We start from the raw sequence: 72,089 nt of genomic DNA, 5'->3' as shown, positions 1-72,089 counted from the left end.
TTCTTTTTTTTTTTTCTTGTGATTTATTTCTACTTGGATACTGTTTTGGTCAAAAAGATGCATGGTATGATTTCAATCTTCTTAAATTTATTGAGACTTGTTTCATAACCTAATATGTGATCTCTCTTGGACACTTGAAAAGAATGTGTGTTTTGGGGGTGCCTGGGAGGCTCATTTGGTTAAGCATCTGTCTCTTGGTTTCACCTCAGATCATGATCTCAGGGTCATGAGATTTAGCCCCACATCAGGCTCTCTGTGTCTGCTATGTCTGCTCTCCTTCCCCTTTTGTGCCTCCAAATAAAATAAATAAATAAAATATTTAAAGAAAAGAATGTGTATTCTGTTGGTTTTGGAGGGAATGTTTGTATATATCTATTATGGTCATCTAGTCCAAGGTGTCATTCAAAGACATTGTTTCCTTATTGATTTTCTATCTGGATGATCTGTCCATTGCGCAAAGTGGAGTATTAATGTCCCTTAATATTATTATATTATTGCCCACTTCTCTTTTTTTATGTCAGTTAATATCTGCTTTATGAATTTAGATGGTCCAGTGTTGGGTGCATAGATATAAACAATTGTTATATTCTCTTGATGTATTGATCCTATTATCATTATGTAAGGCCCTTTGTCTTTTGTTACAATCTGTTTTAAAGTCTATTTTGTCTCAGATAGGTATTGCTTCTGAGGCTTTTTCTTCACTTCCATTTCTATAGTGAATATTTTTCCATCCCTTCACTTTCAGTCCGTGTATGTCTTGAGGTCTGCGATATATCTTTTGTAGGAAGTATATAGAGAGGTCTTTTTTTTAAATCCATTCCACCACTGTATGTCATTTAATTAAGGTTTATAGGTCATTTATAATCAAGTAATTATTGGTAGCTGTGTTTTTCCTTTTTTACATTTATTTTCTGGGTTTTTTGTTTGTTTGTTTGTTTTTAGTTCTTCATCCCTTTTTTTGTTATCTTTGTGATCAGTAAGAATCTATACTGGGTTTGGGGGTTTTCTTTCTTTTTATGTTTTGTGTATCCATCATAGGTTTTGGGTTTGTGGTTACCATAAAGTTATATATAACATCCTAAGTAAATAGTGGTCCATATTAACTTGATGTCATTTAAGTTAAAACACATTCCTAAAAAAGAGCAAACAAAAACAGGAAAAGAAAAACCTTCTTTTTTACTTTTTTCCTCTTATCTTCCCTTTTTATTCTCTTGTCCACATTTTTTGTATATGTTGTCATATTTTACATATTTTTGTTTACATTTTTCTTATGTCTAATTGTGGTTCTTTCTTTTCCACTTAAAGAAGTCCTTTTAACATGTCTTTAGCAAGGCTGGTTTATTGTCTATATATATATGACTTATATGGTGGCAGTGAACTCCTTTATCTTTACTTTGTCTGGGAAACTTTTTATCTCTTCCTCAAATTAAAATGATAATCTCACCAGATAGAGTATTCTTGATTATAGATTTTTTTTCCCTTTCAGCACCATGAATAAATCATGCCACTTTCTTCTGGCTTCCAGAGTTTCTGCTGAGAAATCAGTTAATAGTCTTTTTTTAAAAAATGATTTTATTTATATATGTGAGAGAATGAGAGAGAGAGAGAAAGAGCATGAGAGGATAGAAGGTCAGAAGGAGAAGCAGACTCCCCACTGAGCAGGGAGCCCATGTGGGTCTTGATCCTGGGACCCCAAGATCATGACCTGAGCTGAAGGCAGTTGCTCAATAAACTGTGCACCAAGGCACCCAATCAGCTAGTAGTCTTATAGGTTTTCACTTGTAGGTAATTTTTCTTAATCTTTTGTGGTTTTGAAGATTCTCTCTCTTTTTATATTTATTTATTTATTTATTTTTAATTTTTTTTATTTTTTTTTCCAATTTATTTATTTTCAGCATAACAGTATTCATTATTTTTTCACCACACCCAGTGCTCCATGCAAGCCGTGCCCTCTATAATACCCACCACCTGGTACCCCAACCTCCCACCCCCCCCGCCACTGCAAACCCCTCAGATTGTTTTTCAGAGTCCATAGTCTCTCATGGTTCATCTCCCCTTCCAATTTACCCAAAAGCACATACCCTCCCCAATGTCCATAACCCTACCCCCCTTCTCCCAACCCCCCTCCCCCCAGCAACCCACAGTTTGTTTCGTGAGATTAAGAGTCACTTATGGTTTGTCTCCTTCCCTATCCCATCTTGTTTCATGGATTCTTCTCCTACCTACTTAAGTCCCCATGTTGCATCACCACTTCCTCATATCAGGAAGATCATATGATATTTGTCTTTCTCCGCTTGACTTATTTCGCTAAGCATGATATGCTCTAGTTCCACCCATGTTGTCGCAAATGGCAAGATTTCGTTTCTTTTGATGGCTGCATAGTATTCCATTGTGTATATATACCACATCTTCTTGATCCATTCATCTGTTGATGGACATCTAGGTTCTTTCCATAGTTTGGCTATTGTGGACATTGCTGCTATAAACATTCGGGTGCACGTGCCCCTTTGGATCACTACGTTTGTATCTTTAGGGTAAATTCCCAGTAGTGCAATTGCTAGGTCATAGGGCAGTTCTATTTTCAACATTTTGAGGATCCTCCATGCTGTTTTCCAGAGTGGCTGCACCAGCTTGCATTCCCACCAACAGTGTAAGAGGGTTCCCCTTTCTCCGCATCCTCGCCAGCATCTGTCATTTCCTGACTTTTGATTTTAGCCATTCTGACTGGTGTGAGGTGATATCTCATGGTGGTTTTGATTTGTATTTCCCTGATGCCGAGTGATATGGAGCACTTTTTCATGTGTCTGTTGGCCATCTGGATGTCTTCTTTGCAGAAACGTCTGTTCATGTCCTCTGCCCATTTCTTGATTGGATTATTTGTTCTTTGGGTGTTGAGTTTGTTAAGTTCTTTATAGATTTTGGACACTAGTCCTTTATCTGATATGTCGTTTGCAAATATCTTCTCCCATTCTGTCAGTTGTCTTTTGGTTTTGCTAACTGTTTCCTTTGCTGTGCAAAAGCTTTTGATTTTGATGAAATCCCAAAAGTTCATTTTTGCCTTTGCTTCCCTTGCCTTTGGTGATGTTCCTAGGAAGATGTTGCTGTGGCTGAGGTCGAAGAGGTTGCTGCCTGTGTTCTCCTCAAGGATTTTGATGGATTCCTTTCTCACATTGAGGTCCTTAATCCATTTTGAATCTATTTTTGTGTGTGGTGTAAGGAAATGGTCCAATTTCATTTTTCTGCACATGGCTGTCCAATTTTCCCAACACCATTTGTTGAAGAGGCTGTCTTTTTTCCATTGGACATTCTTTCCTGCTTTGTCGAAGATTAGTTACAGGGTATCAGAATGGATAAAAAAACAAAACCCATCTATATGTTGCCTCCAAGAAACTCATTTTAAACCCGAAGACACCTCCAGACTTAAAGTGAGGGGGTGGAAAAGAATTTACCATGCTAATGGACATCAGAAAAAAGCAGGAGTGGCAATCCTTATATCAGATCAATTAGATTTTAAGCCAAAGACTATAATAAGAGATGAGGAAGGACACTATATCATACTCAAAGGGTCTGTCCAACAAGAAGATCTAACAATTTTAAATATCTATGCCCCCAATGTGGGAACAGCCAACTATATAAACCAATTAATAACAAAATCAAAGAAACACATCAACAATAATACAATAATAGTAGGGGACTTTAACACTCCCCTCACTGAAATGGACAGATCATCCAAGCAAAAGATCAACAGGGAAATAAAGGCCTTAAATGATACACTGGATGAGATGGACATCACAGATATATTCAGAACATTTCATCCCAAAACAAAAGAATACACATTCTTCTCTAGTGCACATAGAACATTCTCCAGAATAGATCACATCCTCGGTCCTAAATCAGGACTCAACCGGTATCAAAAGATTGGGATCATTCCCTGCATATTTTCAGACCACAATGCTCTGAAGCTAGAACTCAACCACAAGAGGAAGTTTGGAAAGAACACAAATACATGGAGACTAAACAGCATCCTTCTAAAGAATGAATGGGTCAACTGGGAAATTAAAGAAGAATTGAAAAAAATCATGGAAACAAATGATAATGAAAATACAACGGTTCAAAATCTGTGGGACACAACAAAGGCAGTCCTGAGAGGAAAATATATAGCAGTACAAGCTTTTCTCAAGAAACAAGAAAGGTCTCAGGTACACAACCTAACCCTACACCTAAAGGAGCTAGAGAAAGAACAAGAAAGAAACCCTAAGCCCAGCAGGAGAAGAGAAATCATAAAGATCAGAGCAGAAATCAATGAAATAGAAACCAAAAAAACAATAGAACAAGTCAACCAAACTAGGAGCTGGTTCTTTGAAAGAATTAATAAAATTGATAAACCCTTGGCCAGACTTATCAAAAAGAAAAGAGAAAGGACCCAAATAAATAAAATCATGAATGAAAGAGGAGAGATCACAACTAACACCAAAGAAATACAAACTATTATAAGAACATACTATGAGCAACTCTACGCCAACAAATTTGACAATCTGGAAGAAATGGATGCATTCCTAGAAACATATAAACTACCAAAATTGAACCAGGAAGAAATAGAAAGCCTGAACAGACCCATAACCAGTAAGGAGATTGAAACAGTCATTAAAAATCTCCAAACAAACAAAAGCCCAGGGCCAGATGGCTTCCCGGGGGAATTCTACGAAACATTTAAAGAAGAACTAATTCCTATTCTCCTGAAACTGTTCCAAAAAATAGAAATGGAAGGAAAACTCCCAAACTCATTTTATGAGGCCAGCATCACCTTGATCCCAAAACCAGACAAGGATCCCGTCAAAAAAGAGAGCTATAGACCAATATCCTTGATGAACATAGATGCAAAAATTCTCACCAAAATACTAGCCAATAGGATTCAACAGTACATTAAAAGGATTATTCACCACGACCAAGTGGGATTTATCCCAGGGCTGCAAGGTTGGTTCAACATCCGCAAATCAGTCAATGTGATACAACACATCAATAAAAGAAAGAACAAGAACCATATGATACTCTCAATAGATGCTGAAAAAACATTTGACGAAGATTCTCTCTTTATATTTCAACTTTGACATTTTAATTATTATATGTCAAGGTATGGATCTCTTTGGGTTCATCCTGTTTGGAACTCTCTATACTTCTTGAACTCAGATATTTATTTCCTTCCTTAGAGTAGGGAAGTTTTCAGTTATTATTTCTTCAAATAAGTTTACTACAGCTGTCTCTCTTCTTCTAAGACCCTATAATACAAATGTTTGCTCAATTTATGTTGTCCAAGAGATCTTCTAATTTATCCACATAAAAAAAAATTCTTTTCTCTTTTGCTCTTCAGCTTATGTGCTTTCCATTATCCTGTCTCTCAGATTACTAATGCATTCTTCTGCATCTTCTAATCTACTAGTGATTTCATCTAGTGTATGTGTTTTTCAATTCATTTATTGTATTCTTCAGCTCTGATTGGTTCTTTTTAATATTTCTGATCCCTTTATTGAAGGTCTCACTGAGTTCTTCCATTCTTTCCTACAGTCCAGTGAGTATTTTTATGATCATTACTTTAACTTCTTTATCAGGCATGTTGCTTATCTCTGTTTCATCTAGTTCTTATTTTGAGTTTTTTTTTTCTTGATCTTTCTTTCAGAACATATTTCTCTGTCTACCCATTTTGCATGATTTTCTGTTTGTTTCTATGGATTAGGCAGAATGGCTACTTCTAAACTTGAAGGAATATTCTTGCGTATGGTGTCAACGATGTGGATTATATGTGTTTGCTGACTTTTGCTGGCTAGCTGGAGCTGTGTCTATATATGCTAGTTACTCTTTTAAACTGTGTTTTTTTTTTAATACAAAGATTAAGGAAAAAAGAATAAAAGAAAAAAGAAAAATATTAGAAGAAGAAAAAAGAGAAAAAAAAAGAAAAAAAGGGAAGTAAAAAGAAGAGAAGAAAAAGAACAAGAAGGAAAAGGGCTCTTTCTTGGCTCGGTCAATACAACATGAAACTCTTGATCACAGGGTCATGAGTTCAAGCTCCATGTGTGGCATAGAGTTTACTTAAAATAAAAAATAATTAATTAATTTAAAATTTTAAAAAAGAGAGAACAAAACCCAACTCCTACAAAATAAATAAATAAAAATGTGAAATACACACGCACACACACGCACAATCATAGCATGTTTTCTGTGCCCAGCACCACAGGGTTGCTGGTGTGGGCTGAGAACCCTGGGCTCACTGTGAGGTTGCAAGCCCCCTGTGGTTGGCCTTTTAAGATGAAGGGGGAGAGAATATACTTGCAGTTCCTCAGCCCTTTTAAACTGCAGCCTTATTTCTTGTTTTAGTGTAGCTAAGGCGGATATAGGTTTATGGATCCTGGATTTGATGAGGTGGCAAACTTTCTATGCCAATCTGAGCTGCTAGTTATATCAGGAACCATTAATTATGGCATAGACCCTGACCCAGTTTGGGCTTTTAAGGTGGAGGGGTAGAGAGTGTTTCCATAGCTCTTCTGCCCTTTTAAGCTGTGGCTTCTTCTCCTGTGTCCCAGTGCAATTAGGGCTGATATGGGCTTGTGGACCCTAGACTCACTTAAGTTGAAAGCTCATGAGAGGACTGAACACACCCATTATGGTTTCCATACCTTGCTACAGTCTAGGCTTTTAAGGTGGGGTGGGAATATAAACCATTTCATTTTCCATTGCCTCTGACCAAGACAGTTTTCCCATAGCTCCTCCACCACTTAGCAGAGTTCTAGTATCACCTTTTTAAAATATATGAGTTTCTTTTAAACTGTGGCTTTTTTTCAGTGCCCAAGGACAGAAGGATCTGTTTCCTCTTCCCCAGTACAATTCCTGCCCATTGCTGTTCACAGTTTTGGGGGTGGGGCTTCCCTTTGTTATCATGTCTGCCTTTCTTGCCATTCTTTTGTCATACTCTCTCTTTGGTGTCCAGTATCTGTTCAGTCAGCCATCCGTTCTTCAAGAGGAATTTTTTTGTTAGTAGTGTAATTTGGTGTGTCTTATGGAGGAAGTGAGTTCAGTCTTCTGATGTAACCAAATCTCTATTTCATTTATTTCTGCTCTAATCTTTATTTTTCTTTCCTTCTGCTAACTTTGGGCTCAGTTAAGGTATAGAGTTAGGTTGCTTATTTGATATCTTTCTTGTTTCTTAATGTGGGTATTTTTTGCTATAGATTTCCCTCTGATAACTGCTATTGCTGTGCTCCATAAGTTTTGTTATATTGTGCTTCCATTTTTTTTGTTTTCAAATTTTTTTTATTTACCCTTTAATTTAATCTTTGATCCATTGTCTTTTAGGGAGAGTGTTGTTTAAGTTCCATGTATTCATATAATTTCCAGTTTTTCTCTTGTTGATTTTTAGTTTCATACCATTGTGGTCAGAGAAGATACTTAGTATGATTCAATCTTCTTGAATTTCCTAAGACTTGTTTTGTGGCCTAACATAAGGTCTATCCTATGAATTGTTCCATGTGCACTTGAGAAGAATGTATTCTGCTGTTGTTGGATAGAATATTCTGTATATGACTACCAGGTCCATTTGGTTTATAGTGTTATTCAAACTGCTCTTTCCTTATTGATTCTCTGTCTGCATAACCTGTTCATTGTTGAGAGTGGAACATTTAAAGCTCCCGTCATTGTTTTACCATTTATTTCTCCTTTAATCTCTGTTACTTTTTGCTTTATACCCTTAGATGCTCCAATGTTGGGTGCATAAATATTTACAATTATTATATGTTCTTAAAGGATTGATCCATTTTTCATTATACAATGACTTTCTTTGTCTTTTTTACCATTTTAGTTTAAGATCTATTTTGTCATAGTAGACAAAATATTATTTACTTATAGTAAAGTATATCTACTTCTGCTTTGTTTTGGTTGACATTGGCTTGAAATACCTTTTCCCATCTCTTCATTTCAGCCAATTCAAGTTAAAGTGAATCTCATATAGGCAGCATATTGTGGGATCTTGTTCTTTAACCCCTTTAGCCATTCTATCTTTGCCCCTTTACCCCTTTAGCCATTCCAGTCTTTAACTGGAAAATTTAATCCATTTATGTTTAAGGTAATTATTGTTAGGAAAAGATTTATTATTGCTATCTTGTTAATTGTTTCCTGGATGTTTTATAGTTTAATTGTTCCATGTTTCTTGTTCTGCTATGTTTTATGTTTTGATGCCTTTTGATCAGGGCTTTGGTTTGTTTATTATATTCTTTTGTGTGATTACTACCGGTTTTTTCCTTGTAGTTACCATGAGGCATACAAAAAGTATCTTAAAATTCTAACAACCTATTTTCAGCTGTTAACAACCTTACTTCAATAGCATTCCCAAACACTTTTGTGTCTCCCTTCACAATTTGAGTTATTGATGGCAGAGCGTTCATATTTTTTTTTGTATATCAATAACAGATTATTCTAGCTATGGTTATTTTTACTACCTTTATTTTTTTACCTTTAAACTTCATTTGTAAGTTAATTATGTGCCTCTATTACCATATTACAGAAGCGAACTTTGACTAGATATTTAGCATTGTCAGTGAATTTTATTCTACTTTCTTTGACTTTAAGATGTTAATTAATGTTTTATTGAGCTTCTCATTTTGTTCATGAATTGTTTTCCCCATTTTGTTTAGTAGTCTGTGTGTTCTTGTAGTTCACTAAACTACTTTAAGAGGAGTATTCTGAATATTTGTGTAACAATTCATAGATCTCCATTTCTTTCTTTCTTTCTTTCTTTCTTTCTTTCTTTTTTTTTTTTTTAGATTTTATTTATTTGACAGGAGAGAGAGAGAGAGAGCAAGAGAAGGAACATAAGCAGGATGGGGGGAGGGGAGAAGAAGTCTTCCCGCTAAGTAGGGAGCCAGATGTAGGGCCCAATCCTGGGACTCTGGGATCACAAGCCAAAGGAAGATGCTTAATGACTGAGCCACCCAGGAGCCCCTAGATCTCCATTTCTTTAGGATCAGTTAGTGGAGCTTTATTAATTTTCTTTGGTGTTGTCATGTTTACCTAATTTTTCAAGATCCTTGATTTCTTAAATTTGTATCTATGCATTTATGTAAGCAATTTTCTCTTCCAGACTTTAAAGGTTTATTTGGCAGAAAAAATTCTTTACCAGTCAGTTGTTTCATTTTTTTGGACATATCTGCAGTAATGCCCTGGGTAGGTATGTCTTGATATCAGTGGGTTTTTTTTGTTTGTTTATTTGTCTGTTTTGTTTTGTTTTCCATGACCACTGCCAGAAATCTGAGCTTAGGTGGCTTGTTCTGGGCTGAGAACAGTTGGATAGGACAGATACCTTGGTTTCTTCCTTAAGCAAGGCTGCAGGATGTGCTCTGTGGTGGCCTGTGTCCTCTCTTCAGACATGCTAGATGGCCAGGTCTATGTACTATACTCAGTAGCAGATGATGTTATGAATTAGATTCTCTGCATGTCAGAGGGATAGCAGGATGGGCCCCAGGCCTGCACAGCTCATTGTTTTGAAACCTGAATCAGCAAAACTATGCACTGAATTTCCAGACCAGATGGGGCCACTAGTTTTGATCTGTACATGGGGAAAGCCACAGGCTGTGTTCTGTGTTCAAGTGCCACTGTAAGCAAGGCCATTAGATAGACTACATAGTTCCTCATGTATTCTGGTAGCATGAGCCCCAGCAAAGCATGAGAACTGGCTACAAGGCCAACAAAACTTATTGTCTATGGTCTTAAATCAAGCTAGTTCCCTAACCAAACAAGGTCATTGGCTTTGCTCTACAGATGATCAGCCTTATTTGCCATACTCTCAACTCAAGTTTCCAACTGTTCAGTTGCCAACTGTTTCCAACTGTTCAGGCCAACCATTTTGTGGAGGTGGAGCTGTGAACTACACTCAGTAACAGGCTGGAATATCATTCAGCTCCTCTGCTGTGCAGGGACAAGTCAAGTTGCAGGGACAGCAATGCTCTTTTTTTTGAGGATCTGAATCAGCCAAATCTGTAGACTACCAATTTCCCTAATCAGCCACCATCTTGGCTCTGCAGATGAACAAAATTGCTGGTTAGGACTGCTACTTGTGTGTGCAGGTAGGAACATGTTCTGCCAAGATCCAGATCCTGGCTGCTGCAAGTCCTCCATTTCTCCTTCATAATCAGATTGCTATTGGCCAAGACATACAGATTCCCCTGGAATCTCTGTGGGGCCAGACCCGAGTGGAGGTTCCCAAGAATGACTCACAGTGCTGAGGGAGCTGAATGCCCACCCTGGGCCCTCTTTTTCCACTGAAGGAATAATAAGCAGGGGAGACTAGAGGATGCTGAGAATGTACATGGGTTTTAGTCATGGTAAATTCAAATATGCAGAAAGAGAATCTTAAAAGATTAAGAGCCTGGTTAACACCAGGACTCTTGGAAAGGAGCAGAACTGCAAGTTACTCCCCAGTCTTGACAGGTTCTCCACAGAGCAGAATCTATATAGATTAGGGAATTAATCTGAGCATGAAGGCTGAACCTGAGTGGTTTGAGTTTAATCCCATCACTTGATTGATTTAAAGCATATGAGCTAATTCCAACCAATAAGACAAATGGAAAGGTTTGCTAGAATAGTAAAAGGTAGTTTTCCTTTACTCTAAAAGAGCCATCCCTTAATTTTGTCCAATTTAGTTCCATTGTTACTGGCAGGCATCCAGCTGCCATGCTGGGAAGAAGCTAAATCAATTTGAGCTAAGTTTTTATTATTTGCAGACAAAAGTATACTAACAAAAATCCAAAGTACTTATACAAAATTATTTATATTTCAGGTTATTACTAGGTTTTTATGGTAAAAGGGAGGGCTTCTGAAAGAGAAAGCAGTGCTATAATAAAACTATTAGAGTCAGACAAACTTATATGTTAGTTTTGACTCCAACACTTACAAACTCTGTGGTCTTTGGCAAGCTACTAAATATCTCTGAATGTCAGTTTCCTCATCTGTAAGATATCTACCCTATTTCAAATGAAAATAAGTATGTTTAGACAAAAATAAGGGATTCTTTTAAAGAAGTACAGAGCAATGTTGACAAATTTTGCCATTTGATGCTTTCCCTAGAAATGCTTATCTCTACTCATAATTCAGTCAGAAAGGCACAGAAACTTCTGTCAGGTGAAAATCTAAACACCATGCACTAATTTAAGTATTTTTCTAGCAGGACAGGATTTTGTGAAGGTGCAAGGTGACTTTGAATAGAGTGCTGTAGTCACAATGTTCTCTAAATTGCATAGTATGAAAAAGTAAAGGATATTTCAGACAAAATAAATCATGCTGGTGCATTTCAATACTGCTGTATAATTAACATTCAAGGGGCATTCATTAGGTGATTATGTTATCCCTGTGAAATATTACTTGGTTAAAAATATAATTCTGAAACTGTAATACATAACCTGAATGCTTGGGCATATGGAATTACTTTCCTCTAGGACCTCAAGGTACTTGGCAAACATTTATTCACCTCTGCTCTGGTTCTATAAGTCAGGTCAGGTTTTGTTTTATGGATGAGAAAACTAAGACCAATGGAGTATTTGAGAGACTCATTCATGACAGTCCTTCTTACTTCTAACATTGAAAGGGAGAAGATTTTATAAAGTTATTCACATTCATTTTTTTAAATCAATCTACCATCCTATGCTTGATTCAAGTGTTACAGAACTACATCGGTACAAAAAATACCTTTCTAAAGTTCAGATCCTATTATGGGCTGAAGTGTGTCCCACTAATATTCAGTGTTGATGTTCTAACTCTTAGTCCTTCAGAATGTGACTCTATCTGGAGACAGGGCCTTTAAAGAGGTAATTTACTTTTAACTTCATTTTTTTATGAGGTCATTAGGATGGGCTCTAACCCAATATGACTGGTATCCTTATAAGAAGAGGAGATTAGGAAACAGACTTTACAGAGAGAAGATATAAAGCAGGGAGAAGGTAAAAACATCTACAAGCCAAGAAGAGAGGGCAGCCAAGAAACTAACCCCACCAAAAATTTGATCTCAAACTTGTAGGCTCCAGAACTGTGACTAAATAATTTTCTGTTGCTTAAAACACTGATCTATGGTATTTTGTTATGGCATCCCTAGCACACTAACACTCTGGAAGTTTGCATCCTAAAGCAGAAAGAGTTGTATATTGTAAATCTTGACTTCTCCTTAGATTCTTGTAGTCTGAAGTAGTAATTCCAAAGTCCTCACATTTGCTTTGACTCAGGCAGGAGTCTAGCCCATTGGATCTCCTTTTTGAAGCTAAGCAAGACTTAAATGTTGAACTAACCAGTTCAGACTCTAGTCAACTTCTGCCTTGGTGTTCTCACTACCAACTCAGTCTTCCCTCTTTCACTTGCAATTGTAGGAAGTCTCTGGGATGTAGTTTCCACTATGGGACCTATGACCCTGACTTTGTAAGGGCATGTTGGTTTACTATTGGTTCTCAGTTTCTTTATCTATACAATGAGTGAGATAACTTTGACAACAGCTAAGATATATTCTGGCTCTTATATTTCAGTGCTAATACACAGATAATGATGGTTTAAGGGAAAGAAAAAAAATCTGGCAAAATATGGTCCATGATCCAAATCTAGCCACTGCCTCTTTTTATACAACTCATGAGCTAAGAATAGTTTTACATTTTTAAATGGCATTTTAAAAATCAAAAGAAAGGAGAGAAGATGGTGAAGTAGGAGGATCCTGAGCTCCTCTAGTCTACAGAAACCCCAGGCAGCTGCTATATCTATATAACTAATGCTGAGAATGACCTGAAGATTGGCAGAAGAAACCTTTCACAGTTAGTCATAGAAAGCCACATCAAAAAGAATAAGAGGGACAGAGATATGGTTGGGAATCAAACCCCCAGCATGACTAATTACAAACAGGAGGATCATCACAAGCACAGAAAAGCAAGAGGATCAGAACCCACACCAGGCATGTCCAGCACTGGGGACCCACACTGAGAAGATGAGTTTCCACAAAGTCGTATTGAAAACCAGAGGGACTTAACTCTGGAAACTTTAAAAAACAGCTGATTTAACTCCAGGAGAGCCAACGGGAAAGGAAAATTAGTGCCTATTGTTAAAGAGCCAGCATACAAAGTAACCTGGCCCAAGACATAGCACAGAAGCAGCAGTTTGAAAGACACCTGGCATATAGTGATGCCGATTTATTTACTAATCTTAGGATGTATGTTAGAAGAGCAGGGATGTGCAGAAGCTTTTTCAGAAACAAAGTGCTGAAGGTACTTTGTTTCTGGCAGGTACCATTTCTCTTTCCCTTCCCTAGTCTAGTTAGCTAGATGCTCACAGGGGCCAGCACTAACACTCTCCATCTACCTTGCTAACACAGCGGGCCCTTCATTCACCTGTAGACTCACACCATCCAACTACCCACCTCAGCATGTATACCTCAAAAGCAGCTCCTGCCCTGCCATCTCTACCAGACAGGCCTCACTGGACCAGTGCCACTCCAAAATGACTCCTTTCCTGTGGAAAGGGGACTATAACCCTACACCCTAGCACACTCACAGTTGCTATACCCAGGCCTCATAGCTAGCTATGCAGAAAATAAGTCCTGTCCTTTAGTGTGCCTAAGCAATGGCAGAGAGGGAATTACAGACAGCCAGGATGAGTGTTGGTCTACCTACAAATGAACCTGTGACAGCCACAGACAAATGTCTCAAAAGTGTGGGGAACAAACCCCATTCACTATGTTCAGAGTAGATAAAGCAAGTCATTGCAACCAGCTGGACTGAAAGCAATCAAAACTTAGTCACAGCAGAAAACCCACCCAGCCCACATGGGACATACCCCATAGAACCTGTTTCTGGTGACCATGGGGAATAGTATTTTGAGGCACACAGAACCTCTTCTAAAGAAGGCCACTATTGCAAGGCCAGAAGATAGCATGCCTAATGTATATAAACAAACACAGTGAGCTAGACAAAATGAGGAGATAGACAAAACCACAGAAAAAGAGCTAGATGCAACAAGGGTAAGAAATATATGTGATAAAGTTTTCAAAGCAGGATACCTGGTGGCTCAGTTGGTTTAGCATTTGACTCTCAATTTTGGCTCCAGTCATGATCTCAGGATTGTGAGATCAAGCCCTGTGTCAGGCTCTGAGCTGGTCATGGAGTCTGCTTAAGATTTACTCTTTCCCTCTCCCTCTTCCCCCAGCCCCCACTCATATGTTCTTTCTCTCTCTTAAAAATAATTTCAAGGGGTACCTGGGTGGCTTAGTGGCTTAGGCCTCTGCCTTCAGCTCAGATCATGATCTCAGGGTCCTAGAATCACGCCTCGCATTGGTCTCTCTGCTCCGTAGGGAGACTGTTTCCTACTTGTGATCTCTGCCAAATAAATAAAAAAATAAATTTTAAAAAAAAATTTCAGAGTAATGGTCATAAAGATACTCATGGAACTTGAGGAAAGAGTGAAAGAACTTGGAGAACTGCACAAAGAAAATATAAAAGAGAACTAGTCAGAGCTGAAAATACAATAACTGAAGTGAAAAAAATACACTATAAGAAATAAAGAGCAGATAAGAGAATGCAAAAGATAGACCAGTGATCTGGAAGACTGGGTAATGGAAAGCCACCAAGGTGAATAATGAAAAGAAAAAAGAATAATAAAAACTGAGATTAGGTTAAGGGAACTCTGTGACATCATCAAGCATAACATTCACATTACAGGGGTTTTAGAAGAAGAAGAAGAAGAGAGAGAAGGGGGTAAAAAGTTATCCAAAGAAGTAATGGCTGAAAACTTCCCTAATCTGGGGGAGGAAACTGACATCCAGATCCAAGAAGCACAGAAAGTCCTGAACAAGATGAACTCAAGGAGGTCCACCAAGATACATAATGATTAAAATGACAAAGTGTAATAATAAGGATAATTTTAAAAACAGAAAAGAAAATAGTTACATACAGGGGAAATCCCATAAAACTATCAGATGATCTTTTATCATAAAATTTTCAGGCCAAAAGGGAGTGGCATGATATATTCAAAGTGCTGAAAGTGGGGGAAGGGAGGAGAAAAAAGGGGAGGGGGAACGCCTACAACCAAGGATGCTCTACCCAGCAAGGTTATCATTCTGAATTGAAGGTTAGAGTTTCCCAGACAAAAGGTAAAGGAGTTTGTCACTGCTAAGCCAGCCTACAAGAAGTGCTAAAGGGACTTCTTTCTTTAAATGGAAAGAAAAGGTCATAAATAGAAGTAAGAAAGTTAGGAAGGGAAAAGTTTTGGTAGGTAAAAGCAAACATATGGTAAAGGTAGAAGCTTAACCATTTACAAAGCCCTTTTGGAGATTAAAACACAAAAGTAGTAAAATCATTTATAACTACATATATTAGTCAAGGGGAACACAAAATTAAAAGATGTAAAATGTAATGTCAAATGCATAAAACATGGAGGGGGAATAAAATTTAGTACTTTATATGTGTTTAAACAACCATCAACTTAATATAGACTGCTGTACACATATGTTATATACAAACTCAATGGTAACCACAAATCAAAAGCCTCTAATAGATACACAAATAAAGAGAAAGGAATCCAAGCATAACACTTAAAGAAAGCTATTAAATCACAAGGGAAAAGAGCAAGAGAAGAAGAAGGGAACAGAAAACTACAGAAACAACCAGAAAAAAATTAACAAAAAGGGAATGTACATACTTGTAAATAATTACTTTAAATATATATAGACAAATAAAAAGAGGTATGGTGACAATAGATAAACAAACCCCAAACATATGCTACCCATAGAACACTCAAGACTAAAAGATACAGGGCACCTGGGTGGCTCAGTGGGTTGAGCCTCTGCCTTCAGCTCAGGTCGTGATCTCAGGGTCCTGGGATCGAGTCCCGCATCGGGCTCTCTGCTCAGCGGGGAGCCTGCTTCCTCCTCTCTCTCTCTCTGCCTGCCTCTCTACCTGCTTGTGATCTCTGTCAAGTAAATAAATAAAATCTTTAAAAAATACTAAAAGATACATATAGACTGAAAGTAAGGGTGTGGAAAAACATACACTTTGGAAATGGAAGCAAAAACAAGCCAGGTTAACAATGCTTATATCAAACAAAGTAGATTTTAAAATAAAGACTGTAGCAGGAGACAAAAAAAATGGCTCTACACAATGAAAGAGGGATTAATCCAACAAAAGTAGGTAACAATTATAAGTATTTATGCACCCAACATAGAAGCATCTAAATATATAAGGCAAACATTAACAGATATAAAGAGAGAAATGAACAGTAATACAATAATAGTAGGGGTTTAACACCCCACTCACATCAAGGGATGATCATCCAGACAGAAAAATCAATAAGAAAACAGTGGCTTTTAATGACACATTAGACTAGATGGACTTAACATATACAGAACATTTCATCTAAAAACAGAAGAATAAAAATTCTTTTTCAAGTGCACATGGAATATTCTCCAGGAGAGATCAATAATAGGCCATAAAACAAGTCTCAAAAATTTAAGAAGATTGAAATAATATCAAGCACAATGGTATGTTACTAGAAATCAATTATAAGGAAATACTGAGGGGAAAAAACCCCCCACAAACATCGGTTGTTGAAGAAATCAAAGAGGAAATGAAAAGATACACGGAGATAAATGAAAATAAAGGCAAACAGTCCAAGATCTTTGTACTTTGAACATTAAAAGCAGTTGTAAGAGGGAAGTTTATAGCAATATGGGCATGCCCCAAGAAATGAGAAAAATCTCAAACAATCTAATCATACTACAAAAGGAACTGAGTAAGAAGAACAAAGCCAAAAGGACGTAGGAAGAAAATAATAAAGATTAGAGTAGAAATAAATACAGACCGAACAAAAACAAAACAGTAGAACAGATCACTGACACTAAGGGCTAGTTCTTTGAAAAGATAAAAGTGTTAAGCCCTTAGCAAGAGTATTAAAAAAAAAAAAGAGAGAGAGAACTCAAAGTTAAAAATAGAGGAGAAATAACAATTGACACCACAGAAATCCAAAGAATTATGAGGGTACTATGAAAAATTATATGCCAACAAATTCAGCAATCTAGAAGATATGGATAAGTTCCTAGAAACATACAATCTCCCAAACTAAATCAGAAAGAAATAGAAAATTTGAATATACTTGTTACTAGTAACAAAAATTGAATCAGTAATAAAAACTTCCAACAAACATAAGTTCAGGATCAGATGGCTTCACAGGTGAATTCTATCAAACAATTAAGGAAGAATTAATTCCTATCCTTCTCAACTTATTCCAAAAAATAGAAAAGGAAAACTTCCAATACATTCTGAAGGCATAGTGCCAAAACCAGATAGACACTACAAAAAAAACTTCATACCAATATTTCTGGTGAACTTAGATGCAAAAATCCTCAACAAAATATTAACCAACTAAATTTACTGATACTCACAACAATCAAGTTGGATTTATGCCAGGGATACAAGGGTGGCTCAACATTCAAAAATCAATCAATATGATAAATCACATTAACAAAGGAAAGATAAAAATCAGAAGAATATCTCAGTAGATTCAGTAAAATCATTTGGTAAAGTACGTGTTCATGACAAAAACTTTCAATGAAGTGGGTTTAGAGGAAACATACCTCAATAATAAATGACATATATGGAAAACTCACAGCTAGCTTCATACTCAAAGGTGAAAAACTGAGAGCTTTTCTTCTAAGATCTAGGAACAAGACAAGGATGTCCACTCTCACCACCTTTATTAACATAGTACTGGAAGTCAGCTGCAATGATCAGATAAGTAAAAGAAATAAAAGACATACCAAATAACAAGGAAGAAGTAAAATGGTTACTAGGTGAAGATGATGTAATACTGTATGTAGAAAACTAAAGATTCCACCAAAAAAAAAACCTATTAGAACCAACACATAAATAGAGTAAAGTTGCAGGATACAAAATTCATATACAGAAATTTCTTACATTTCTATACCCTAATAAAAATATCAGAAAGAGAAAATAAGAAAACAATCCCATTTTCAATTGTACCAAAAATAATAAATTACCTAGACATAAAGTTAACCAAGGGTGTGAAAGATCTATACTTTGAAAACTGTAAGACCTGAAGAAAGCAATTGAAGATGATGCAAGCAAATGGAATGATAAACCATGCTCATAGATTAGAAGATTTAATGTCATTAAAATATCCATTTTACCCAAAGCAATCAAAAGATTCAGTACAATCCCTATCAAAATACCAGCAACATTTTTTTTTTACAGAACCAGAATGAAAATTCCTAAAATTTGTATTGAACCACAAAAGACCTCAAATAACTAAAACAATCTTGAAAAAGAATAAATTTGGAAATATCACAACTCCAGATTTAAAACTATACTACAAATCTATAGTAATCACAACAGTATGGTACTGGCACAAAAATAGACACATAGATCAGTGGAACAGGATAGAGTGCCCAGAAATCCATGCATATATTGCCAATTAATCTATGGCAAAGAAGAGAAGAATATAGGGAAAAGACAGTCTATTCAATAAATGGTTTTGGGAAAATCGCACAGCTACATGCAAAAGAATGAAACTGAGAATTTCTTACACCATGCACAAAAATAAACTCAAAATGGATTAAAGACCTAAATGTGAGACCTGAAACCACAACACTCTTAGAAGAAAACCCAAGCAATGATCTTGGACATCAGCCTTAGCAAAGTATTTATGAATGTGTCCCTCAGGCAAGAGAAATAAAAGCAAAAATAAATATTGGAATTACACTAAAATAAAAGGCTTTTGCTCAGCAAAGAAAATTGTTAACAAAATGAAAAAGCAACCTACCAAATGGGAAAAGATATTTGTAAATAATATATCTTATAAGGGGTTAAATATATGTATGTATATAAATATATATATGCATTAGTTTATATATATAAACTAATGCAACTCAACACCAGTAAAAAATCCAATTAAGAAATGGGCAGAAGACCTAAATAGACATTTTCCAAAGATGACATAGAAATGGCCAACAGACACTTGAGATGATGCTTAGCATCACTGATCATCAGGAAAATAAAAATTAAAACTACAATGAGATATCCTCTCACACCTGTCAGAATGGCTAGTATCAAAACAATAAGATAATAAATACTGTCAAGGATGTTGAGAAAAAAAAACCATTCTGTACTGTTTCTGGAAATGGATATTGGTGCAACCACTGTGGAAAATAGTGTGGAAGTTCCTCAAAAAATTAATAATGGAAATACTATGTGATCAGGTAATTCCACTACTGGATATTTATCAAAAAACAAAAACAAAAACAAAAAAACAGTAATTTGAGAGGTACCTGGGTGGCTCAGTCCATTGAGTGTCTGTCTTTGGCTCAGGTCATGATCCCAGGGTCCTGGGATAGATCCCTGCATCAGGCTCTCTGCTCAGCAGGGAGCCTGTTTCTCCCTCTCCCTCTGCCTTTTCCGCCTGCTCATGCATGCACTCTCTCCCTCTCTCTCTGTCTCTCAAATAAATAAATAATTTTTTTAAAAATGTAATTTGAAAAAATACATGCACTCTATTTATTGCAACATTATTTACAACAGCTAACATACGGAAACAACCCAAATGTCTATTTGATAGATGAATGAATAAAAGAAGATGTGGCTTGTATATATGGATAGATTATTACTCAGTCATAAAAAAGAACAAGACCTTGCCATTTGCCGCAGCACTGATGGACCTATATGGTATTATGCTGAATGAAATAAGTCCAAGAAAAACAAATACCATATGATTTCACTTATATGTGGAATCTTAAAACAATGAACAAACAAAAATCAAAAAGACTCTTAAATACAGAGGAAAAAACCTGGTACTTACCAGAGGGGAATTGGGTAGGCAGTGCACAAAATATATGAAGGCTATTAAGAGGTACAAACTTCCAGTGATAAATAAGTCACAGAGATGAAAAGTACAGCATAGATAATATGGTCAACATCATGATAATCTTGTATGGTGAGCAATGGTGACTCTACTTATCTTGGTGAGCATTAAGTACTGTACACAATTGTCAAATTAATATGTTGTACACCGGAATCTAGTACAATCTTGTATTTTAATTACACTTCAATCATAAATGAAAAATAGCAAAAGAAGAGATATTTGTTACTGGAATTTAAAATAAAATTTAAAAATTTTTAAAAACTAAAAAAAATTAAATGGATAATATATCAAGAGCTTTATAATATGCCATGTATTCTTCTAAATCTTTGCTTTTATTAATTCATTTAATCTTCATGGCAATTCTGTAAAGTAGGCACTAATAGCCATTTTATAGATAAGCAAAATGAAGTAGTCAAAGATCATAAAACTCAAAAATTTCAATTCTGCTAGACTTCACATTCAGGGAGTCTTAGCCCAGAGCTTGTGCTCTAAACTTGCCTCCCTGCATTGAAAAGTGTTCAACACTATGAGAGTAGTAAAAAAGTGCCGAAAGAGAGGTACTAACGACACATTCTGGAGCATTCCTTGAAAAAAAAAGATCTCTGTGTTCAAAGAGGCCCGGGAAGGCTTTGTAGAAGGCAGAAGTCACATTCCTACCAGGATGACAGGGTATACTAACTGAACCCCAAATAAGCAAACTGTCACCTCACTCCAAAATTCCATTTTTCTCATTAAAAGACCTATATTACAAAAAATTGTATTTAATTATGATTATATACCAACTGAGTTATATTGATTAATAATATTCAATTATTATTTTAAAAATTTGTGGACATCTATTTTCTCTATATAAATGCCTATATAATATCCTATATTTTAGCTCTTGGCCCACAAAATAAAATATTTACTATCTGCTCCTTTACAGAAAAAGTTTGCTGATCTCTGCTCTAGAATATCAAGGTGTGAGAATAAGTTTGGGCAACTGGGAAGATAATTGTAAGTATTAATGTTAACTTTTCTCTTTTTTATTAGTAAGCTGTTATCAGTAAAATTAGGTACGCTTCAGCCAACATGGTGTTTGTTATATTTAATATTTTAATATAACATGTTAAGTTTTAGAGGTGAATATTAGTTTGAATGACAGAAATAAAATGTCTTGAATGATGACAAAATGAAGTAAATGAGTGTGCAAAGAAGCATCATACGGTACTATTTTAAGGTATTTCTATCTTGTTCCTGTGGCTATAGACCATTCAATAGTATTCCTAGACATAAAAGTTAAGACAAGATAAATCGTAATGCAAGGTAGATATGCTCTCTACATCCTCCATTTGGATTGTTGTTATAGTTTTGTTTATTTATCTGGTTACGGTCATATGGAAATTTTCCCACTATACATACTCTTTGCTTACATAAAAACATTGCCATTATATGTGTGGAATTAAATGTGAATTAGAAACTGAGCATGAGTAATTTCTATAACTTTAGCTAGATACTTGTGTTTTTAAAAAATCATATGTGTGGTCCAATGAGCTGAGAATTTTTAGCCCTGAGTTCTATTTCAGATTGACCTAGGCTCATCAAAACATTCAAAATCTGTTCAACAGAAATGCTAACACAACACTACTCCTCCAAGTATTGAAAACCGGGTTCAGAATTTTTACGCAACTGTACTATTTTAATGATTCTACTCTTACCACATTTAGTAGTGCATAAAACACCTCAAGAGGCATACTCTGGCAAAATTCAAAATCCAGTGCATTCTATTATCTCTTCAAACTCAACATGGTTGAAACTCAGTATTCTACTGCCTTGCCAAAGTAATAAATTCCCCTCCTATCTGCTGTATTTCTAAAAATTGTATAAAAATCCACCCAGGAATAAAACCTCAGACTCTTTTATTCTTTTTCCTCTATTGCTTCAACAACTAATCAGTCACTAAAATTGTGACTAATACATGTTTTGACCTCTAAGTGATTCACATATATATTATTATTAGTTCTCAAAATAGCCTTGCAAAGTAGTTTTTATAATTGGATTAAAAACATTTCAGTCACAGAGATTAAATAAATGGTATGTGTGTATCTAGTAGTATTAGTATCTGTAGTATTACTAATTTTTTCCTTCACACATTCTCTACTCCTCTGTTTTTTCCATTTCTGACATCTCCAGTGGCAAGCTCAGGTGCCAAGCATTTCCCTCTCACGTGCCTTCCAGGCTCCAGTTTCTCTCCATTGAATCATCTGTCCCTTCTCGCTGCTACTCATCTTTCAGTAGTATGAATGGGGAGGGGAGATTACTTTGAAATCTTCCCTAATTGACTTCCCTTTTGAACCTTTATTGTTCTGGGATTAGTTTAATATTAGTCTAATATAAGGACTGATTTGTCCTTGTATGCATAATTTTGTCATCTCTCTTCCTATTAGAGTCAAAGATTTTAGCAGGCAAGAATTTACACCCAATACATATTACTAAACATATGAAAGATCCTAAATTTTATGCTCCCTACAGGAATTTTTGGTTATTTTTTTTCCTTTCTGAAAGTCAACAAGGCATTAAAGGAAATATAGTAGCAGAAGGAATTGATATGAGAAAACTTTTTATAAATGCGTGTTTGCCTGGCATAAGAAGACAATTCGGCTTCTCCTAGGGAGACCTGTGCATCATTTTGAATAGCATTCAAATAACTATCTTTGCTTAATCTCCCTTCTCATTGCTGTCTTTGTTAAAGTCAGGGGACCAGGGAGTTCAAGGTGAGATTTTACTGGTGTAAAAAGCAATTCTCTGTCCCCTCTTGTATTTTCAAAGATCATTTTATATTGTCTAAACATCTCAAAATAGCACTGCCCTTTTTTTGCTGTGGCATTGCACTGTGAACTCCTATTCAATTTGTTATCCACCATCCTCCCCAAATCTCAGTCAGCATGACAGCTTCCTGAGTAATACCCCCGTAATTTGAATCTGTGCTGAGAGTTATTTTCTCTCGGGTGCATATATTATGTTGCATGTCTTTATATTAGACCTCATCTCACTTTTGTTCAACCAGTGATCTGAATTATCTGTATCCTGCTGGGTTTGTAATATGTCATCATTTTTTATCTCCCCTACCTGCAAGCTTTGTGCTACTTGCAAATTTGGTCAATATCACGCTGACCTTCTATTCAAGGTCAATTGTAGAAAGGGCTAGATGGCAATAGTGGGCTCAGGCTCGTACCCTGATGGAACACACAGGACCCACATCCCACTCCTGTGCTACCCCTATGATAACCACTCTTTGTATTCTCTTTGTAAACCTTCCCAGATTGTCCACCAACTCTTATTGTTCTCTAGACAATACTTCTCTAATCTCTCAGTAAGTTCTGTGTGATCAGGGGTCAAATGCCCTGGGGAAAGTAGAAAAGCATCAAAACTATTACAAGAACCAAAGTGAAATGGGCGAAGTGGAATACAATGTCCAAACTGTTTTTAACCTCTCAATACAGGTATTATAAGAATGAACACCATTTAGGTCATCGTTAAGGCCATTTCATGTGTTGGTTGCTTTAACTCTACTCTTCGGCTTTTAAAATTCAGGATCTGTACTTTTCTTCTCTTAGAGGCCATCATGGGATTAACTTGAAGCTGAATGCTTATGTTACTCCTCAGATGTGTTTATCTGCTGTGTTTACCACTTTATCTCAGGTGTATTCCAATTTCCAAATCCAATTCAAATGCTCTTTCTTTCCCTGTGTATTTGGACTCTGAAGATGGTAGCACTACATGCAACTTGGAATTCCTTGCTTGGGAAGCAGAGCTCTAGCCTGTCCTCACTGGCTGGAGGGGTTAAAGACAACGGGCTGTGATTGGGTATTGCTGCGGCCTCCGTTCCATTCACCATCTTCATTCTTCTCCCCTGTCATGGGGACATTGAGTGTTTTTTTTGCCATGAAGGTGAATTTTGTAGTAATTTTTTTGAATTGTATTTTATTTTTGTCCTTGTTTTATTCAGATTAATTGACATACAGTACTATATAAATTTAAGGTATGCAGGATAATGAGTGACTTGACTTACATATATTGTGAAATGATTATCACAGTTTAGTTAACGTCCAGTAACTCCTATGGATACAAAAATGTAAAAAAGGAAAAAAAAGTGTTTTTCCTTATGATAAGAACTTTTGGGATTTACTCCCTTAGCAGTTTTCCAATATACTATATGGAAGTTTTAGCTATAGTCATCATATTGTACATTAATCTCCAGGATTTATTTATCTTAAAACCAGAAGTTTGTACCTTTTGACCACCTTCCTCCAATTCCCCCAAACTTCCATCCCCCATTTCTGGTAACCACAAATCTGATTTCTTTTTCTATGTGTTTGGGGTTTTGGGGAGGAGATACATAACTGATATTCCACACATAAGTGATATCATACAGTATCTGTCTTTCTTATTTTACTTAGCATAATACCCTCAAGGTCCATCCATGTTGCCACAAATGGTGGGATTTCCCTCTCTTTTATACTCTGTTAATATTCCTCTGCATGTGCATGTTGTGTGTGTGCGTGTGTATCACATCTTCTTGATCCATTCTTCTGTTGATAGATACTTAACTTGTTTCCATGTCTTGGCTACTGTAAATAATAACATTTATAAATATGAGAATGCAGGTATCTCTTCAACATAGTGTTTTTGTTTCCTCAGACATTTTCTTGGTAGAGGAATTACTGGATTGTAATTTCTATTTTTAATTTTTGAGGCATTTCTGTATTATTTTCCCTAATGGCCATACAATTTACATTCCTCCCAATAGTGCACAGGGATTCCATTTTTCCCACATTGTCATCAGCATTTGTTAATCTCTTGTTTTTTAGATAATGGCCATTTTAACAGATGTGAAGTGGTATCTCATTGTGGTTTTGATTTGCATTTATCTGCTGATTAGTGATGTTGAGCACCTTTACACATACTAGTTGGCCATTTGAATATCTTCTTTGGACAAATGTCTATTCAGATACTTTGGCTTTTTTTAAATTGAATTTTTTTATATTGAGTAGTGATTTTATAGTATTTTTAGTATTTTGTAGCATTTTTTAATTTCTATGGATATTAACATTGCTAATCTATAAATTTTGACAAAAGAAATGAAATGGCTCTTATTTCAATTTTTATTCTCTATTTTAAATCCATATCTCTGGCATTTCCACACCCTTTTCCTTAGACTTTTTAAATAATTGTTTTTGACAACATTTATTTGAGATGCAGTTTTATCAGTGTACCTGTTATATCTAGAGAAGTTGAGGAATTTCTCAACAAATGGTATAAAATTTCAATTCACTCTACTGTGGAACTTGAAACAACCTGGAATCAGTGCCTGTTTACTATGAAGAAGTTTCTGCTCCACTTTAGACTATAGAAATCACAGGCTAAAAACCTCAGTGTATGTCCAACTAGCCTATACTCTAATGCAGAACTTGGGAGAGTGCTACTGGCATCTAGTAGGTAGAGACCAGAGATGCTGCTGAACATCCTCTAATACACAGGACAGCCCTATATCCCAAAATGTCAGCAATGAGAAACCTTGGTCTAATGTCTTTGCAACATTACACAACTAAAAACAAATAAACAAAAAACACCCAGCAAGACAATTGAACTGAATCTACAATCTCAGTGCTATAGTTCTCAGTGTCTCCCACTAAACTCACAGTATTTTACCTAATCTTCCACTCCACCCCACTGTAATTGCCTATTACATCCCGTTCCTACTCCCTGTGGAAAAAAATAGATGCCACCACTCCACATAGTCATAACCCTTTCTTAGCACTAAAGACTCATTAAGAGTCTCTTAATTTCCATTTCTGTAGATCTAGAGCCTTTTACAAAAATCATTTCTTTCCCCTTTCTCTCTTCTGGATCCCATTGAAGGTTTTAGGGGGTCACCCTTGGACAGAAGTTCCCTAACCTGTGGCTGCTCCAAAGCTATTCAACTAATGAATATCAAATAAGGGGTAGAGGGGCCTGGTTGGTGAGAAAAGAGGGAGGAGGAGAAGAATGAGGAGGAGAGGGAAGGGAAGTCCTGCTGGATCAGATAGAGTATTTCATTTCATTCCTACCCAGCAATTAATTTACAGATTTTTTTTTTTCTTTTCTAACCAAGTGCAGCATACATCAAGTCACCCACCTGGTTTTCTCACACCTTCACTGTGGTTCTGTTCTCCAATTAATTTTCTATCTCATGCAGATAAAGACACCAAGTATCTGATTAGTGGTACTGGTGTCACTTTCCTTGATGCTGCCAAACAATCACAGCCAGTACTCTCCAAGGAGTTTAGCATCCTGCACTATGGTCTCATGTCCCAGCAGGTACCCCAGAAGGGGGAGCGGCAACCTGTGATTCAGAGCCAGGAGGGGTGGGTAGTAGCATTAGGGAAGATGCTGTTCTCCTACTCCCTCTTCCTGGGATCTACAGCCATTCCTTCCTTTCTCCTATAAACATAAGACTTCTGCTTCCTGTCATCTTTTAACAGCCACTGACATCTCCCACTGTGATATAGCCTTGGATTTCTCACAGTCTTCTCTAAATATTATTTTCAAATTTAACTAAATGCCAGAAAGAATTTTGATGGGTGTCTAGATCCATGTGTGAACAGAGTATCACTAAAAGTTATTGTATATTCTTAAGCTGGGATCAGAGCCAAAGTTTTCTTTGGTCCAGGAAATGGGGGATCATTGATTTCATATTCTCAATAAGGGTATCTGATTTCTTCACCAAGCAAACTTTCTTCTTCCCTGCAGTTCAGATTTTAGAAAACTGGTGATTAACAAAAGTAATCTCTCCTTCCATTCTGTACTATTACTGCATACAGGTTATATACCACTCTACAAATATATAGAGAGTGGCACCTTAGAAGATAGACAGATGATAGATAGATAGATAGATAGATAGATAGATAATAGATTTTTTAAAAGATTTTATTTATTTATTTGACAGAGATCACAAGTAGGCAGAGAGGCAGGCAGAGAGAGAGGAGGAAGCAGGCTCCCCACGGAGCAGAGAGCCCAATGCGGGGCTCTATCCCAGGACCCTAGGATCATGACCTGAGCCGAAGGCAGAGGCTTTAACCCACTGAGCCACCCAGGCGCCCCGATAATAGATTTTTTTTTTTATATTTGCCGACTTCTCTATGAATTAGAGCATTAGATTGATTTGATTTGGTGAGCATATGAGTGTCTGCTTTGTGCCAGGCACTATGCAAAGGTGAGCCAGAAACACTGGAATACAATCCACCAATTACTGAGGGCTATCAAAAAATCAGGCACTATACTATGTCTTTTATAAACATGCTATCATTAAACCTTATAATAACCTTTTGAAGAAGGATTTCTTCCTTTTTTAAATGAAAGGACCCCTCACTTTTTCAAGGAGAGTTATCAGAAGGTGATTCATTAAGAATATTGTCAAAGCTGAGTCTTAAATACTTGTATGCTTTGGAATCTCTGTCCACAAACTCCTGTATCCTGATGTGCAGTAACATTTTATTTTTTTTAGGAATTCAACTTAATTTCTAACTTTCGTGCCCATTCTGCCAGATGACAGTAACTTCATCTCTATCAGTTCAGGAATGAAGTCACCTTCTGGGAATGTTCATAGTGTCTAGACGTTAGAGAGGTGGAGAGAGTAGCTGGTATCCATGGGGACTTTCATCTTCATACCTGCTCAAAAGGTTGAGTACATGCAGGTCACAGCCAGGTAGGTCATCCTTCATGTCCAGTAAAAGGCCATATCCAATCTAGCAACTTCCTCTGGCAATGACCTTCCTGCTGCTGCACTATGGGAAACTATGCATCCTAAAATCCTATGGCACTTTCCTTCATGCGACCATTCTGAGATACCACAGCTCCTTGGACTGGAGGCTCCTGTGGCCTCTAGGGCTGAGACGGACCACACAGCTGCTCCCTGCAGGGTGAGACACAGCCTCCTAGGCTCTCCAGCACACACACATACACCTTTCTAAGAGATCTGCTTCCCCCATCCATCTTTCCTTTTCCTGGGACCCTCCCCCACTGCTTACTCATTCTTCATGTCTACTCCACTCCATCCTTCCCAAATAGAAGAGAACTCATCTCTGGTGGCTTCATCTGTGACAGGGGAAAAACTGCTTTTATGCTTTATTATTTTCTCAAACCCATGGCTTCTCTTCCCCTTAGGGGCTAAGGCTTTTAAAAATCAAAAGGCAAGAATGGACTTCTTTGTCTTTTATTTTCTGCTTTTCCTGAGACAGTAATGCCTGAGATAACTGATTCTTGAGAACAAATGGCCCAGCTGACTGAATAAGGAAAAGTTATGGAGTAAAATAGGAGAAGAGAGAGGCTATATTCAATATTTTAAGAGTAAGAATTATTCAGGTAAACAAGGAAGGGATTCCAGGCTGATGGAACATGACGTATAAAAGATCATTGAGGGGCATGTGGGTGTCTCAGTCCATTGAGCAGCAGCTCTTAATTTTGGCTGAGATCATGATTTCAAGGTCGTGAGATAGAGCCCTGCATCAGACTCCCAGCTCAGCAGGAGAGTCTGCTTGAGGTTCTTCTGTATGTCCCCACCCCCACTCATGTGCGGGCATTCTCTCTCTCTCTTTCTCTCTCTCTCTCAGAATAAATAAATAAATATTTAGAAAAAGATCACCAGAAAACACATTGCAGATGGTTTAGAATAGATAAAAGTTACCTGTAAGATCAGGGATGAGAGATGGGCAGGGAAAGCAGGGGAGAGTCAGGGAGCAGTTGTGAGGTTTCTAATTCAAGGTGAGAGATACTTTCAAGGGCTTTTAAGAGAGGTGGTTATTATGGACTGAATATCTATGACACGCCTCCCTCCAAAGTTCTTACCTTGAAGCCCTAAGCCCTACTGTAATAGTATTAGGGTCTGCCACGGCAGTTGGGAGGGGATATGATTTGGATGAGATCCTGAGAGTGGAGTGGAGTCCCGTGATGGGATTAGCACCCTTAGAAGAAGAAGAGTCACATGAGGGCACAATAAGAATGTAGCTACCTGCAAGCCAGGAAGAGAGCCCTCACATGAACCTGACCACGCTGACTGCCGATCTTAGACTTACAGCCCCCACATCTGTTTAAGTCATTCAGTTTGAAGAATTTTGTTACGGTAGCCTGAGCTGATGAATGAATTTGTGTTTTAGGAAGATTGTCCGGGCACCAGGAGAACAGCCACCAGGCCTCAACCTCTTCTGGGTTTCCCACGATCCTAGTACTGACGCACAGAACAGGGGGTCCGCAGCTACACTGAACAGAACAGAGTTTCACAGATTAGAAACACTTCCAGAAACAGTCCTGTTACATATGCTAACTGGATTCCTCAAAAGTAACACAGGCTTGAGAGTGGCACACCAGAGGGAGACTTTGGTACTTACTCCTTTAAATTCTGTGTTGTATTTATCTTCTTCAGAAATGTCTGTGGAATATTTTAGACTCTTTTAATTTAAATGGTGGTTATTATCTCCAATTTGACTTCTCAAGTTAAAGGAATTAAAATGAATCAAATATCTAATCAGAGTATGTTTTGTTTTAAACTGAATTTGAGTGTCTAAGTGCTTAGATTAGTCAATGAGAGATTTCTCTCGTGTCCAGCCCTAATTTTTAATTAAAAAACAAAACCATGATTAGTTGCTTACCACATGTATTTAATTCAGAAAAGTTGTAGATAGAATTATAAAAGAATTACTGAGGAGGGATCCTATGTCCCTGTATGGGTTGGAGTTGATATAAGCCTCAATTTTTTTTTCTTTTCTTTTCTTTTCTTTTTCTTTTCTTTTCTTTTCTTTCTTTCTCTTTGAGATTTGCTTTCATTATTCAACTTATAATACTCTTATCTGAAAGAGTTAGTCTGGGAAAATGGGCGGAATCAAAGTGTTCTTCCTAGAAAGAGGGGTGAATTTTACATTTCAGTGAACTGGACGTGTTATTGAGGGCTTACTGCAGCAGTGGGAAAGGAGTAACTAACTGATCTAGGCCAGCAAACTCTAAAAGCCACTAGCAGAGGAGTTTGTGACTCAGGGTGCCTTCCTTGGCAGCTGCCTGTTTTGTATGATTTCAAAAAAGGGTAACTCATCTTGCCTCCAGATTGACGCTTCAAACAGTCTGATTTTAGGCCAGGTACACAAAATTACAACTTTTGGATAGGAATACTTTTAACTCTACAGTTGAAACAAAGCAAAAATGCAAATGATATGAAACTTTCTGGAAAAACAAGGTACACTTAAATGTATACTACAGTGTTAATGAGTGATGTCAGATCTTTTGATGAGGGCAGATTGATAGGAGGAAGAAAAGGGAGTAGAGGCATTGGGTAGTTTAGTTAACAAAAAGTCCAAAGATAAACGTGTTTGTTGTTCATTTGCTTCAATCTCAAAAATAATTAGGTAGATAAAGACATCTTTTTCACCAGTGTGTTGGGACATGCTCAACTATTTGAAGCAAAGGGAACTATATTCCTTCCCTGCCCCTGTAATAAAATAGGGAATTTATGTTGCAGATTTAAACCACTGGTTGCAACACTGTATTTAGCCCAGTTCTCTGGCCTGCTATCACAACTCACTTGGTTCAGTTAAGAAATGCTGTAATTTGTCACCTTTAATAAATACCAAGGTATAAGGACAATTGGATTTTTAATAAACATTAAACCAAAATCAAGATTATATCACCATAATAACATGATTTTCACTCATAACTCAATCTGTCCTCTTGAAAGGAGAAAAAAAAAAAGGAGACCTAGAACTAGGCTGCCCAGAACTGGACTGCTCCCAGTCTGACTCTTGCCTTGACACCCTATGATCAGGGTACAACCATTAGAGGGTGGTCCATATAAAGGCTATTTACAATATGAGTTGAAGCAGAAAAAATTGGAAAGCCAGTGATCTCGTGTCACCAAAATCAAAAGCAATCTATCCTCAGAGTCCAGATTGTTTTTCTCAAGGCAGCCAGGCCCAAAGCAAGGTCAAACAGAGACCCTCAGAGGCCCATGTCCACCACTTGACCTAGTTAATAAATGTGGAGGAAAAGCAAAAGGTGACATTATACTTAAGACTTGAAAGACTGCCTGGCTTTTCCTCCGGCTTTGATGAATTGCATAGATATTTTCCTTAATCAAGTTCCAGGGTCTGAAAAAAGCAACTTAAAGCAAACAGAGTCTGAGGACAGGCTAACAGATTAATGGAAAGGTTGAAGAGTTGAGAGAGGGTAGCATGAGATAAAGTGAATAAATAACTAAAATGTAACTGCTGGGCTCTCTCTAATAGCCTCCTGGGCTGTATGATGGCTCTCAGTTGATTGGGTACTAGGACATTGCAAATACATGGGAATTTAATTACACCTAAAGGAAGGGCTCTAAAAGGCTATGTTCTGAGAATTTTTAATGTTCTTGCAATATGGGTCTAAAACCACATGTGGTGTTCCCAAATAAATTGGATACACAATGTCTACTGTGTTTTCATGATGTATTAGCACAATAGCCATATCAAAAAGGAAAGTGGAATGAGCTTGGCATTATTTACTCTTAATTAGCAGAGTTGATTCACTTTAATTGTGCTTTCTTTTCTGAGATTTGAAAGCATTTTTTAAAAATCAAATTCATTCTAGAACATTGCCCTGCACTGCTATTGATGTAGGAAAGACGATGTCAGGGTTCGAAGCTGACGGCCAAGAAAGAATTCTTGAGACGTCTTTGGTGCAGAGAGGTGATTTTATTAAATCACCAGGACAGAACTGAGGGGCAGAAAGAGCAGCAAGGGGGTCTTGAGGAGTGGCTTATTACATACTTCCATGTTGGGAGGGGATTAGGGAGAGCATAAGTCTCGGGAATTTTGAAGCAAGGTTTCTAGGACCTTGAGCGAGCTAGCTATTGTTGGGAAGAGGTCGTTTATTCCTATCTAATAAAACCTTAGTCATGAGGGGCGCCTGGGTGGCTCCATTGTTAATAAGCATCTGCAGCAGCTCAGGTCACGATCCCAGGGTCCTGCGACTGAGCTCTGCATTGGGCTCCCTGATCAGCAGGAAGCTCGTATTCACTCTCTCTGTGTGTCTATGTCAAATAAGTAAATAAAATCTTAAAAAAGAAAAAAAAAACCTTAGTCATGAGACCCTTCAGATGTATCTCAGTGGGCCATATGCTTGGGGGATGATTGCCAACACATACCTTGGGGAGCTTTAGAGATAAAAGAAGCTTCCAAAGGAACTTTTGTACGTTAAAGTAGACTCACAGGATCCTGGTGACTGGGGGTGGGGGGAAAGGAGGAGGGATGTCAGTCTAGGATTGCCTTTTGCCCTTAGCAAAATATTAACATTGAGGTAGTTGAGTCCCTAGAGGAATGTCACTCCATCTGTTTCAAGGGTATGTAGTAAGGAAATTTAATAATTATTCTTCTGTCTTTGTTTCCTACATCAACCGTTAAGTTCAATGCTTATAGTTTGAAAACCTACCCTTCTCTCCCCTTTTTTTTAATCCAAGACTATTGCCTTCAGCTTGGGGTATCTCTCTAGGACTTCTCATTTCCCCAAAAAATCACTGAGTAGCGTTGGAGGGTTATATCTGTAAATTCTGTGAATAATCTGGGCTGAAGTTCCTCCACGTTGGAACCCTTGAACTTTTCTCTCCCTCAGTCCTAATTCCCTCTTGCATATGTTGAATCTAATATTTTCTGGTAAGGTTCATTTTCTTTGAGTGGACAATAAAATAAAATAATAAAAAGAGGCTAAAACTAGTTTAATGATTCTTTTTTGTATCTCTCACAGGTAGACCCAAAGCATTGGTTCTTCTCATTGCTTTCTTAACCTTTTGGTAAATAAAACTGTTGAAAGAACAAGTCAAAGATTAATGTCATAATGTTTTCTTTAAATACATCTTTCTTTTTCTAGGCCATAAGCAACTTGAAGGTCAAGATGATACTCTGTAATTTTCCTTCCTGTCTCTGAGTCATGGACTTAGCACAATGACCAGTGCAGAAGAGATTCTCAGTGTTGAATTGCTATATTTTATACAGTTAAGTGTGAGGGTAAAATATCTGGGTGATAGTCCCAGTTATTCAGATTCTGATTCTAATTTCTCCATGACCTTGTCCAGGAGCCTAAAGGTTATCCTAGACTATTGAGGATTTCTAACTCAGGGCACTGAAACAAAGAATGGTCTCTTTTCCTCAAAGTCATTTATTCATGACATGTTTTAGTAAATATGTGTTTTCTGGATTCTTATTCATGTATGAATAAAAAGCTCAGAACTGGTGCACAGAAAGACCTCATAATCCCTAGCATTCTGTGTTATGGGCAGCAGAAATATTTGTTTGATCTTTTTCATCCTTCCTAGAGCAGTCATTCTTTCTTCTAATGGTGCCCCAGTGTTGGCAGCTAAGGTTAGACAAATCTACAAAATGAGGCTAGGTGTTGTTCTCTAAGGATACTTCCATTTCTAAAAGTCTACACATCCATAAGAACTTGAAAACTTTTCTACTGCTCAAGAAATGCTAAGACTTCCTGCTAATGGGAAGCTTCCTTGCTAGGAGCTGGCAATGTGTCCCTTACTTTGAGTCTGCACCTGGGTCTGTGAAATACACAGGCGAGTAGAATGTCTTCTCTTGATGACCATCAATTGCCTCAAAGAAAACACATCCAAAACCAAATTCCTTTCCTCTGACTGGCTCAATACCCTTCCTGCATCGTCACCTCAGTGACTGGTACCTTCACCAGCAAGATACTCAAAAGAGAAAATCCAACAGCCATTCCTAATGTTCCCATCTCTCTCACTACCGACCCCACTTCCTCTCCAAGGCAGTGAGCCATAAGATACAGGTTTTTTATAACTACAATCAGCCCACTTAGATTATTGTTTCACCTGATAAGTGTAAAGACCTCCTAAGTACAATCTTATCTATAGTTACCCTTCATCTTTCAAAACTCATCTGGAGTATCACTTCCTCCAGGCAGGCTTCCCGAACCCAATAGTTTTATTTTGGTGCCCTTTATGGATCCATCTGTCAGGACACCCACCTTCTGCATTGTGAGCATGGGTTACCTATGTCTCCTATGAGTTTGTTTAGTATAGGCATTGTGCCATTTTTAGTCCCAACATCTGTGAGAATACTTTCAGACTGAATAAATGAGGTGTTTCTTGTTTTAAGATTCTTCTTCCTATAGATTCTTGCTTGTAACTGAAATCTTTTCTGTTAGAAAAGTTCCCTTTCCTTTAACAACAAGAGTCTGTGGCCTCAGGCAACGCTAGAATGCCAGCCTGTGAGTGAACTCCTGGCACGCAAACCAGGGACTGCCTATCTACCAAGCACACCCCTGAATTCTCAGTGTAAAACTGCAAAGAAGAGACTCCAGGCCATAAAGGAGGTCTTCATCCGACAATGTTCACAGGGTTGCCTTAAAGAGGAAACAAAGACTCCCCATGGTGTCTTTGCCAGTGTGGGCAGGAGGGAGCAGGAAAGCAAAGATGCAGTAGTAACATGTGGGAATGCAAAGAAAAAGGTCTGGGGAAAATCTCTGGACAGGAAACAGAATGCAGGCAGTTAGCCTCTGTGTTTAGTGGGGGCAATGAAGCCAGTTTCCAACTTGGCTGGGGACTAGATAAAGAACTGGACAAAGGAAGAGAGATAAAGCTGACCCCCACCCCAACACACACACACACACACACACACACACCCGTGCATATTCCTCACCTGGTATCTTGTGGCCCCAGGTAAGGAACATAAGACTACTTATATTTGTAGAGACCTCATATATGAAAGCAACAAACAAAAATGGCCCCTTTTTGAAAAACAGTAGAAATAAATAATGGCAGAAGCCGGGAGGCCCTAGCTGTCGCCTGACCCCCAGAGGGTTGCTGTTCTTGACTACAAATCCTTCTAAGAGTCATGCTGCTATTTCTGACTGCCATCAGATAAACATCCACTCCCTACCAGTCTCCCAATCAGTATCTTCTGGCAAAGTTGATCCCCCTTGAGACCAATCTCTTTGATCAGAAATTTTGTTTTGTTTCAGCTCATGGAGACAGATCACAGTGAGGCTTCCGAAAGTCAATAAGAAAATGCTAATAGATTTCCTCTCACTGGGGAGGCCCGTACCAGTGTTTTAATCATCTTGTGGCTGCTTAATTAACATTTGTTGGCATTACTTCTGCTACTGTTAGCAAAATGTAAATATTTAAAAGGCATGTATTTTTCATGGAGCAGGAGAACTATAACCACAGAATTTGAGACCCAGATCTGGCCTCATCTTAATCTCAACTCTCATTAAAACACCCTCTTTAGCTTTTGGCAAATGTCTTAATTTCCTAACTTATCTACTTCTGTTTCTTTACCCACGAAAGAGAGAGAATTAAAAGAGTTCTAAGGGTTTTAAGGATTAGTCATTAACTATCCAGAAAAGTTATTTGAAGACAAAAATGGGCAATGCAACACTTGCACCTGTGAGCAAAATGACTGCACAGAGGGAGAACATGCACAAGTGGAATTATGTAAGGATAGTTTCATTCCATTCTAGCAGCTCAGGGTGCTACGTATGAAGTACATGCGTTCATAGACCAGGAGAGCAAAAGAAAACTCAGGATAATAAAGCAGCTTACTCTAAACTAAAGCTGCTCACTGACAAGCTATTTATTTCAAACTGAAGCCAATGCCCAGATAAATTTATTCCATATATCTATCTCCCAACTTTTTTGCTTTAACTTCTAAATTCAAGCTATTCATATGGCAAGAAAACACAAATGACAGAAATTAGAATTCCAACAGTCATAGAGCAAGCAGTCCTCAGGGAGGAGCATGGTTCATGTTCAGTCTAGGAGAACACAGTATTTACTTATATAATCTTTGATAGAGTTACAATGACAAAACCAGAAAATTTGTATTAGTCAACCATTGCTTCTTTTTTCAACCAGGCAAATATTTTATATTTTCATTGTTGATTTTTCTTTTTTCTTTTTATTGAAGAATTGACACACATTGTTACATTAGTTTCAGGTGTATAACATAGTGATTTGACAACTCTTTTGTACTATGCTCACCACGTGTACATACCATTTGTCACCACACAATACCATTGCCTATTCCCTATATGTGACTTATTCATAACTGTAAGATCGTTCCTGCCTCCCCTTCACCCATTTTGCTCATCCCCACCCTAAGCTCCTCCTCTCTAGCAAGTACCAGTGTGTTCTCTGTATTGTGAGTCTGTTTCTGCTTTTTATCTTTGCCGTTTTTTAAAAATCCCAGATATAAGTGAAATTGCATGTTGGACTGAATTTCACTTAGTATAATACACTCTAGATCCATCCATGCTGTGACAAATGGCAAGAGCTCATTCTTTTTTATGGCTGAGTAATATCTCATTGTGTGTGTATGTGTGTATACCCCATCTGTTTTATCTATTCATCAAACAACAGACACTTAGTTGTTTCAGTCTTGACTATCATTAATAAAGCTGCAATAAAATAGAAGAGTGTGTAAGTCTTTTTGAGTTAGTGTTTTTGTTTTCTTTGGGTAAATACCAAGTAGTGGTAATATTGGACCATGGAGTATTTCTATTTTTAATTTTTTAAGGAATATCCAAACTGTTTTTCACAATGACTGTACCAATTTGTATTCCTACCAAGATTACACAAGGCTTCCTTTTTCTCACATCCTCACCAACACTTGTTATTTCACTGTTATTTTGATACTACCAATTCTGACAGGTAGGTGTAAGTTGTCTCATTGTGGTTTGATTTGCATTTTCCTCATGATGAGTGATGTTGAGCATCTTTTTATGTGTCTCTTGGCCACATTCATGTCTTCTTTGGAAAAGTGTCTATTCGGGTCCATTTTTTAATTGGATTGTTTTTCTTTGGCATTGAGTTGGATAAGGTGTTTGTGTATTTTGGATATTGGCCCTTTAGCAAATATATCACTTGCAAATATCTTCTCCCATTCATTAGGTTACCTTTGCATTTTATTTTATTCTTTTTTAAAGATTTTATTTATTTATTTGACAGAGATCACAAGTAGGCAGAGAGGCAGGCAGAGAGAGAGGAGGAAGCAGGCTCCCCGCTGAGCAGAGAGCCCGATGAGGGGCTCGATCCCAGGACCCTGGGATCAAGACCTGAGCCGAAGGCAGAGGCTTTAACCCACTGAGCCACCCAGGCACCCCACCTTTGCATTTTATTGATGATTTCCTTTGCTATGCAAAAGTTTTTGATTTTGGTATAGCTAACAATAGTTTGTTTTTGCTTTTGTCTCACCTTGCCTGAGGAGACATACCTAGAAAAATGTTGCTAAAGCCAATGCTAAAGAGATTACTGCCTATGTTTTCTTCTAGGGGTTTTATGGTTTCAGGTCTCACATTTAGTGTTTAATCCATTTTTATTTTATTTTTACATATGGCTGGAGGAAGTGGCACAGTTTTATTCTTCTGAACAAAGCTGTCCAGTTTTCCTGGCACCATTTATTGAGGAGAATTTAGTTTCCTCATTATGTATATTTGCCTCTTTTTGTCATAGATTAATTGACCATATGTACATAGGTTTACTTCTGGGCTTTCTATCCTGTTCCATTGATCTATGTGTCTGTTTTTGTGCTATATGTGTTTTGATTATTATAGCTTCATAGTATAGTTTGAAATCTAGGATGTGCTACCTCTGCTTTGTTCTTTCTTAGGATTGTCTTGGCTATTCAGAGTCTTCTGTGGTTGTGTATGAATTTTAGGACTATTTCTTCTCCTGTGAAAGGTGCTATTGATATGCATTGGATTGGATCTGCTGATTGCTTTGGGTAGTATGGATATTATAACAATATCCATAAACATGTTATTTCTATCATTAGAGCTATCTTCAATTTCTTTCATTAACTGTTTTATAGTTTGCAGAGTACAGATCTTTTACCAACTTGGTTAAGTTTATTCCTAGGTAATTTATTCTTTTTGGTGGAATTACAAATTAGATTATTTTCTTAATTTCCCTTTCTGCTACTTCATATGATCTACAAATACTGACAGTTTTACTTCTTCCTTATCAATTTGGATGCTTTCTGTTTCTTTTTCTTGTCTGATTGCTATGACTAGGACTTCTAATACCAAGATGAATGAAAATGACTAACGTAGACATCCTTGTCATGTTCTTGATCTTTGAGGAAAAACTGTTTCTCACCATTGAATATGGCATTAGCTGTGGGATTGTCACTCTGGGACTAATATGTTGAGGTATGTTTCCTCTAAACCCACTTTGTTAAGTAGATGTTGAATTTTGTCAAATACTTTTTCTGCATCTATTGAGATGATCATATGATTATTCTTCATTTTGTTTATGTAGTATATCACCTTGATTAAGTTGTGGATATCGAACCACCCTTTTATCCCTGGAATAAATCCCACATGATAATGGTAAATGATCCTTTAATGTGTTTTTGAATGCAGTTTGCTTACTTTGTTGAGGATTTTTGGTTCTCTGTTCATTAGGGATATTGATTTGTAGGTTTTTTTTTTTAATTTGTTTTATGTAATATTTTTGTCTGCTTTTGCTGTCGGGATAATGCTGGCCTCATAGAATGTATCTGGCAGCTTTCCTTCCTCCCCCTCCCCCTCCCCCCTTCCTCCCCCCCCCCTTTTAATAGTTTGAGGAGAACACATATATGAACTCTTCTTTAAATGTTTGGGAGACTTCATCTGTGAATTCAACTGGTCCTGGGCTTCTGCTTCTTGGGAATTTTTTATTACTGCTTCAATTTCATTACTAGTAATTGGTCTGTTGAGATGTTATACCCCCTCCAGGTTAAGTTTTGGAAGATTGTATGTTTTTAGGAATTTATCCATTTCTTCTAGGTTCTTGGCATATAATTTGTCAATGTGGTCTCATATAAACCTTTGTATTTCTGTGGTGGTGGTGATTACTTCTCTTTCACTCCTGACTTGATTTATTTGAGTCCTCTCTCCTTTTGATGGGTCGGGCTAAAGTTTATCAATTTTATTAATCTTTTCAAAGAACCACATTTGGTTTCTTTGATCTTTTGTATTGTTGCTTTTAGTCTCTATTTCATTCATTTTCACTCTAATCTTTATTGCTTCTTGCTATCTATTAACTTTGGGCTTTGTTTATTCTCTTTTTCTAGTTCCTTTAGGTGTCAGATTATATTTTTATATTTGATATTTTTCTTGTTTCTTGACCTAGGCCTGTATGGTTACAAATTTCTCTCTTTTATTGTATCCCAAAGATTTTGGACAGTTGTGTTTTCATTTTTATTTGTCTCCATGTATTTTATTTTCTTTCCCCTTTGATTTCTTGGTTGACCTATTGGCGGTTTAGTAGCATTTGATTAACCTCCACATGTTTGTTTTTTCCTGTTTTTGTCTTATAATTGGTTTCCTGTTTTATACCATTTGTGATTAGAAAGGATGCTTGATATTATTTCAGTCTACTTAAATTTACTGGGATTTCTTTTGTCTCCTAACATGTGATCTATCCTGGAGAATATTCCATGTGCACTTGAAAAAAGATATTGCTTTTTGGTGGAATATTGTATATGATGTGGCCACTCCCTTCTGGCCCACAAAGTTTCTGCTGAAAAGTTGGCTGAAAGCCTTAGGGGATTTCCCTTGTATATAGCTGTTTTCTTTTCTCTTGCTGTATTTAAAATTCTTTTTATCTTTTACATTTTAATTATTGTGTTTCATGGCGTGGATCTCTCTAGGTTCATCTTGTTTAGTTTTCTGTAATTCCTGAGACTGGATATCTATTATTTTCCCCATACTGGGGAATTTTTCAGCTATTATTTTTTCAAGTTAGTTTTCTCTCTTTTCTCTTCTGGGATTCCTATAACATGAATGTTTGTTTGCTTGATGTTGTCCAAAAAATCTCTTAACTTATCCTCTTTTTTTAATTAATTTTTTCTATTTTATATTTAGCTATACACTTTCCATTATTCTGTTTTCTAGATCACTGATCCATTTGTCTGCATCCTCTAATCTATTGTTTATTCCCTCCAGTGTATTTTTCATTTCAGTTCTTATATTCTTCAACTCTGGTTGCTTTTTTCCAAAAATATATTTTATATTCTATATCTCTGAAGTTATCACTGAACTCATTCATTTTTTTTTCCAATTTATTTATTTTCAGAAAAACAGTATTCATTGTTTTTTTTCACCACACCCAGTGCTCCATGCAAGCCGTGCCCTCTATAATACCCACCACCTGGTACCCCAACCTCCCACCCCCCCGCCACTTCAAACCCCTCAGACTGTTTTTCAGAGTCCATAGTCTCTCATGGTTCACCTCCCCTTCCAATTTTTCTATCCAGTCTGATGAGCATCTTTATAGCCATTACTTTGAATTCTTTATCTGGTAGACTGCTGTTCCATTTAGTTCTTTTTCTCATTTTGTCTTATTCTTTCATTTTCAGAATATTCCTGTCTCATTTTGCTTGACTTTCTGAGTTTGTTTCTATGAATGAGGCTGAACACCTACTTCTCCTAAACTTAAAGGAATGGTTTTGTGTATGCTCATCCCCCTTGTAGACTGTGAGTACTTGGTGACTTTGGCTCACTGGCTGGCTGAGAGTCTCAGGGCATACAGTGCTGGGCCAGAGCTAAATTATAAGTGGGTCAGGGTGATCTTGTGGCTCTTAGCACAGAGGGCACCCTGGCAGGACAGCTGAATCTGAAGTGCAACTTTAGGAGTACTGGGCTCTCCAGAAAAAGGTACCCTGGCAAGATAGCTGTAGCTGAAGTGGATGGAACTCTGAGTATCTTAGGCACTTTGCACAGTGGGCATGCTGATGGGAACCTAGGTAGGCTCAGGCCAGGGTGTCAAGGGCACTGTGCATCTAGGGTTCCTGACATCCAGAGCCAAAGAGCTATGAGCCAGGAGTGGGCCCCCCAGGGCAGGGTTCCCTTTTTTTTTTTTTTTTAATCATCTTTCTATCTCTCTTAGCATTCTTTATGTGGTCTTTCTATCTGTTGTTGTGCAGGAACTGTTCGGTCAGCCCTGAGTTCTTCAGGAGGATTTACTTTATAAGTAGAGGTAGATTTGTTGTATCCATGGAGGAGATGAGTTCAGTAACTTCCCATGTCACCACCTTGGACCCTCCCTTCCCCAGTGTTTTTAATTATCTTGACTTTACCTCAAGGATATTGGTTCTCCTTCAGGGGATTTCAGCCCTTACACCAAGCTCATAAAATGTAGTAGTTTACATGAGCAAAGACTCATTACCAAAAGCTATGGGAAGATGAAAGGCACTAGATAGTGAAGTTGTACACTTCCTCCACTGTCTATAATAGTGAAAAACTACCTTTATTCTAAGTTCACATGTATCTGCTCTTGTAGGTTAAACAAAGCAGTTTCCTAGGGCTTCCATTCTGAACTTAATACCCCCCACCCCCAAAAAAGAGTACTAGGTTTTAAACAGGAAGTTGAAGGAAGTTGAAAGAGTACAAAACTAGGATTATATTTCTATCTACATCATTGTAGATAGAAATATAACAGCATGGTGGAATCTGTTTCCAAACCTGTGAAACAGGGACACTATAGAGACCTACAATAGAATCAAGAATTTGCAGGCTTCAGATCAAACGTTCTGTGTTTAATTCCTGGCTGAATCACATACAGCTAACATAACTGGCATGAGTGACTTCTGTTTTCTAGCCAATAGAGCAGGAATGTAATAATCATAGGGAATGCTGTGCAGATGAAATGATTATATATATAAATCACTTAGAACTGATGGGGGCCTATAGTTAGTGGTCCACCAAAAGGTTAGTTTTATCTAACCAAATATCTTCCAGATATTTATCATTATCTTCCAGACTATCCCTGAGAGTTTTGTGTAAAGCACAAATGAGTATAGAAATTCATTCCAAACTGCAAAGAACTACATGAATGTAAGTTATAATTACTTTTAATAAAAAGTCCAGATCTGAGAGTCTGAGATATCCCAGACTATGTAAAACCATAATAAGTAGCTCTTAGAGAGAGGTACCACACTCCACACATGGCTTGGAAGAGTCTTCTTTCAGAAGGTGGGAGCTAGATATCAGGAAAGCCCATCTGCTTATTCAGCTCTAATATTGTGTGATAGGAAAGTTCTTTCACCAATCTGTGCCTCAGTCTCCTCTTCTTTCAAGAGTATCATGGCTTTAGCTGCCTCATCCAGTGATTTGTATAGGCAAGGAGGCTACTTGTTCCCAAGGGAACAGGAGTGTTATCTGTACAGAACACCTGCAAGAAGTTCAAGAAATGGAAGAAAAGAATGAAACTTGGTGAAATGTAAAAGATAAACATGGGAGTCTGCAATGCCAGAGCTGCTTTTCCAGCAGTAGACCTGGGAGGGTTGTGATATACTCAGAAAAAGATCAACAGTTGAGGCAGGATGGAGAATGTGACATAGGAAGGGAAGGAAAAAGAAATAGCAGGTTACCTCTTTTATTGGTAAAAATTTCACCACCAACTCAGGTGAAAAAGAAATGCAACTGTATTTTCTCTCACTGAACTAAATATTGAGCCCCTAGTTTAAAAGTGGTAGAGATAGCCTCAAGTAGTTCCCGTTCCAGTCTTTGTGGCTTTCTCACATACACACTACAGGGATTTCCCAAATGCTGCCTTATCAATGAAGCCTTTCCTAATCACACTATATAAAATATCCGCCTCAACCCTATTCCAATCTCCTTCTATGTTGTTCTGCTTTATTTTTTTTTCCATTGCATTAGTACCACTTGATATACCTCTATATAATTTTTTTTGTTTATCTCTCACCACTAGAATTGAAGCCTCATGAAGATTGTGTTGAGAATCAAGAACACCTGTGGCAATACAACTTAGATGACAGTAGACCATATATGTCAGCATGACTTTGTTGTTTTTTTACTGAAAAACTTTGCCCAAAAAAGCCAAAGCTATAAGCCAATAAATAACTTTATGGTTTACTTCAGAAAATTCTCTTAGAACAATTTATCAAAGACAATGGCCTGCTCACCTGGACAGTTTACTCATCAATGATGGTTTACTTAGCAAGACTCGCTTCAAGACTGGACTTTTCTGTGATAGGCAATCCTGAAAGATTATAACACAATCTCTGTTAAATTCCATTCCATTCACCACTTTGAAAGGCCTACTTAAACTACTCGAGTTCAGACCCCAAAGTCTTGTTGGGTCCGTTATCAAAGGAACGAGACTGAGACAAAGTTACGCAAAGCCTTATTCTATACCAAGCATTAGAAGTTAGACTGACCGGCCAGGGAAATGAGGCTGAGACAAAGTGAAAGTTATGTAAAGCTTTATTCTATGCCAAGCATTAGAAGTCAGACTGACAGGCCAGGGCCGCCTCTGAAGAGAGCGACGCCCCTTGGTCTTACAGGCTAGTTTTTATAGGACACAATCGCAGACATCTGCATATGTGGCTTTGGCTGATTGGATGTCTCCTACCTGTGTGTTTTAGTAACGGTTACCAATGGCCTTGTTTTAGGAATGTGTTTTAGTAATAGTTACCTGGAATTGGCCTTGTTTTAGGTGTGTGTTTTAGTAACAGTTACCTGGAACCAAGAGCAGTAACTTTTCTAGACAACAAAATGTCTACCTAGGCAACATGGAGTCACTATGGCTAAGTAGGCCCAGGCAACCCCTAGGGGATTAACATGTTTTAATGTGGAATCTACCCCAACAGTCTTAATACCATTTTAGTTTGACTTCTCTTTATTGAGACACTCTTAAAACTCCATCAAGGTAGTTTACTCCCTTACTGCAGCAAGTTCTAACAAACTTATCTCTGCTTTGCTAACAGGATGCCTGGTGATATTTTCGGGAAAATCAACACTATTTTGTTTAATTCTGTGTTTATAGAAAGATAACAGGAGTTCTGTAAGAATTTATTGAATGAGTGAATGAAGGAATGGATGTAGGCCTCCACCCTCCTGTCCTTGCAATTTGTTAAAGGAAGTTTATGAAGGGGCATCTGGTCTGTGGTACAACTTCTCAGTCCAGACTGACACCTGTAATGATATTAGTCATGGTAAATATTTTGACTGTTATGTACCATGCTAGCTGTTTTAAGCGCATTCAACTAAGTGTACCAACCATTTATTCTATTCCCATAAAATACTTTGCACTTCTACTTGGGAACTGGAATCTGCCAATGCCCTGGGCCAAGGGTTGGCTAAGGTTTTCTGTGAAGGGCTATGTAGTAAATATTTTAGGCTATGCAAGCTATATGTAAGCTATAAGGTCTCTGTTGCAACTATTCAACTCTGCCATTTTAACGTAAAAGCAACAATAGGTAATATATAAATGAATGGGTATATATTTACAAAACAGACAACTGGCTTGTGGGGCAGTCTGCAGACTCCGCCTTTTGTTTTCCTAGGGATTAAAAGACAGAACTTCTCTATTCTTAAATCCACAAATTTATAGAGGTTGGCTCTCCTATCCCCAAATCTCAATTTACTTTTAGGGGCAGGATACATAATTCTTACTGTGCCCTTCTAACTTTCTAATCTCTTTACTTTTCCTTTAATCATTTCTTTGTCCCAAGTCTTGGGGACAAGAGAATCCTGGCTTTGACAGATGACTTTCTCTTCCAAATCTATTATTTTATCTTTGTATCTCAGCTTTAAGAAATGTCAACTATTTGACTCTCTTATCTGTTGCACTTCAGGAAGAAGAGAGTATACTGGGAGAGTATAAAAGCATAACAATAGCATATTCCAGGAGGAAATATCAGCTAATATTTCAAAATATCATTGGCATTTTATCATAATATGATTCCTGGGGAGAAGAGTAGAATAAAAAGGGATGAGAACTCGGGCAGTGCATCAGTGGGATAGCTGGAGGGATGCACTGTGACAGCACTGAAGGTCCGCAAGGGACTCTGCTTCACATGGGATGAAAGTGAGCCATGATATGGCAGGCCTTTTTCTCACTACCTCAATCTGCTTGGAACCAACAGAAAGGTTTCCTGCCGTTCAAATTAAAGAAAGCCTTTACGTGTGAACTTTAGACCAGAAGAGAAATTTGACTCTTTCTGAGTGGTGGTATCTGGAAAAAGGACCAGGTAGGAGCTCTAAAAGATTTTATTTATTTATTTTAGAAATAGAGCAACAGGGGGAGAGTCAGTGGGGGTGGAAGAGAGTGAGGAAACAATCTCAAGCAGACTCCACACTGAAGGCAGAGGCCAACTCAGGGCTCAATCCCACAACCCTGAGACCATGACCTGAACCAGAACCAAGAGTTAGACATTTAATCAATTGAGCCACCTAGGCTCCCTGGCATATAATTTCTTATAATGTTCTCTTCTACTTCTTTGTATTTCTGTGGCATCAATTATTTCTCTTCTTTCATTTATGATTTTGCTGATTTGAATCCTGTCTCTCTCTTTCTGATGCATTTGGCTAAAGGTTTGTCCAGTTTGTTAATCTTTTCAAAGAACTGGCTCCTGGTTTCATTGATCTGTTCTATGGTATCTTTTTAGTTTCTATTTCATTTATTTTTGTTCTGATCTTTATTATTTCCTTCATTCTACTGGTTTTGGGTTTATTTTATTTTTATTTTTTTAACCTCCTCTAGGCTCTGGGTGTAAGGTTAGGTTGTTTGAGATTTTTTCTTGTTTCTTGAGGTAGACCTGTATTACTGTAAACTTCCCTTTAAGAACAGTTTTTTCTACATCCTGAAGATTTTTGACCTTGTGTTTTCATTTTCATTCATCTCCCTGTATTTTTTTTATTTCCTCTTTGATTTCTAGGTCAACACATTCATTGTTTAGTAGCATGTTATTTTACCTCTATGTATTGTTCTCCTCCCCCCTTTTTTTGGTGGTTGATTTCTAGTTTCATAGCATTGTGATCAGAAAAGATGAATGGAATGACTTTAGTCTTTTTGTATTTGTAGAGATTTTTTTTGTGGCCTAATATGTGATTGCTTCTGGAGAATGCTCCATGTGCACTTGAAAAGAATGTGTATTCTGTTCGTTTTGGGTGGAGGTTCTGAATGTATCTGTTAGGTTCCTCTGGCCCAACATGTCATTCATTCAAAGCCACAGTTTCCTTGTTGATTTTTGTTTGGATAATTTATCCATTGATGTAAGTGGGGTGCTAAAGTCACCTACCATTGTTATATTACTATTGATTACTTTCTTTATTTATTACTTCCTTTATGTGTGTTTTTAATTGCTTTATATACTGGGGTGTTCCCATGTTGGGTGAATAAATATTTATACAAAGAAGTTTCTTCTTTTTCTTTTGTTATGGTCTTTGTTTTAAAGTTTATTTGGTTCAATATAAGAATTGCTACCCTTGCTTTCTTTTCATTTCCATTTGCATGATAAATGCTTTTCTATCCCTTCACTTTCAATCTGCATCTGTCCTTAGGTCTGTAATGAGTCTCTTATAAGTAGCTCATAGATGGGTTTCCTTTTTTTTTAGTCTATTCTGTTTCCCTATATCTTTTGATTTACTTTCAAATTATTTATTGATAGGTATGTACTTACTTGTTTTACACTAGTTTTTGTAGTTCTCCGTTCTCTTGCTTTCTTTCCTCATGGTTCACTGGTTAGAGATATACTAAGATTTCTTTTAATTTTTTACATATTTGTTACTGTCTTTTGATTCATGATTACCATTAGGTTTATATACATCATCTAATACATAGAGAAATCTATATTAAGTTGATTGTCTCAAGTTTGAACCCATTCTTTACTCCCCTCCCCTTACCATTTAGTTATAAGGTGTCATACTTTACATCATTTTGTGAATCCCTTAACTGATGTTTATAGATATATTTAATTTTACTTCTTTTGTGCTTCCTACTTATCATTTATCATTTCCACCCAAAAAGTCCCCTTTAGGAGCACCTGGATGGCTCAGTCAGTTAAGTGTCTGACCTGATGTCAGCTCAGCTCAGTGCTTTTTCTCAAAGTCATGAGTTCAGGCCCCACAATGGACTCCACACTGGGTGTGGAACCTACTTAAAAAGTCCCCATTAACATTTCTTGTAAGGCTGGTTTAGTGGTCATTAGTAATTTTAACTTTTTTTTTAATTTTTTATTTTTTATAAACATATATTATTATCCCCATGGGTACAGGTCTGTGAATCGCCTGGTTTACACACTTCACAGCACTCACCATAGCACATACCCTCCCCAATGTCCACAACCCCACTCCCCTCCCCCCAGCAGCCCTCCATTTGTTTTGTGAGATTAAGAGTCACTTATGGTTTGTCTCCCTCCCAATCCCATCTTCTTTCATTTATTCTTCTCCTACCCCCTTAACCGCCCTCCCCCATGTGGCATCTCCACTTCCTCATATCAGGGAGATCACATGATAATTGTCTTTCTCTGATTGACTTATTTCGCTAAGCATGATACCTTCTAGTTCCATCCATGTCGTCGCAAATGGCAAGATCTCATTTCTTTTGATGGCTGCATAGCATTCCATTGTGTATATATACCACATCTTCTTTATCCATTCATCTGTTGATGGACATCTAGGTTCTTTCCATAGTTTGGCTATTGTAGACATTGCTGCTATAAACATTCGGGTGCATATACCCCTTCGGATCACTACGTTTGTATCTTTAGGGTAAATACCCAGTAGTGCAATTGCTGGGTCATAGGGTAGTTCTATTTTCAACATTTTGAGGAACCCCCATGCTGTTTTCCAGAGTGGTTGCACCAGCTTGCATTCCCACCAACAGGGTAGGAGGGTTCCCCTTTCTCTGCATCCTCGCCAGCATCTGTCATTTCCTGACTTGTTGATTTTAGCCATTCTGACTAGTGTGAGGTGATATCTCATTGTGGTTTTGATTTGTATTTCCCTGATGCCGAGTGATGTGGAGCACTTTTTCATGTGTCTGTTGGCCATCTGGATGTCTTCTTTGCAGAAATGTCTGTTCATGTCCTCTGCCCATTTCTTGATTGGATTATTTGTTCTTTGGGTGTTGAGTTTGCTAAGTTCTTTATAGATTTTGGACACTAGCCCCTTATCTGATATGTCATTTGCAAATATCTTCTCCCATTCTGTCAGTTGTCTTTTGGTTTTGTTAACTGTTTCCCTTGCTGTGCAAAAGTTTTGATCTTGATAAAATCCCAATAGTTCATTTTTGCCCTTGCTTCCCTTGCCTTTGGTGATGTTCCTAGGAAGATGTTGCTGCGGCTGAGGTTGAAGAGGTTGCTGCCTGTGTTCTCCTCAAGGATTTTGATGGATTCCTTTCTCACATTGAGGTCCTTCATCCATTTTGAGTCTATTTTCATGTGTGGTGTAAGGAAATGGTCCAATTTCATTTTTCTGCATGTGGCTGTCCAATTTTCCCAACACCATTTATTGAAGAGGCCGTCTTTTTTCCATTGGACATTCTTTCCTGCTTTGTCGAAGATTGGTTGACCATAGAGTTGAGGGTCTATTTCTGGGCTCTCTATTCTGTTCCATTGATCTATGTGTCCTTTTTTGTGCCAGTACCATGCTGTCTTGATGATGACAGCTTTGTAATAGAGCTTGAAGTCCGGAATTGTGATGCCACCAACTTTGGCTTTCTTTTTCAATATTCCTTTGGCTATTCGAGGTCCTTTCTGGTTCCATATAAATTTTAGGATTATTTGTTCCATTTCTTTGAAAAAGATGGATGGTACTTTGATAGGAATTGCATTAAATGTGTAGATTGCTTTAGGTAGCATAGACATTTTCACAATATTTGTTCTTCCAATCCAGGAGCATGGAATGTTTTACCATTTCTTTGTGTCTTCCTCACTGTCTTTCATGAGTACTTTATAGTTTTCTGAGTATAGATTCTGTGCCTCTTTGGTTAGGTTTATTCCTAGGTATCTTACAGTTTTGGGTCCCATTGTAAATGGGATTGACTCCTTAATTTCTCTGTCTTCTGTCTTGTTGTTGGTGTAGAGAAATGCAACTGATTTCTGTGCATTGATTTTATATCCTGACACTTCACTGAATTCCTGTACAAGTTCTAGCAGTTTTGGAGTGGAGTCCTTTGGGTTTTCCACGTATGGTATCATATCATCTGCGAAGAGTGATAGTTTGACTTCTTTGCCGATTTGGATGCCTTTAATTTCCTTTTGTTGTCTGATTGCTGAGGCTAGGAGACTTCTAGTACTATGTTGGATAGCAGTGGTGATAATGGACATCCCTGCCGTGTTCCTGATCTTAGCGGAAAAGCATTCAGTTCTTCTCCATTGAGAATGATATTTGCGATGGGTTTTTCATAGATGGTTTTGATAATATTGAGGTATGTGCCCTCTATCCCTACACTTTAAAGAGTTTTGATCAGGAAGGGATGCTGTACTTTGTCAAATGCTTTTTCAGCATCTATGGAGAGTATCATATGGTTCTTGTTCTTTCTCTTATTAATGTGTTGTATCACATTGATTGATTTGCAGATGTTGAACCAAGCTTGCAGCCCAGGAATAAATCCCACTTGGTCGTGGTGAATAATCCTTTTAATGTACTGTTGAATCCTGTTGGCTAGTATTTTGGTGAGAATTTTCACATCTGTGTTCATCAAGGTTTTTGGTCTGTAGTTTTCTTTTTTGAAGGGATCCTTGTCTGGTTTTGGGATCAAAGTGATGCTTGCCTCATAAAAGGAGTTTGGAAGTTTTCCTTCCATTTCTATTTTTTGGAACAGTTTCAGGAGAATAGGGATTAGTTCTTCTTTAAATGTTTGGTAGAATTCCAAGAGGTTCAGAAAAATTCCAAAGAGGTTCAGAAAAAAAAAAAAGAAGAAAGAAAGAAGGAAACAAACAAACAATTAAAAAATGAAAACAAGTAAAGAAAAAATAAAAAAAGAAAATATATATATTTTTTAGATAAACTAGTTTAAAAACATTAAAAAAGAAAAGGGTAAAAGTTAAAAAAAATTTAGCAGAAGAAGAAAAAAAAATTGAAAAAAAATTAAATTAACTGCAAGACTAAAGAATCATGGGGAGAAAGCCTTGAGTTCCGTGCTTTGCTTTCTCCTCCTCTGGAATTCCGCTGCTGTCCTTGGTATTGAAACTGCACTCCTTGGTAGGTGAACTTGGTCCTGGCTGGATTTCTTGTTGATCTTCTGGGGGAGGGGCCTGTTGTAGTGATTCTCAAGTGTCTTTGCCCCAGGTGGAATTGTATCGCCCTTACCAGGGGCCGGGCTGAGTAATCCACTCGGATTTGCTTTCGGGAGCTTTCATCCCCTGAACACTTTCCATAGAGTTCCGGAGGACGGTAATGAAAATGGCGGCCTCCCAGTCTCCAGCCCGAAGGAGCTGAGGGCTCAGGGCTGCCACTCCTCAGTGCACCCTCAGAGAATAGTGCCCAATCACTCCCATCTCCCTGGCCTCTGGCCACGCTCTGAGCTCACCCAGCCTGCGACCGGGTCAAGGTAACCCCGAGCTGAGAGCTCACTCCTCGGCTCTGTCTCTGTTGCCAGCTTCCCCGTTCTAATACCTGCAAGCTCTGTGACACTCAGACACCCCCAATCCTTCTGTGACCCTGTGGGACCTGGGGCCATGCTGACCCTGCGTGAACTTCATCCCGGTTTAACCTCTGAAGTGATGTCCCTCAGTGGAACAGACTTTTAAAAGTCCTGATTTAGTGCTCCATTGCTCTGCCACTTGCTGGGAGATGGCCCCTCCCCCTGCGGTCTATCTTCCCGTCACTTTGGATTCACTTCTCCGCCAGTCCTACCTTTCAGAAAGTGGTTGATTTTCTGTTTCTAGAATTGCTGTTCTTCTCTTCAATCTCCCATTGGATTTGTAGGTGTTTGCAATGTTTAGATAAGCTATCTAGCTGATCTCCTGCTGCCTGATGTAGGCTCAGCCTGCCATTTCTCCACCATCTTGACTCCTCTCCCCTAATTCCTTTAACTTTTGTTTGTCTGGGAACTCTTTATTTTTCCTATTGTCCATGATAACCTTGTTCTCACAGAGGTCCTGACCATCATTACTTTAAATATTCTACCAGTTATATTACTTATCCCTGCTTTGTTTAGCTCTCTTTCTATGATTTTATTCTAGTTGTTCCTTTGGGACATGTTTCTCTGTCTCCTCATTTAGTCTAACTCTCTGTGTCTTTTTTGTGTGTTTCATGGTGTGTCAGGGATGTCTTTTCTGTTTATTGTGTTCACCCTACTGTTGCAGCTGAGCTGTGTTTACCTTTAGTCCAGTCATCTGTAATGGCTCTCTTTGCCTATTGTGGGCAGGATTTTCCTGTGTTGTTAGTGGGCCAGTCTGAGGCCACCTTGGACCTCAGTTGAGTCAGACAAGGCATTTGTCAGAGATAGAGTAGTACCAAACTTCTGGGCACTTTCCCTATATTGTCCCCTGAGAAGCTTTCATTGGCATACGGGACCTGCAGTCAGATTAGGTATCTGCTCCAGCCCCCTCCTGGGGCCATAGTTGGACTGGTATGTGTTATTATTTCCCCTCTCCCCAGAAGTGGTGTAGGTCCTTGTTATGGCTGCTTGCACACTGACAGGCTTATGATTCTACTTGGGTTCCTGTGAGGGCATATTGGAAAGAGATGTCTGTAGGAGAATGTTGGGATGAGGCATGTGTGTTAGCAACGTTTTGCAGGTCTATTTTGGGAAGAGAACTGGAGCTGTTTTAGAAAACTGCAGCAAGCCTGGAGAGGGCAGATCCACAGAAGAATGTGAGGGTGGGGGCACGTGTTAGGAAAGTTTGCAGAAGTCTGCTGTGGGAGGACACCTGGAGCTGAGTCTTGGTTGGAAGGGGCATGTCCACAAGAGAATGTGAAGGAAGGGTGCACTGTTAGCAAGTTAGGTGGAGAGTGTTGGCACTGTGCTGGTTCTTGCAATGTCAGTGTGTGGGGGGCTGGGGAACAAGGTTGGGAAATGGCGCCTGCCAGCTCCATTGTTCCTGGTGAAATCTCCAAAGGATTTCTACTTATCTAGCATATGCTCTGAGATTAGTAAATAAATCTTCCCCTATAACCCCAGGCATTTTTTAAACTGATATTTCAATTCTGTATCTATGTGGGACTGTCTGTTGTGGTGTCTGTTTAAGGGTAGGGACTCAGTTTCCTCTCACTCTCCAGCATTCCTAACACTGATCCTGCTAATTTTAAAGTTCCAGGTGTTAGGTCCTACTAATTATAAGAACTCTACAAATTAGGCCCCTTTGGTATTCAAACCCACATGTTATGGGTATTTGTCTTCCTTGTGGGAGTTCCTCATTCCTGGGATGCTTAGTTTGAGGGTCTATTTCTCTTCCTTCTCTGTGCCTATATTCCTTTCTCCTATGGACAGTCCAATGGGGCTGTTTAGCTCCCAAACACATACCTACTCTTCCCACCCTCTTTGATATGGCTTCTTCCCTACATTAAGCTGTGGTGAGTCTGTTCTGCCAGTTTGGGGTCATTTTCTGGGTTATTTACACTGATATGGGTGTTATCTAGGTGTATTCAAAGGAAGAGATAAGACCCTCCTACTCAGCCATTTTCCCTGGAAGTTCCCAGCAAATTATATTTTTAATTTATTGTTAATTTGGTTTGTTAATATTTTATTGAGGATTTTTATATCCATGTCCATTAGAAATGTTGGCCTATAGTTTTCCTTTTTTGTAGTATATTTTTGTGGTTTAGTATTAGAGTAATGCTCATAGAAAGTATTTGGAAGTTTTCCTTCCATTCTATTTTTTTTCAATGGTTTCAAGAGAGTAGGTATTAATTCTTCTCTAAATATTTGTTAGAGTGCACATGTGAAGCCATCTAGTCCTGGACTTTTGTTTGTTGGAAGTTTTCTTTAATTTTTTAAATATTGAATTTATTTATTTATTTTAATTTTTTAAGATTTTATTTATTTATTTGACAGATAGAGATCACAAGTTGGCAGAGAGGCAGGCAGAGAGAAAGAGAGAGAGAGAGAGGAAGAAGCAAGCTTCCTGCTGAGCAGAGAGCCCAATGTGGGGCTTGCTCCCAGCACCCTGGGATCATGACCTGACCTGAAGGCAGAGGATTAACCCACTGAGCCACCCAGGCACCCCAATATTTTATTAATTTAATAGAGAGAGAACAAGGGGAGGAGCAGAGGGAGAGAGACAAGCAGACTGTGCTGAGCACAGAGACTGACACATTTTAATCTCATTGCCCTGAGATCATGTCCCAACCAGAAACTGAGAGTCAGACTCTTAACTGACTGAGCCACCCAGCCACACCTGTAAGGATTTTTTTTTAATTTATTTTAATTTATTTTTTTTAACTGATTAAATTGCATTACTAGTAATAGGTCTGTTCCAATATTCTATTTATTTCTGATTCAGTTTTGGGAAATTGTATGCTTCTAAGAATTTATCCACTTCTCTGTTGTCCAGTTTGTTGCTATATACTTTTTCATAATATTCTCTTATAATCTTTTACATTTCTCAGGTGTCAGTCATTATTCTCCTTTGTCATTTCTTATTGTGCTTGAGTCCTTCTTGTTTTCTTGATGAGTCTGGCTAAAGGCTTTGTCAATTTTGTTTTTCTTTTCAAACAAGTATATCATGTTTTCATTGATCTTTTCTATTGTGTTTAAGTCTCCATTTTATTTATTTGTGCTCTAATTTTTATTACTTATTTTCTTCTAGCTTTGGGCATTGTTTGTTTCTTTTTCTTTTCTTTTTTTTTCTTTTGTTTCAACACCTTTATATGTAAGGTTTTTTATTTGAGATTTTTCTTTTTTTTTTTAGATAGGACTATATTTCTAGAAACTTTCCTAAAAATTTGGACCGTGGTCTCTTTATTTTCATTTGTCTCCATGTTTTTTGGTTTGGGGGCTTTTTGTTTGTTTGTTTTTTGTTTGTTTTTCTCTTGATTTTTTTTTTTTTAAGATTTTATTTATTTTCAGAGAGAGAGAGCACAAGCAGGGGAGTGGCAGGCCAAGGGAGGAGCAGGATCCCCACTGAGCAAGAAACCCAATGTGTGACTCAGTCCCAGGATGCTGGGATTATGACCTGAGCCAAGGGCAGACATTTAACCAAATGAGCCATCAGGGTATCCCACTTCCTTATGATTTCATGATTGACCCATTGGAAGTTTCGTAGCATGGTGCTTGTGTTCTTTCCAGACTTTTCTTTGTAACTGATTTCTCACTTTATACCACTGTGGTAAGAAAAAAATGCTTAAGATCATTTTATTCTTCTTAAATTTATTAACACTTGTTTTGTGTCCTAATATATGGTCTATCCCGGAGAATATTCCATATGCACTTGAATTTGTATTCTGCTCTTTTTGGATGGAATGTTCTGTATATATCTGTTAGGTGGATCTGGTCTAGTATATCATTCAAAGCCACTGTTTCTTGATTTTCTGTCTGGATGATCTATCCATTGATGTAAGTGGGGTGTTAAAGTCCTATTATTATTATATTACTGTCCATTTCCTTCTTTATGTCTGCTAATATTTACTTTATATATTCAGATGGTCCAAATTTGGGGGTATAGATATTTATAATTGCTATATCCTCCTGTTGGATTGAGCCTTTATCATTATGTAATGACCTTCTTTGTCTATTGTTATAATCTTTGTTTTAAAGTCTGTTTTGTCCAATATAAATATTGCTACGCTGACTTTTTTTTTCTCCTTTCTTTCTTTTTTTGTTTCGTTCTTTGGTTTTTGTTTGTTTGTTTGTTTTGCTTCCATTTGCATGGTATGTTTTTCCATTCCTTCACTTTCAGTCTATATGCATCTTTAGGTCTAAAGTGAGTCTCTTGTAAGCAGCATATAGATGGGTCTTGTTTTTCAATCCATTCAATCACCATATTCTTTTGATTGGAGCATTTAGTTCATTTATATTTAAAGTAAATATTGATAGGCATGTCCCTATTGCCACTTTGTTAATTGTTTTCTGCTTGTTTTTATAGTTCTTCTCTATTCTTTCTTCTATTGTGTTCTTGTCATTTGATGGTTGTTTTTAGTGTCATGCTTATATTCCTTTCTCTTTATTTTTTGTGTATCAGAAGTTTTGTTTGGGGTTACCATTGGGTTCACATACAACATCTGATGTGTATAGAAGTCTGTATTAAATTGATGGTCACTTATGTTCAAAGACATTTTAAAAGCAGTAAACTTTTACTCACTCTTCCACATTTTATGCCTATGATATATTTTATATTTTTTTATTTTGTATGTTCTTTGACTAATTTTTATACATTATAAATGATTATAAATGATTTTACTTTGGGGTTTTAACCCTCCATTCTGGCTTTCCAAGTAATTAATCTACTGCTTTTAATATAGATCTTTTATTAACAGATTTTTTTCATAATTTTCTTACTTCTAGCTATGGCCTTTGAACTTAAAAAATTCCCTTTACCTTTCTTGTAGAATGGTTTAGTGGGGGTGAACTCCTTTAATTTTTGTTTGTCTCAGAAATTTTATCATTACATCTATTCTCAATGACAATCTTTCTGGGTAGAGTAATATTGGTGCTGGGTTTTTTTCTTTCATCACTTTGACTGTACCATGTCACTCCCTTTTGGCCTGCAAAGTTTCTGCTGAAAAATTAGTTGATAGCCTTATGGAGTTCCTCTTGTACATAGCTGTTTTCTTTTCTCCTTCTGCTTTTAAATTTCTTTCCTTATTATTTTTACTTATTATTTTAATTTAATTATCATGTGTCATATTGTGGACCTCCTTTCAATCATTTAGTTAGGGGTGCTCTGTGCTTCATGGATTGAGATGTCAGTTTCATTCCCCAATTTAGGGAAGATTTTAGCTACTATTTCTTCAAATAAATGTTCTCCCCTTTTCTCTCTCACTTCTTCTGGGCCCCTTATAATGTGAATATATTACACTTGAGAATATCAGAGATCCCTTAACATATTTTAATTTTGTACTCTTTTTCCTCCTTTCAGCTTGGTTGCTTTCCATTATCCATAATCTTATCCATATCAGTAAACCATGCTTTTGCATTCTCTAATCTGCTGTTGAGTCCTCTACTATATTTTTCATTTGTTATTGAATTCTTCAACTGTAAATAGTTCTTTTTAATATTTTCTATCTCTTTGTTAAAGATCTCACTGAGATCATCTACTCTTCTCTAGTCCAGTGAGTATTTTTATGAGTATTACTTTGAATTCTTCATCTAGTACTTTGCTTATCTCCATTTCATTTAACTCTTCTACTGTGATTTTGATATTTTATTTGGGACACACTTTCCTGCCTCTTCATTTTGTCTAGCTGTCTGTATTTCTTTCTATATATCAGGTAGGTCCACGTGTCTCCTGGTCTTAAAAGTAATGGTTTTGTGTAGAAGAGGTCCTGTGGTGTTCTGTAGCACAATCCTCTCTGGTCGTTAGGATCAGGATCTCCAGGAGCATCTCCTGTATGAGCTGAAGTTCCTACTGTGTAGTTGAGCCATGTTGTCTTCAGTCTAGCTAGATGCAGTGACCTGCTTTACCTGCTATGGGTGCAGTGGACATGGTTTTGTCTTCATGCTGTTGAGAGGCCTAAGCCCATAGTAGGTTTATTGGTGGACGTCAAGTCAGCCTTGGTGTGTGCAATAATCCTCTCTGCCACAGCTTCAGGCACACCAAAAGGCAGCTATTGGTTCCTGCACAGCTAGCTAAAATACTGGACTGCTGGAATTGCAGGTGCAATGGTGTATGTCTCCACCCACCCTAGAGCAGAAGTCACCTTGGAGTGGTGCTGGTCCCTTCAGCAGCTGCCTGGTGGGTATAGCAGGGCAGGAGTTGCTTTGGAGGAACACCTGCTGAAGCAGGTGTTGTATGGGGTGGGTTCTTAGGGGAGCTCTGAGGTGGGATAGATGGTAATAGTAAGCTAGGTAAAAGTGTTAGTGCTGGCTTCCATAAATATCTGGCTATCTAGGCTGAGGGAGTGGAAGAGAAATGGCATCCACCATTACTTTTGTTCCCAGAGAAGTCTCCTAAAGATCTTTGCCCCACCAGCATGTAGTCTACGGTTAGCCAGTAAATCTCCTTCATTTATACTCCAGATGCTTTTCAAACTGGTGCTTCAGTGCTGTGTCTTAGGCTGAATTATGATGTTGGGTCTTTAAGGTGGGAATTTAGTTTCATATCACCCTCTGGCTCTCCTAGTGTTAGGTCTGTTGATTTTCAGGGTTCTCAAATGTAAACCCCACTGGTTTCAAAGTGATATGAGAACTTCTCATCTCTGTGTAAGTCCTCAGTGCTGGGGTGACTGATTGGGGTCTGATCCTCTTATTCCTCATGCATGTGGTGTTCCTCCCTTTTGTGGTTATTCCTGCCAGGAATTTAGTTCCCAGCCACATTGCTGCCTTCATACTTTGTTTTTTGTTGTTGTTGTTGTTATTGTTTTGTTTTGTTTTTTGGTTAAATGTGGGCTTCTCTCTATGATTAACTGTGAAAGGTCTGTTCTGCCAGTCTTCAGGTTATTTTCAGAGTTAGTGGTATAGATGTAGCTGTTATCTCACTGTGTTTGTGGGAGAGGGTGAACTCCATATCCTCTTCTCTGCCATTTTCTTTCCTCCTTGCTTGTGGAAATTTTGTATAAAATAGAAAATGAATACAGTTGATATTTTAATTTTTATAATATTATAAATTTATATATATTTTATGATATTTTAATCTTTTATAAAGATTTTGGTTACATAAGATGATATAAGTGTAATCAATAAAAAGAATACAAATGTTTTGGGGAAAAAAAGAAAATACAAAGTGAGGGAGTAACAGGAAATAATAAAATTTTGAATGTCTAAGAAAAAGTTTTACAAATTGGTTTTAGAATGAAGATGGTATATATCAAACAATTAGTGATTTAAATTCCATTAATTTTGGGGGTGCCTGGGTGGCTCAGGGGGTTAAAGCCTCTGACTTCAGCTCTAGTCATGATGCTAGGGTCCTGGGATTGAGCCACACATGGGGCTCTCTGCTCAGCGGGGAGCCTGCTTCCTCCGCCTACTTGTGATCTGTCAAATAAATAAATAAATAAATAAAATCTTTAAAAAAAAAAAAGCCTGAAATTTAAAAATAAAATAAATTCCATTAGTTTTATTTAAAAGTTATACAGGCCTTTTCCTTAAAACACCACTGATAATATTCGGGAATTAAATCATGTAATTATTCAAACTTACAACAAAAAGTGTTGATGTCAATTTAAATTATACTCAGGCATTCATGTTTTTTCAAAATTGTTTTTGGAAGTACATGAGCAAAAAATAATGAACTACAGTTATATACAATAAGATCTTTTATAGTAAGGGCTATGTATCTCTTGTTTCTGTGCTATACCTCTAGGATTTAGTGTAAAGCCTAAGACATAGCACAAGTTTCATAAAGTTTTTAGAATTAAGGAAGATTATTTTTACAGAAAATCTTCTACTGTAAAAGGGGCATAAAATAACATTTGGTAGAAAAAAGTCTACAACATTAAAGAAAAAGATCATAACATATAAAGGTGGTAGAATTTCCTTTGGGAAAGCACCTTTTCACTATTCTTTGTTTATATGCTGAGGACTCCAGGGATTGAGGAACTGATTAAATCTTGGCCAATCAAAGCATCAAATTCCCATCTACTGTGATTATTTCAGAGGAAGGCACATAACCTCAATTAGCCCAGTCAAAGGGATTCTATACTCTGGTCAAAATGATTAGCTCATGAATTGGCAAGTGATACAAGCTGATCTTGTCAGGCTAACTTCTGACACTTGAGGAATTACCAGGAAGTGAAATTCCTTGTCTGCAAAACTGGACTAAGAATATACATTTAGTAGGATGTTAGCAGATTAAATGCAATGATATATATAAAATAAATCTGGCAGTTAAAAGGTCATTAATGACCATTAGTCTTTTAGTAAGAGAAGTTTCTATGGAATCTTGGTGGCAGAAGTCAGACTTTTTGACTAAAAAAAGAATAGGTCATGTGAAATAGTAGGTATAGACTGCACCTGCCTACAGTGTGAATGTAAAGAGGAGACTGGATCAGAAGAAAACATCAGATAGAAGAAGGTGTGTGCATGTGTGTGTATTAGTGATTATTTATACAATTTGCATGTGTTTATAGGTTGATACAGAATCCAAAGTCACAATTTAAAGATAGAGAAAAGAGGGGCGCCTAGGTGGCTCAGTGGGTTAAGCCTCTGCCTTCGGCTCAGGTCATGATCTCAGGGTCCTGGGATCAAGGTCCGCATTGGGCTCTCTGCTTGGCAGGGAGCCTGATTCCTCCTCTCTCTCTCTGCCTGCCTCTCTGCCTACTTGTGATCTCTGTCAAATAAATAAATAAAATCTTTAAAAATATAATAAAGATAGAGAAAAGAGAGTAATTCATAGAGGAATTTCTAAAAGGGCAGGAAGAAGGACATTGAGAAGGATTATTCTTGATTAGTATAGACTCATGCTCTGAGACTGAGGAGAAGGGTATATGTGATTGTTATGTTGTCAGGGGGGAGGTTGAGTGTTTTCACTTGACAACTAGCATTTTGATTATAAAATTGTATTGGGAAGGGGGTGGGGTACAGAGGATCATTTTTCCCTCTAATTCAATAAGCATTTTTATTTAAAAATATTTTTAATTTAAGCTTTATTAAAGTATAATTTTAAAATTGTAAGATATTTAAAATGTGTATTGTGGAGATTTGATATATTTACACATTGTGACAGAATTGTCCCCACCCAGTTAATACATCCATCACCTTACATTTTTCTTTTTCTTTTTTTCCTCATCCTTCCCCTCTCTTCCTTCTCTCCTCCTTTCCTGCTGTGCCTCCTCCTCCCCGATCCTTCTTCTCTTACTCCTTCTGGTGAGAACATTTAAGTTCTACTTTCTTTGCAAATTTCATTATACAATACAGTATTATCAATCAACCTTGTTTTACATTGGATCCTCAGACCTTATTCATCTTGCAGCTGAAATTTTATATCATTTTACCATACACACATCTGTATGTATGCATAAGTAGAATGACAGATACTTAGGTTGTTTTTGCACCTTGGCTATTGTGAGTAATGTTGAACATGAGAGTGCAGTTATCTCTTCAATATCTTATTTTTATTTTCTTTGGATATACACACTGAAGTGAAATTGCTGATCATGTGGAATTTCTATTTTTAATAATTTAAGGACCTCCATACTGTTTTCCATAGTTTTATCAATTTACATTTCCATCCACAATGCACTAGTTTTCCCTTTTCCCTCACATTCTCATCAACATTTATTATCTCTTGTCTTTTTTATAACACCTCAGAAAAGTGAGGTGGTATTTCAGTCTGGTTTTGATTTGTATTTCCCTGATGAGTAGAGATGTTTAGCACATTTCCACATACCTGTTAGACATTTGTATGTCTTCTTTAGGAAAATGACTATTCAGTTCTGCCCAACTTTTAATTGGATTGTTTGGGTTTTTGTTGTTGACTTGTACCAGTTCTTTATACATTTTGGATATTAACCTCTTACCAGATATATGATTAGCAAATATTTCCTCCCATTTTGTAGGTTGCCTCTTCATTTTGTTGATGGTTTCCTTTCTGTTCATAAACTTTTAATTTTGATGTAGTTGTACTTGTTGATTTTTGCTTTTATTGCCTTTGCTGGAATCAAATCCAGCAAATTGTGTTTTCAGATCTTAAAATTAAGTCTTTAATTGATTTTGTACATGATGTAAGACAGGGATGTAGTTTCATTCTTTGGCCTGTGGCTGTGAAGTTTTCCCAGCACTGTTTATTGAAGAAATTATCTTTCCCCACTGTATATTCTTGGCTCCATTGTCATCAATTAATTAGCTATATTCATATGAGTTTATTTCTAGGCTTTTTATTCTGATCCATTGATCTGTGTTTCTGGTTTTTATGCCACTACTACACTGTGTTGATTACTATAGCTTTGTAATATAGTATGAAATTAGGATGTGTGATTCTTCCAACTTTGTTCTTTCTCAAGATTGCTTTGGTTATTCAGGGTTCTTTGTGGTACCACACAAATTTCAGAATTGTTTTTTTCTGTTTCTATAAAAAAATGCCATAGGAATTTTGTTAGGGATTGCATTGGATCTATAGACTGCTTTGGATAATATGGATATTTTAATAATACTAATTCTTTCAATCCAGGAGCATGATAGCTCTCCATTTATTTGTGTTATTTTCAATTTTTTCATTGATGTCTTATACTTTTCAGTGTACAATTTTCTTACCTCATTGGTCAAAATTATTTTTTTCTTTTTAAAGGTTTTATTTTTAGGTAATCTCTACACCTGATGTGGGGCTTGAACTTAACCACCCCAGGATCAAGAGTTGTACTTATGCTCTACTAACTGAACCAGCCAGGTACCCCATGTACTTCATCCTTTTTGATGCAATTGCAAGTGCTATTTAAATTTCTCTTTCTCATAGTTCATTGTTATCCTATAGAGACATAACTGATTTTTATACATTGATAAAACATATTTTATTATACATATATTATATATGTATTATATATATCATATATATATTACATATATATTATTTCTAACAATTTTTGGGAGAGGAAGACTTTGGGTTTTCTATTTTTATACTATCATGCCATCTGCAAATAGAGAGCATTTACTTTTTTCTTTCCAATTTGAATGACTTCTGTTTCTTTTTCTTGCCTAATTGCTTTGGCTAGGACTTCCAATATGATGTTGAATAAAATTGGTGAGAGTGGGCATCCTTATCTAGTTCCTAATTTTAGAAGATTAGTATTGAGTAATAGTCAATACTGTCAAGTATTAGCTGTGTGTTTGTCATATATGGCCTTTCCATATTGAAGTATATTCCCTCTATACCAAATTTATTGAGAGTATATATCATAGTTGGATATTGAATTTTGTCAAATGCTTTTCCTGCATCTATTGAAATGATATCATTTGTATCCTTCATTTTGTTAATGTGTGTCATATTGGCTGGTTTGCAGATGTTGAATCATTCTTCCATCTTGGGATAAATCCCACTTGATCATACTGTATGATTCTTTTAATGAATATAATTTGCTAATATTTTGTTGAAGATTTTTGCATACATATTCATCAGGGCCTGTAATTTTCTTTTCTTGTAGTGTCCTGTCAGGTTTTGGAATTAGGTAATGCTGGCCTTATAAAATAAGCTTGGAAGTATTCCTCATCTTGTATTTTTCCTAATCGTTTGAAATCCAAATGGAAAATTAAGAGATAGGGAAGAAAAGATACTTCATAAAGAAGTTTCTAAAAGAGCAGGAAAAAAATCATGGAGAGGAATTATCCTTGAGTAAGATGGACTTCTTCCAGGCTGTAGAGAAGGACATATATGATGATTATGTATTCAGGGAATTGAGAGTTTTCAGTTGATGATTTTCATTCTGATTATAAAGTTGGGGTAGGAAATGAGTAGGATATCACAGGATAATATATTGAGTCAACTAGCTCATGTATATGTATGTATTAAGGATGTGTATGCATACATTTATTAAGTGGGAGTGGGGGCTTGAGTAACATGCGTTGAGGACAAGGGGAGCAGGAGTTCATCAAGGTCAATTGAAATGACTGATAGGGAGCACTGAGGACCAAGTGAGTCTAGAAAGCCCAAATTTGTGAAGGCCTCAATCTAATAGGTGTGAGCCTGTCTTCAGTTTTAGATCCTTGGCCCCACTTAGGTGAGTAGAGAAATCTGATTAATGAGACTTTATTAACACTATAGGAAAACACATACTACTAAACAACTGATCTTTCTAGTAAGGTTTGGAGACACTTGCCATTTAGATTCTGTCTACTCTTTAAAGCATCCCATCTCTCTAAAGCAATGATAGTAGTATTTCATAATTTTGTATTATTCTATACCTCTGATGAATTAAGTCATAGATGTTAGAACTTAAAAATGTCCTATAAAACCAAGAAGTTCATCCGGCACCAGTCAGACCGATATGTCAAAATTAAGCGCAACTGGCGGAAGCCGAGAGGCATTGACAATAGGGTGCGCAGAAGATTCAAGGGCCAGATCTTGATGCCCAATTGGTTACGGGAGCAACAGGAAGACAAAGCACATGTTGCCCAGTGGCTTCAGGAAGTTCCTAGTGTGCAACGTCAAGGAGCTTGAAGTGCTGCTGATGTGCAACAAATCTTACTGTGCAGAGATTGCTCACAACGTCTCCTCCAAGAACCGCAAAGCTATTGTGGAAAGAGCAGCCCAGCTGGCAATCAGAGTCACCAATCCCAACGCCAGGCTGCGCAGCGAAGAAAATGAATAGACAGCTTGTTGTGCACGTCATATTTGTGTTAATAAAACCATAAAACTACAAAAAAAATGTCCTATAAACATTTTTTAGGCCAATTGTGATTTTCAAGATAAAAGCATCAGCACTCAGTCCTTAAGGTAGTTAAGTGTAGCATCTGTTTTAGGAATTCAATTCTTCCAGTATAAATCAGTGTTTCTCCCATGGTACTGTACTTGTTTGCTTCTATTCACTGAATCTTTTTAGTGCTTTTTTTCCTAGAGATTAAATCTCCAAATAATTACAAGCATTATTTGTTGTCAGAATGTTTTTAAAACTATGCAGCATTTCCTATGTTTCCAAGACAGAATGATATTTTAGTTTCTTGGCAACTGCATTAATTATAGTAATTATATTCATAAGAAATTTTATCTCCTAAATGGTTAAATGATTTATTCAAAGCCAGACTTAAATCAGTGGCAATATTGGATCACTCTTGAGGATCTTTAAATATTTGTGTTTTTACATATTAAGTTTCAGTTTTAAATCTAACAATTTTTCAGGGCACCTGTGTAGCTCAGTAGTAGTCAAAGCATCTGACTTTGGTTTGGGTCATGTTCCTGGGTCCTGGGATTGAGCCCTGTGTGGGGCTTCTTGCTCAGTGGAGAATCTGCTTTTCCCTCTCCCTCTGTTCTCCCCCATCCTCCTTCTGCTTGTGCTCGGTCTCTCTCTCTCTCTTTCTTAAATATATGAATAAACTCCTTTTAAAAAAAAAATCTAAGAATTTTTTATGATAGAATAAACATTTTCTAGATGGAAAAAAATATTGAATTAAATAAATGTGGTAAAATAGAGGCCACAAAATCTATAGTTTATATAAATAACTTCAGTATAAAATTAAAAGTCTAAATAAATAAATTTTTTATTTTTAAGTATTTATTTACTTTTAAGTTCAACTAATCATTTTTGAACTATATCTTATTTAATCAGCTGAAAGAAAAATGATATTTTCATTAATACAATTATCTATAAGGGCATTTTTAGTTAAAATCCTTCCAGTTTGAGGGCGCCTGGGTGGCTCAATTATTAGGTGTCTGCCTTTGGTTCAGGTCATGATCCCGAGTCCTGGGGTCGAGCCCCACATTGGGCTCATTGCTCTGTGGGAAGCCTGCTTTTCCTTCTCCCACTCCCCTTGCTTGTATTCCCTCTCTCGCTGTGTCTCTCTCTGTTAAATAAATAAATAAAATCTTTTAAAAAATCCTTCCAGTTTGTCCTTTCTGTCCTTCACTGATCTTAGAAATTATATGTTTATTTTAAATTCTATTAATTCAGTAGACTTTTTAAGCCTCACAGACTTTTGCTACATCAAATATAAATGTAATGGAACTAAGCTATACTTCATAAGGAAAGGTTTAGAATTGACAAAAGAATTGGCATGTGCCTCTAGGTTAAAAAAAAAATTTTAGATGAACAAACAGAAATCACATTTTATTTTCAATATTTTGGTGTACATCTTCTGACTTTTGAAACATTAGATTTCTCTGTTTAAGAAAAGTACTTTAAAAGTAATAGGTACCAGCACACAAATTGTTTATTAAATTATGCTTTTTAAAAGTAGTTTCCATTTGAGAAATTAATAGAAATAAAGAGACTATATTCACAAAAAGATATGTTTTTGGAGACAAAGCAGTATATAAGATTTTGAGCTACTGGTGAACAGTTTTAAAAGAGATATGCAGGGGTGCATGGGTGGCTCAGTGGTTTAAGCCTCTGCCTTCAGCTGGGGTCATGATCTCAGGGTCCTGGGATCAAGCCCCACATCGGGCTCTCAGCTCAGCAGGGAGCCTACTTCCCCCTCTCTCTCTGCCTGCCTCTCTGCCTACTTGTGATCTCTCTCTATCAAATAAATAAATAAAAATCTTTAAAAAAAAAAGATGCAAAGGGAGGAGTCAAGATGGCGGAGAAGTAGCAGGCTGAGACTACATCAGGTAGCAGGAGATCAGCTAGATAGCTTATCTAAACATTGCAAACACCTACAAATCCAATGGGAGATCAAAAAGAAGAAGAACAGCAATTCTAGAAACAGAAAATCAACCACTTTATGAAAGGTAGGACTGGCGGAGAAGTGAATCCAAAGCGACGGGAAGATAGACCGTGGGGGCAGGGGCTAGTTCCTGGCAAGCGGCGGAGCAACGGAGCACTAAATCAGGACTTTTAAAAGTTTGTTCCACTGAGGGACATTGTTACAGAGGCTAAACCGAGGTGAAGCCCACCCGGGATCAGCGTGACCCCAGGTCACACAGCGTCACAGAAGGATCGGGGGTGACTGAGTGTCACAGAGCTTGCAGGTATTAGAATGGGGAAGCCGACTATAGAGACAGAGCCTAGGAGTGAGATTTCAGCTTGGGATTACCTCGAACTGGTTGGAGGCTCGGTGAGCTCAGAGCGTGGCCAGAGGCCAGGGAGAGGATTAGGCGCTATTCTCTGAGGGCACACTGAGGAATGGGACCCGAGCTCTCAGCTCCTCTGGGCCAGAGACTGGGAGGCCGCCATTTTCATTCCCGTCCTCCGGAACTCTATGGAAGCATTCAGGGAACAAAAGCTCCTGAAAACAAACCTGAGCAGATTACTCAGCCCAGCCCCTGGTAACGGTGGTGCAATTTTGCCTGGGGCAAAGACACTTGAGAATCACTACACAGACCCCTCCCCCAGAAGATCAACAAGAAATCCAGCCAGGACCAAGTTGACCTACCAAGGAGTGAAGTTTAAATACCAAGGAGAGTAGCGGAATTCCAGAGGAGGAGAAAGCAAAGCACGGAACTCACGTCATTCTCCCCATGATTCTTTAGTCTTGGAGTTAATTTAATCTTTTTTCAATTTTTTTTTCTTCTTCTGCTAAATTTTTTTTAACTTCTACCCTTTTCTTTTTTAACGTTTTTTAACTAGGTTATCTAATATATATATATATATTTTTTTCTTTTTTATATTTTTTCTTTATTTGTTTTCTTTTTTTAATTGTTTCTTTTTTTTTTCTGAACCTCTTTTCATCCCTTCTCCACCCCACAATTTGGGTTCTCTTCTGATTTGGTTAAAGGGTATTTTCCTGGGGTCTTTGCCCTCCTTTTAGTATTTTACTTGCTCCTTCATATACTCTTATCTGGACAAAATGACAAGGTGGAAAAATTCACCACAAAAAAAAGAAGAAGAGGCAGTACCCCAGGCTAGGGACGAATCAATACAGACACTGGTAATATGTCAGATCTAGAGCTCAGAATGACGATTCTCAAGGTTCTAGCCAGGCTCAAAAAAGGCATGGAAGATATTAGAGAAACCCTCTTAGGAGATATAAAAGCCCTCTCTGGAGAAATAAAAGAACTAAAATCTAACCAAGTTAAAATTTAAAAAAGCTATTAATGAGGTGCAATCAAAAATGGAGGCTCTCACTGCTAGGATAAATGAGGCAGAAGAAAGAATTAGTGATATAGAAAACCAAATGACCGAGAATAAAGAAGCTGAGCAAAAGAGGGACAAACAGCTACTGGACCATGAGGGGAGAATTCGAGAGATAAGTGACACCATAAGACAAAACAACATTAGAATAATTGGGATTCAGAAGAAGAAGAAGAAGAGAGAGGGGAGCAGAAGGTATACTGGAGAGAATTATTGGAGAGAATTTCCCCAATATGGCAAAAGGAAAAAGCATCAAAATCCAGGAGGTGAGGAGAACACCCCTCAAAATCAACAAGAATAGGTCCACACCCCATCATCTAATAATAAAATTTACAGGTCTCAGTGACAAAGAGAAAATCCTGAAAGCAGCCCGGGAAAAGAAGTTTATAACATACAATGGTAAAACCATTAGATTGGCAGCAGACTTATCCACAGAGACCTGGCAGGCCAGAAAGAGCTGGCATGATATATTCAGAGCACTAAACGAGAAAAACGTGCAGCCAGGGATACTATATCCAGCTAGGCTTACATTGAAAATAGAAAGAGAGATAAAAAGCTTCCAGGACAAACAAAAACTGAAAGAATGTGCAAACACCAAACTAGCTCTACAGGAAATATTGAAAGAGGTCCTCTAAGCAAAGAAGAGCCTAAAAACAGTAGATCAGAAAGGAACAGAGACAATATACAGTAACAGTCACCTTACAGGCAATACAATGGCACTAAATTCATATCTCTCAATAGTTACCCAGAATGTGAATGGGCTAAATGCCCCAATCAAAAGATACAGGGTATCAGAATGGATAAAAAAACCAAAACACATCAAAATGTTTCCTACAAGAAACTCATTTTAGACCCAAAGACACCTCCAGATTTAAAGTGAAGGGGTGGAAAACAATTTTACCATGCTAATGGACATCAGAAGAAAGCTGGGGTGGCAATCCTTATCAGATCAATTAGATTTTAAGCCAAATACTATAATAAGAGATGAGGAAAGACACTATATCATACTCAAAGGGTCTGTCCAACAAAAAGATCTAACAATTTTAAATATCTATGCCCCTAACGTGGGAGCAGCCAACTATATAAACCAATTAATAACAAAATCAAACACATCAACAATAAAACAATAATAGTAGGGGACTTTAACACTCCCCTCATTGAAATGGACAGATCATCCGAGCAAAAGATCAACAAGGAAATAAAGGCCTTAAATGACAACTGGACCAGATGGACATCACAGATATATTCAGACCATTAAATCCCAAAGCAACAGAATACACATTCTTCTCAGGTGCACAGGGAACATTCTCCAGAATAGATAATATCCTGGGTCCTAAATCAGGTCTCAACCGGTATCAAAAGATTGGGATCAGCTGCGCGAGGCCTGGAGACGTTGGAGCGGAGCCTGTGCTCCCCCTCCCCCTGCGTTTTTCTAAGGGCCTTCCTAGGACCCGTGCGTGTCCATGGAAGGCGGAAACGGCTGCGGGGACCGTCTCCTTGCGAAGGGGTGTAGTACTCGCCGCCATGTCTGGGGGCTTCGAGCTGCAGCCGCAGGACGGCGGCCCCCGGGTGGCCCTGGCGCCCGGGGAGACGGTGATCGGCCGCGGGCCGCTGCTGGAAATAACAGACAAGAGAGTGTGCAGAAGACATGCCATTCTTGAGGTGGTTGGTGGTCAGCTTCGAATCAAACCGATACACACAAATCCATGTTTTTATCAGTCTTCCGAGAAGAGCCAGCTCTTACCCTTGAAGAGAAATCTATGGCGCTGGTTGAATCCTGGAGACAGTTTTTCTTTGCTAGTCGACAAATACATTTTCTCTGTTTCCTCTATACCTTGTGAAGCAGAAATGGAATGTACTTTAAGAAATAGTCAAGGGTTTGATGAAGATAATATACTGAATGAAATACCAAAATCTCTCTCCATTCACTCACCTGATGAGACAACTGGTGCCCCACAGCTGGAAAGAAGCACAGAAATAGCTAAGACCCAAACTACTTCTGCAAATAGTGAGTGTTTCCTAGGTGAATGTAGAGACCACAGTAAGCAACAGTCAAATCCTGAGCAGAGGAGAAGAATCCTTCCAGCATGGATGTTAACAGAAAATCTTGGTGACCAAAACCTTTCAGCAACAATCAGCAAGGGGGATAATATAATCCAGGAACATGGAAAAGAAGAAATCTGCAAAGATAAAATTCAAGTAAATGTAACACAGCCAGGAAGAAAACGATTAATTTCATCAGGAAGTTCAGACAGTACATCAGCAGAACAAGATACAGGGAAAAAGTGCAGAGATGCTGATCAAGAAGAGACTATCACTTCATCCAGGCAATGCCAAGGTCATGTTCTACAATCACGTTAAGTAATACAGAGGTGAATGATATGAAGGCTAGTACACAGAGAAATGAAATCCCAATAGAGGAACATGGTAAGGTTCCTGAACATAAAAGTATTGTGAAAGAAACACAAAGTAAAGAAGGCGAGGTGATGAGCTCTTCTGAGAGTCACTTGAGTGCCCAGGACAAGTCCTACCAAGAGGATTCTCAAGGATCTCCTTTTGAGTCCAGCTCTGAACTCTCCAATCCTGAAACTTTGCATGCAAAGGCAACTGACTCAGTTGCACAAGGTTCTGAAGAAAACAAGATCAAGAGGACGTCCTGCATGTATGAGGCAAACTGCTACAGGAAGAATCCTGTTCACTTTCAACACTTCAGTCACCCTGGTGATAGTGATTATGGAGGTGTCCAAGTCATGTGTCAAGATGAGGCTGATGACCGGCCTGAATGTCCCTATGGAGCATCTTGTTACAGGAAGAATCCCCAGCACAAGATAGAATACAGACATAGTGCAGTTCCAGTGAGAAGCGTAGCCGATGAAGACAGTGATAATGTTGGCCAACCCAATGAGTATGACCTCAATGACAGCTTTCTCGATGATGAGGAAGAAGAATATGAGCCGACAGATGAAGATTCGGACTGGGAACCAGGACAGGAAGACCAAGAGAAGGAGGATGTGGAAGAGCTTTTGAAGGAAGCAAAAAAGTTTATGAAAAGGAGAAAGTAACTTTTTTCTGCAGTAATATATGGCTCACATTTATTCTTTATGGAAAAAATTTGGGTACTAACGAGGCACTTATATGATAATTGGTTTTTCTTCTTTTTATAGTTGTGACTTTGCTATTGACTCTTTGCAGATGTTGAACTCTTGGTTCAACATCTGCAAATCAATCAATGTGATACAACACATTAATAAGAGAAAGAACAAGAACCATATGATACTCTCCATAGATGCTGAAAAAGCATTTGACAAAGTACAGCATCCCTTCCTGATCAAAACTCTTTAAAGTGTAGGGATAGAGGGCACATACCTCAATATTATCAAAACCATCTATGAAAAACCCATCGCAAAGGCTATGCCAGCCTTTGATGCAGTAGATGGAATTTGTTCTGTTGCCTTGCTTTTTCTCTCCTATTTAAAGCATCTGGAAATAGGAAGCAGACAGAGAGTTAAAGAGAAATAATTGATACTTTTCATGTACTTTGTGTTGGGAATAAAAAGTAAAAGCCATAGGTTGCAAAAAAAAAAAAAAAAAAAAAAGATTGGGATCATTCCCTGCATATTTTCAGACCACAATGCTCTGAAGCTAGAACTCAATCACAAGAGGAAATTTGGAAAGAACCCAAATACATGGAGACTAAACAGCATCCTTCTAAATAATGAATGGGTCAACCAGGAAATTAAAGAAGAATTGAAAAAAATCATGGAAACAAATGATAATGAAAACACAACAGTTCAAAATCTGTGGGACACAGCAAAGGCAGTCCTGAGAGGAAAATATATAGCAGTACAAGCCTTTCTCAAGAAACAAGAAAGGTCTCAAGTACACAACCTAACCCTACACCTAAAGGAGCTGGAGAAAGGACAAGAGAGAAACCCTAAACCCAGCAGGAGAAGAGAAGTCATAAAGATCAGAGCAGAAATCAATGAAATAGAAACCAAAAAAATAATAGAACAAATCAACAAAACTAGGAGCTGGTTCTTTGAAAGAATTAATAAGATTGATAAACCCCTGGCCAGACTTATCAAAAAGAAAAGAGAAAGGACCCAAATAAATAAAATCATGAATGAAAGAGGAGAGATCTCAACTAACACCAAAGAAATACAGGCAATTATAAGAACATACTATGAGCAACTCTATGCCAACAAATTTGACAATCTGGAAAAAATGGATGCATTCCTAGAGAGACCCCAGAAGAAAGGAAAACTTAACCAGGAAGAAATAGAAAACCTGAATAAACCTATAACCAGTAAGGAGATTGAAACAGTCATCAAAAATCTCCAAAAAAACAAAAGCCCAGGGCCAGACGGCTTCCCAGGAAAATTCTACCAAATATTAAAGAAGAACTAATCCCTATTCTCCTGAAACTGTTCCAAAAAAATAAAAATGGAAGGAAAACTTCCAAACTCCTTTTATGAGGCAAGCATCACCTTGATCCCAAAACCAGACAAGGATCTCTTCAAAAAAGAGAACCACAGACCAATAACCTTGATGAACACAGATGTGAAAATTCTCACCAAAATACTAGCCAACAGGATTCAACAGTACATTAAAAGGATTATTCACCACGACCAAGTGGGATTTATTCCTGGGCTGCAAGCTTGGTTCAACATCTGCAAATCAATCAATGTGATACAACACATTAATAAGAGAAAGAACAAGAACCATATGATACTCTCCATAGATGCTGAAAAAGCATTTGACAAAGTACAGCATCCCTTCCTGATCAAAACTCTTTAAAGTGTAGGGATAGAGGGCACATACCTCAATATTATCAAAACCATCTATGAAAAACCCATCGCAAATATCATTCTCAATGGAGAAGAACTGAATGCTTTTCCGCTAAGATCAGGAACACGGCAGGGATGTCCATTATCACCACTGCTATCCAACATAGTACTAGAAGTCTCCTAGCCTCAGCAATCAGACAACAAAAGGAAATTAAAGGCATCCAAATCGGCAAAGAAGTCAAACTATCACTCTTCGCAGATGATATGATACCATACGTGGAAAACCCAAAGGACTCCACTCCAAAACTGCTAGAACTTGTACAGGAATTCAGTGAAGTGTCAGGATATAAAATCAATGCACAGAAATCAGTTGCATTTCTCTACACCAACAACAAGACAGAAGACAGAGAAATTAAGGAGTCAATCCCATTTACAATGGGACCCAAAACTGTAAGATACCTAGGAATAAACCTAACCAAAGAGGCACAGAATCTATACTCAGAAAACTATAAAGTACTCATGAAAGACAGTGAGGAAGACACAAAGAAATGGTAAAACATTCCATGCTCCTGGATTGGAAGAACAAATATTGTGAAAATGTCTATGCTACCTAAAGCAATCTACACATTTAATGCAATTCCTATCAAAGTACCATCCATCTTTTTCAAAGAAATGGAACAAATAATCCTAAAATTTATATGGAACCAGAAAGGACCTCGAATAGCCAAAGGAATATTGAAAAAGAAAGCCAAAGTTGGTGGCATCACAATTCCGGACTTCAAGCTCTATTACAAAGCTGTCATCATCAAGACAGCATGG

At 37.5% G+C, this 72,089-nt stretch overlaps 1 protein-coding gene and 1 pseudogene across 1 annotated transcript; both read left to right on the top strand.

Annotated features, from left to right (window-relative positions):
- The first annotated feature begins 62,699 nt into the window (after window positions 1–62,699).
- Window positions 62,700–63,126, top strand: LOC122899161 (annotated as a pseudogene).
- A 4,797-nt stretch (window positions 63,127–67,923) lies between these two features.
- LOC122898769 (aprataxin and PNK-like factor) lies at window positions 67,924–69,667 on the top strand. Its single transcript, XM_044236453.1, is given in 2 exon segments — window positions 67,924–68,809; window positions 68,812–69,667. Coding segments are annotated over 2 exon segments (1,536 nt in total). The 5' UTR covers window positions 67,924–68,007; the 3' UTR covers window positions 69,546–69,667.
- The last annotated feature ends 2,422 nt before the right edge of the window (window positions 69,668–72,089 follow it).

This window comes from Neovison vison, chromosome 2 (assembly GCF_020171115.1).
Source record: "Neovison vison isolate M4711 chromosome 2, ASM_NN_V1, whole genome shotgun sequence".
NCBI classification, from domain to species: Eukaryota; Metazoa; Chordata; class Mammalia; order Carnivora; family Mustelidae; genus Neogale; species Neogale vison.
This window is presented reverse-complemented; position numbering and strand designations above follow the sequence as displayed.